The sequence below is a fragment of the Medicago sativa genome, chromosome 3 (assembly GCF_051527215.1).
Source record: "Medicago sativa cultivar Bolivia chromosome 3, Bolivia_mono, whole genome shotgun sequence".
Lineage (NCBI taxonomy): Eukaryota > Viridiplantae > Streptophyta > Magnoliopsida > Fabales > Fabaceae > Medicago > Medicago sativa.
In genome coordinates, this window is record NC_140751.1 from 44440888 (window position 1) to 44512976 (window position 72089).

Here is a 72089-nt window from a genome sequence, read left to right on the forward strand (position 1 = left end):
CATCATACAAACGAAGGGTATTGCAACTTGAACATTAGATTTTATCAACATTCCAAAATAAAAGACAAATAAAATCATAAAGTATCCTAGAATTGGGTGAAGCACACATCAAAGAGAGCTATGTCAACCAAGAGAAAAATATAGCTACTATGTCCAAGAGCTCTATTCTAAAAACAAATTAAACGGAAATCAAATTTGTCTAGTTACCTCATGGCCTGCACGCTGTGTTATTTGAACAACCATTTTATTGACAACCTTTGGAATAAACATAATTTTATAAAGAAAAAGAGGTATTGTTACAAAAACCAAAACAATAATTTTACGATCATAATTTTACGAAGAAAAAGATGTATTACTACAAAAGCCAAAACAAAAGAAAGTGAAAGTAAAATCATAATGTGAGTATGAGAGAAGAAACTGTCACCAAATTTGTTAAAAAGTGATTATACAAATATCATTTATCTTAAAAAAAAGAGATAATAATCATTTTGGTCATTAAATATGTAACGAATAGTCATAATAGTCTTTCAATGTATCGAAATTTCAAAATAGTCTTTGATTGTGCACGATATTAGTCAAGATAATCATTCACGTTAAAATATTTCATTAATATTGTCATATTAGTACTTCAATATACTTACTTAATATCATATTAGTCCTTATACTTAAAAACCGTCATACTAATTCTTGTATGAATATAGTTAATGTTAGTATTAAGAGACTATTTCAATGTCAAACATAAAATGCACAATCAAAAACTATTTTAAAATTTTGATAAACTAATGACTACTGTGACAACTCGTTACCTTAAAAAATTGAAGGAGTCATTATATCACTACAATAAATAAAGTCGTACAAAGATTTCGTATAATCCAAGCAAGAAAATTCCACCCCTTTAAAAAAAAAGCAAGAAATTTCTTCCCCTCAAATAGTTCTCCACTTCAACATTATAAAACATTAAACTTTGTCCATTACCTAATTTCCATTTATATAACAAAACTTCATTTCAACCCCACAATTTGTGTCCATTATTCATTCTCCCAAAAACCACACACACACACCATGGCCATAACCAGAGTCACTTCTATTTCCATCACCGTTTTACTCTTCCTTTTTACTACCACTCTCTCACGCGCCCGCGATCTTCAAAACCCGTTACCCGAATCCAATTCCGAAACCACCACGCGCTCTCATAGTTCTCCCAAAACACAACAACACGACACCGTTTCGTTCAATCTCAACTCCATCGACCACGTTCCGTTAACTTTCCTCGATTTCCGTCCAATCAACCGTCACATCCACCCACACCAACGCATATTGCCGTTAGACTTTCCGTTATCTCACCGCCGTTGCCGTCACGGTCACCGCCGTCAGATCCCTTACGGCAACGACATGATCTTGTCGAAAGATGCCAGTAACTCCGATCGTCGGATCCAGAAACGATTGGCGAGGATTCACCGTGGTGGGGTCAGGTACCGGCCGATGGTGATGACTTATAACGATTTCATTCGCCGTGATGAGGAGGATCGTCGTCATCATGATGAGAAGGGTTGGTTTGAGAAGAAGATTCATGAGTTGTTGAACTTGTTCTAATTATGATTCTATTATAGATATAGATATGAAGTGTTTGTGTGTTGAAAAATAACAATAATAATGTAAAATATGTAGTTTTAATTTTGTATTAATATGATATGATTCACTATATTACTAAGTTTATTATAGATATATGAAGTGTTTGTGTGTTGAAAAATAATAATAATGTAAAATATGTAGTTTTAATTTTGTATTAATATGATATGATGTACTATATTACTAAGTTTTGTATTAATATGATATGATGTAAAATATGTTTTTTTTGACAACTAATTCGGCTCATGCGTAGAGGCATGCGCACTCCAAAATCGTACCACGATGACATAAATCGTACCACGATTGCTTCATTAAACCCTAATTACCTTCCAAGCCCTTCTTGCAATCGTATCACGATTGGTTGGCAAGCTTTGTTCCTTCTGGGAATCAAACTTGGTATTTTTCGTGTACGTCTTTGGTAGAAGATCCTTGCCACAGGAGCCCAAGCAACTTGGTTAGTTTTTATGTTTATTGGAAAATGTTATTTATCTAGAAAAACAGTATCAAGAATTCTTTATTCTTGAAGAATTCTTGATGTTATTTTTCTAGATATATAGCATTACTCAGGTTTATTAGTTATGAGTTAGTTGTTAGGGTAATTTAATAGAATTATGATGCTATATTTATGGATGTTATTGTTGCTATTTACCAACTATTATAGTAGTTGATGATAAATAAGTAAATGTTGGACCTTCACTCTGAGAGGGTTGTGTAGATGCAATTGTTTGTTAATTCTATATCTAACTTATTTAGTATAATGTTTTCTTTTGTTTTTTGATAGTGAAGATATTTGGAAATGAATTGCAGAAATAGGACTTACTTCATCTCATAATTCTTCACACTCCCCCACCAAAAGTCCAAAACGTATCATGTTTTATTTCTTCAAATTCAAATATTTACATTTCTTCATTTCATATTATTTATATTATGTGTCTTTGTTGCAAAACCAATTGGATTAACATTAGATAATTCCTCATTCAACAACTTTAGATAAATAGTGCCAAAAGAGTCCTGAAATTTTTGATTGGATGGTCGGTATCATAAGAGAGATCAGAATATCCAGAATTGGGTTATCAAAGAATTTGAAACAAATGATATGGATGCTCTTGCTATGTAGGTTCATTATTACATGGTTTTATTTCTTAACCACAGATATTAGTAACGTTAGTGGAGAATTGGAATCCAAGTAACCTCTATGTTGTTGCTCCTTTATATCAAGACACCTTATGATTGTATATATATCAGACCTAATTTCATGATATTCATATTAGGTATATTTGTTTACTATCTGTGTTTTTGGTAAACAAAAGTGCTGGTTTTAAAATGTTATTTATATGATCAAACTAGAAATCTTAGGACACGTGCAATGTTTTTTTAGAAATTGTTTGAGTGTTCATGGCATTCATTAAGTTTAACGTAAAAAGTTGAAGATAACTGTCTGATTCGACAGAGATCAACAAGAAAGTTTATGAATTTAAAAGAGATCAACAAGAAAGTTTATGAATTTAAAAGAAACGTAAAAATCTTCAAAGATAATAAACAAATGGACTTAAAAGAAAGTCATTTGCATTGTATTGGTAAAAGTATGGTTCATCAAATTAGTTACATACATTCTTTTGACTTTTTGCTCTCTTCTTGGATAATTCGAGTGTGAAGAACTTTTGCATGTGATTTGCGACCTCGTTTTTCTATGAAAAATCACTATATATACATAAGAAAATAATTGAAAAACTAATGGTCCTAAACTATAAGTCTTCAATAGACTTGACCTGCTTTCTACGTGTCTTGGACCTTTGATCTTGCCCCTTCAAGAGAGGATTTAAATTCTTTCAAGTCGAACTCAACACTTGAAAATGTTAATTTAAATTGACTCTTGTCGAATGCCTTTGTATCCAGCCTACAACTGAAGAAAATTCCTTTTCAACAATAACTTTCTCATGTCGAAGACAAACACTTAGAAATACAAGCTAACAAATTGGCCCCCAAAAATGTCATTTTCGATTGAATTTATAAATAAAAGAGGAGATCGAAATTTTATGTTTCCAAGAAAAATATAATGACACCATCTCTGCTTTCAAACTTGTCCTTTCAACTCACATCCTACAAAAAAACCCTTATGGCGCGCCACTTTCTCATAAAGTTAGTGGGACATATCATCATTTTGAAAAACACAACTGTCATCAAATAACTTCAGCACGCTCCCGATATCTCTGGATTTTTGACTACGTGGCATCTCCTTACTGGAGTAGAATGTTGGAAAAAAAATTGGTTTGTACAATTCCTCTAAGATTTTGATGATAACAAAGTATTGATCAACAATTGGATGTGCTAATATTTGTTCAAGTGTGCAGGATCATAGAATAAATCCATCAATGAATTGAACATGTATTAGAGCATCAGAAATACTGGAGAAGCTTAAAAGACACCACTCAGAAGCTAGAAGAAAAGGTCAATAAGATTCCAGAAAACTGTTAACGAATAATTCCTAAAAAAACGATGAATAGTCTTCTATAAATTTTTTATACGGGGGAAGTAAAGAACCAACTTTAATTTTGTACTTGTGAACTATCAACTTTTTAAAAAATTCAATCAGAAGGAAGGTAAATTATCCAAATAAAATTACCATCTATAATGAACCAAGAAACATGTGTAATGTAAATTATCCTTAAACATCATATAACATAATATCCATTAAATCTAAAAGATAAACAGCATGTACAGAGTGCAAGATGAAAACAAGCTAGCATCAACAATTGATGAGGGCCTCTTTCTATGAGCATGATCAGTGGCTTACTTTCTGCTTATGGTGGTCCTGCATGGTCCAAAGAAACAGTTATTTTTTATTTTTACAGAAGTAACAAAGTTAATTAAAAGGCTAAAAAACCCATATAATATAACTACTATGAGCATGTGTACAGGAACGGAACTATTAATTATGAGCATCCATATGTGCAGTAAAAAGGATGATATTGAACAATTAATTGTGATATAAGCTATTGGAGAGTAATGTTACTTGAATGTGGAACCTCTACGGCCTTAAATATGATCTACGGCTGAAATCTTAGCAATATAATAAAGCAAAAAGCAAAATTTCATTTTATTAATACCTATTACTGAAGATTGTCATTATCGTTGGGGGGACGACGGTCCAGAAGGTCTTTTAGGATTGGAAGAATACGTTCAAGAGCCGTATCAAACGCCTGTTGAATCTGTTCCCGCTGCGCCCCTTGGGCTGGCTGCGAGGAAGACGCCCCTTGGGCTGGGGCTAGGCTTAGGATTGGAAGAATACTTTCAAAAGCCGCATCAACCGCGGTATTGCACATCTGTTGAATCTGTTCCTGCAGTGCCCCTTGGGCTCGGGCTGGCTGCGAGGAAGACGCCTCTCTAATCAGCCTGGGCCGTGTAGCACTAGGTCCCTCCAAATAACTCCCTGGCCTTTTCTTCCAAGAAGGATCTTTGCAAATGTAGTCGTAATAGTCTTCAAATTTTTGGATTTTACGCTTTAGTATTTCCTCCGAGACACCATAAAAAGCATCTTTATAACGTTCATCGCTAAGTATTGCACCCGGATTATTGCCAAGTTCATCCAACGCTTTGGCCAGTGTCTCTCTGTGAACAAGGGTGAAATTTTTCCTAAAAAAAAAAAAAAAAAATCCAGAAAGAACCAATTTGATTAGAGTAAAATACAAAACCAGAGTAATTCACAAGTCTAGCTAGTACTTCTAAAGAAATGAGAAAGCACTCTAAGATAACTACCAAATTGACTCTCAAGCAGACTCATCATATCACCAAAAATTATTATTATTCGGCAGAGTATAGTTATCACTTTGAAAAATCCTTCATGCTTGTGGACTATGGCAAAATCATAACAACCAGGACAATATGTGTTTACAAAGAAAAACTTCACATGGCAAGATCATTCACATAGCAACCTTGAACAAACAGTGTCGCACAACAATCCAGAACACACCAGTAGAGAATTGAATATACAACAACAACAACCAAGCCTTATCCCACTAAGTGGGGTCGGCTACATGAATCAAATGACGCCATAGTGTTCTATCAAAAACCATATTTGGATCCAACTCATTGACCTCTAAATCTTTTCTAATGGTTTCTCTAATGGTTTTCTTAGGTCTTCCTCTACCTCTTTTAACCTGACTCTCCTCCATTTGATCTACTCTTCTTACAACGGCATCTACGGGTCTTCTCTCTACATGTCCAAACTATCTAAGCCTATTTTCTACCAACTTTTCTACTATAGGTGCTACCCCCACTCTCTCTCTAATGGTGTCATTCATAATCCTATCCTGTCTAGTCTTACCACTCATCCAACGCAACATCTTCATCTCCGCTACGCTTACTTTACTCTCGTGTTGGCTCTTAACCGCCCAACACACCGTACCATACATCATTGCCGGTCTGACTATTGTCCGATAGAGAATTTAATATAACGAAATAATTTAATATAACGAAATAATGAACAACAACAGAAACAAACTTCACATGGCAAGATCATTCACATAGCAACCTTGAACAAACAGTGTCACACAACAATCCAGAACACACCAGTAGAAAATTGAATATCACGATATAATGAACAACAACACAAACAAACACCAATAACACAAATAATCACATACCCAAAATTACCACTTCATTCAGAGCACGGAAATTGACATTAAAATTCACAGAAGTCATAATTCTCAAATAATTGACCCATAATTGAAAATATAAGTTTTAGCTTATTTATGAGAAAGTCTAACTACTAATTTATAAACAAAATTTAAAAAGACATAGTTCCAAATTATCAGAAGAAAACAAAATTGAGATTAACCGTTGTGAAATAAGGAAAGACACATGAAAAACCAACTAATTTACTTATAAGGGGCATTATTCTCCAAGACCCGATTAATCGCATCGGCTTCAGCAAGCAAAGTATAGGGGATATGTGCAGGAAATCCTTCAGCAGTACTGAAAAGACACAAGAAATCTCAGTTAACAGTTATCATTTGAAATAAAAATTTAATTTATCATTTGAAACTTACAAATGACGTGGTGGGGGAGGTTGGTGTGGATAACCCTGAAGTTGGTGTGGATAACTCTGATGTTGGGGAGGTAGGAGAGGATAAGCAAAAGTACTCTGATGATGTTGGGGAGGTGGGAGTGGATTGAGATTAGGATTTCCATAATGAATAGAGTAGGGATCATGTCCATAAAGAGTCGTATCAACACTGCAAATCAAAAAATAAACGAAAAAAATTTCATCCAAAAAATTCAAAATAAGAACAGTTCGTCACATACCTAGCAACATTGGCATTGAGATCGGAAGCAGTTGATGTGTTGATCGGCAAAACCGAATCGACACTCGGAATGTTCTCCAAATCATCAACAACAGCGCCTCGACTAAAACGTTCAACACTATCATCAGACCTCACCCACGTTTCTTCGCGGCCTCTGCCACTCATTATTGTTGCAAAGTACTCCCTCTGTTTCAAAATTATGTTCATTCTTTTAATAATATATGTGATCCATAATCTTTTTTTTGAAGGAATGTGGTCCATAATCTTAAAATGTGAATCTTCTTATATATAAAAATTAACGGGTGAATATTTTAGCCCTAATTTTAACCTAAACCTATTGCATAGATTTACTGTTCTAACTCTAATGCTTATTTTCTGGTTTAACCTTATATTCCTCCCCCTCCTCCTCCCCCCCTCCTCCTCCTTCTAATTTGCACCAAAAATTGCACCATTTAATTTTATTTTTTTTTAAAAAAACTAACCACTTGCGACTGTTGTGAATGGTCGCAAGCCCATTTTAATTAAATTAAAATGCCTCCTTTGCGACAGTTGTGAAGGGTCGCAAGTCCCTTCAAAACCATGTGAATGCTCTTCCTTTGCGACTATTGGGAACTGTCGCAATAGCTTTTGCGACAGTTGGTGCGACTGTTCTATGAACTGTCGCAAAAGACCGTTGCGACCCCAACATTAGCGCCTGTTGGGGAACAGTCGCAAATGTACATTTGCGACCCTTCTAACAGTCGCAATCAGTCATTTTAAAAGTCGCAAAATGCATTTTTTCTTGTAGTGAATCTAGTTTTGGAAAGATTCCTAAGTTCAATGGAGATCCTGAAGAATTTTCTTGGTGGAAAACCAACTTCTACAGCTATGTCATGGGTTTAGATGAAGAACTATGGGACATACTTGAAGATGGTGTTGGTGACTTGGTCCTTGATGAAGAAGGAGCTGCTGTTGATAGAAAGAAACATACTCCTGCTTTGAAGAAACTTTACAAGAAGCATCATATTATCAGAGGAGCACTTGTCACTGCTATACCTAAAGCAGAGTATATGAAGATGAGTGACAAATCCACTGCTAAAGCAACGTTTGCTTCTCTCTGTTCTAACTATGAAGGCAGCAAAAAGGTCAAAGAAGCAAAAGCTCTAATGCTTGTTCATCATTATGAGCTATTCAAGAGATGAAACTATTGAGGAAATGTACTCAAGGTTTCAAACCTTAGAGTGACCCGGTACATAAAGTTCATAAATTAAATGTTAAATAATTTTTTAAAGAAATTTTGTTTTCTATCATTTATATCGATAATAACTTAATCTTATTTACTCAAAATGTCAACGAAATAAAATTTAATTTTTTTGAATTTTTAATACTTATAATGAAAAATATTGATTATTTACTGCGATATTGACTACTTATCTCGTATATCAAAGTTAGTTTAGCCAGTGACAACTTATCTCATGCATTTGAGTTCATTCTGAAATTTTATTAGTGATAACTTGTCAAAATCTGGGTAGTTTAATTTAATCAAAGTCAACTTCTCTTGTGCAATTTCTTAGTGACAAATTGTCATGTGCAAGATAGTTCTATTTAATCAATGTCAATTTATCCCATGCAATTTAGTTATTTTTTTTTTTGATCTTTTAGTCGATTCCCAATTATCTTGGCCATTTTAGTTGATGACCGTTCAATGTCATTGTAGAATTGAAGTAAGGTGCTATTCTAAACGGTAGAAACTCTTTTATAAATGACAACTTGTCCCGTGAATCAGGGTTAGTGTAGTCAATGAAAACTTATCCGATCTGTTTGATTTAACTTTGAAATTTAGTCAATGGCCATGCATTTCAGTTATTAACTAAATTTAGTGAAAGTCCACTTATTCCGTCCAGTTTTGTTGATGAGGATGCAATATAATTGTAGAATTGAAGTTAGGTGATATTCCAAATAGTATAAACACTTTAGCAAGACAAATTTTTTATAAACGACAGTTTGTCACGTATATCAAAGTTAGTTTAGTCAATGAGAACTTATCCCATGCATTTGAGTTAATTTTTAAATTATATTAGTGAAAACTTTTGAAGTGCATGATAGTTTAATTTAAGGCAAATACTATATCACACCCAAAAATTTAAGCGTCTCGGTACACAAAGTTCATAAATTAATAGTTAAATCATTTTTTTAAGAACTTTTTTTCTCTATCATTTATATTGATAATAACTAAATCTTATTTACTCAAAATGTCGACCTCAATAAAATTTAATTTTTATAATTTTTTTTACTCATAATTAAAAATATTGATTATATTTTGCTATATTGATTACTTGTCTCGTGTATCAAAGTTAGTTTAGCCAGCGACAACTTATCTCGTGCAATTGACATCATTTTGAAATTTTATCAGTGAAAACTTGTCAAGTTCATGGTAGTTTAATTTAATAAATGTCAACTTCTCATGTGCAATCTCCTAATGACAAATTGTCTTGTGCAAGATAGCTAAGTTTAATCGATGTCAATTTATCTCGTGCATTTTTAGTTATTTTTGAACTTTTGGTCGATTTCCAATTATCTTGTCCATTTTAGTTGATGACCGTTCAATGTAATTGAAAAATTGAAGTAAGGTGCTATTCAAAACAGTAGAAAAATCTTATATGAATGACAACTTGTCCTGTGAATAAGGGTTAGTGTAGTCAATGACAACTTATCCCGTCCGTATGACTTAACTTTGAAATTTTAGTCAATGCCCACATTTCCCATGCATTTCAGTTATTGACTAAATTTATTTTATTCCTTCCATTTTTGTTGATGATGATGCAATATAATTGTAGAATTGATGTTAGGTGATATTCCAAATAGTATAAACACTTTTAGCATGACCAATTTTTTTTTTTATAAACGACAGTTTATCTCGTATATCAAAGTTAGTTTAGTCAATGAGAATTTGTCCCGTGCATTTGAGTTCATTCTTAAATTATACTCCTTCCAGTCACTATTATAAGCAAATTTTGACTTATTAGGTCCATTCAATAAATAATGTATGTGGTCTACAATGTAGACCACATACATCATTTATTGAATGAATCTAAAAAGTAGAAATTTGCTTATAATAGTGACCGGAGGAAGTAGTAGTAAATTTTCTTGAAGTGCATAATAGTTTAATTTAAGTCAAATAGTTAAGAGTGTATCAAAGTTAGTTTTGTCAGTGATAACTTATCTTGTGCATTTGAGTTCGGTACAAAATATTTTTGCTGAAAACTTGTCAAGTTCATGATAGTTTAATTTAATCAATGTTAACGAAGTAAAATTAATTTATTAAAAATAATTTATTAAAAATATCAACGAGTAAAATTTAATTTTTCTGAATTTTTATTACTAACAATGAAAAATATTTTATTATTTTTTACAATATTGACTACTTGTCTCGTGTATAAAAGTTAGTTTAGCCAGTGACAACTTATCTCGTTTATTTTAGTTCATTTTGAAATTTTATTGCTGAAAACTTGTCAAGTTCATAATAATTTAATTTAATCAATGTCAACTTCTCTTGTGCATTTTCTTAATGACAACTTGTCTTGTGTTTCTCCCATGCATTTAAGTTATTTTTGAACTTTTAGTCGATGCCAAATTATCTTGTCCATTTTAGTTGATGACCGTAAGATGTCATTTTAGAATTGATGTAGGGTGATATTCTAAACAATAGAATCTCTTTTATAATTGACAACTTCTCCCGTGAATCAAGGTTAGTGCGGTCAATGACAACTTATCCCGTCCTTTTGATTTAACTTTGAAATTTTAGTCAATGCCCATTATTCCCATGGATTTCATCTTTTAACTAAATTTAGTCAAAGTTCACTTATTTCATCCATTGTTGATGAGGATACAATATAATTGTAGAATAGAAGTGAGGTGATATTCCAAATAGTATAATTTTTCATAAAAGTATATTTCTACTTAACAAATGTAGGTTTGGAATCATGTTTAATTGGATGTTGTCACATGCCTTCGATTGAATAGTATTTAAAAGTTTTATTGCAAAAAGACAAAATGTTGCAGTATGCATGCGTATTGAAAGTAGGGATGGGAATAGGCCAGGCCGGCCTACAGGGGCCTATGACCTAGCCTACGACTGGCCAGGCCAGGCTTTTTTCTTAAATAGAGAAGGTCTGGGCTTTTTTGTAACACCCCGTTTTCCCAACATATAAATATTATAAAATAAATCAGAGTTCATCACAAACAGGATGCGATATTTCGTTCTTCAAAATATCATTAAATATAAATAGAGTTAAAATCCGCTCTTTATTTAAAACAACTGCTGTCAATAATTTCAAATATGTCGCAGCAGGAAAATTATTAAATGTTTAAAAAATACTTGGCACTAAAGGCCTCAACGTCATCAACATAATTAATTCCATCTAAAAATGGTCCAACAATAATTTATAAAAAGAATACGTAACAATGGAAAATCAAATACAATTAATCCCCATCCCGTTACGTATCAGAGCGACTCCTAAGACGACACGAGGAATCAACTCACATCAGCGGTTACTCCTGGTTATCTACACGTTACCCACGTAGAGGTAACATTCAAACAGAAGGGGTGAGATTTCACATTCAATAATAATAAGCATATAATTCATTAAAAGAATTTAACAACATAAATCAACAATAGTACATCAGCAACATTACTTCACATAACTTCAAAAACAATTCATCAACAAAACTTCGCTCAACAATGCGACAACAATGACTTGACAATGCAACAACAACGTCTCAACAATGCAACAACAACGACTCAACAAATGCAATATGCATGTGGTACCATAAGAGCATCAAGCTCTCTTCGCTCATGTGGTAATTCGACTTGACAGGCTACAACCCCCTTCGCTTAAAATTAACAGAGCTACAACTCCCTTCGCTAATGTCATAATTCGACATGTCAGGCTACAACCCGCTTCACTTAAAATGATTATGTATTGACACAACCAATGCAGCAACAACAACAACAACAACAGCGACTTCGCTTTATGACTTCATAATTCATCAATCATGAACAACATCATATTACATCATATTCAACACCTAAAAATCATTCACAAATCTTCATTTAATCATATCAAACTATCCACAAAAGATTTGTCAAATATTTGGTTTTAAGGATCGTTTTCGACAAAGTTCGTCTCTCATTTTACAACTTTAAAATAATTGAAACAAATAAACTAAGACCAAGCAACTAGGATCCAATGCCTCAACTATGGATACACCTAGGCCACATATGAGTGTAGTAGAGTATACATGTCCGTTTCACCGGCTAAATACAATAGAATTATAAAATTCACCAAGTACGACTCATAGTATCATTTTACAAAACCAATTTACTTTCAAAACAAAACCAAGTTAGATTCATCACGTCATAGGTTAAATACTCTTAAACACCTTAATTGAACTCCTAACACACAAGTTTTGGAGTTTGGAAACAAACCACAGGGTTTCGGGTTGACTTGGAAATAGTTATGCTAAGTGTCCTTAAAATTTCTCCAAGACCTACTTGGAGTGTATCCATCATAACTCAAAATCTAGAAATCATTTTCAAGTCAAACCAAAGCCACTGGAAAGATAAAAAAATATTCTAAAACTTTCATGTTTACACCAGAAGCCAATTCGAAACAAAAATATGTGAAAAAGACGCAAGAATACGAAACAGGGTATGCTGTCAGACAGGTAGCTCTCGGAAAAACTCCATCTTTCAAAAAAAAATCCCAATTTTGAATCCCCAAAGCCCAAATTTGGTCCCAAAGTTTGTTTAAACATTTCTAAACATGAAAAGACACTTAAATCCATATAAAACTTGAACCAAAACATCCTTTCAACAAAAATCATCATTTGAGCCATTTTTCATGAAAACCTTCAAGAACAACATAAATTCATAGCAAGCTCTATGATTATGATTACCCATGGCATCAATCATCAACAACAACATCTCATAACAACAATAGCAGCATTTAATCATGAATTCATTGAATTATCTACTTTTTCAACAATCAATTCCAAATCAAAACCTAATATCTTTAATCATCAAAATCAGACAACACCAATCATGTTAAACCCTATTTCAGAATTATAAACCAATTATTAGAGAAGCTAGTCCCACCCTTACCTTAGATTGGTTGAATTCGGACTCTACAAGCTTGCTCCTCTTCTCTACTTTGACTTCTCACTTTCTCCCTTTTTCTCCAAAAAGCAGTTTCTACGTATTCTGTATTCTGACTTTCTAATTTTCTATTCTTAACTTAGTTTTTCTCCCTTATTCCCATTCTGCCCCTCAACCTCAATATTCTATTTTAATTAATAATTTCTCCACTAAATAAAGCTCATAATAACTACTAATAAATACCAACATATAACATATCACAAATATGTTGGAACAAAATGTGTTTAACAATGAACCTTGAGAGTTTTGATGATAACAAGGTATTAAAAATTGTCAATTGGACTAGCTAATATTTGTTCAAGTATACAGGACCATAGTCAAAAATTTACATCTTAAATAGGTTCTGGATGAACAAAAGAGAGCTAAGAAATCAACAAAAAGGAAGCTTAAAGGCGTCTGAAGAGAAGTGCTCCTGAAGACAAAAGTGCTCCTGAAGTGATGAAGTCATCAGAAACTAGTTTATCAAAAGCAACCTCATCAGAAGCTGAAATTCACCAGAAGCTGAAGTTCATTAGAACGAAGAATTAATACTTCAAAAGCTGTTTAGTGGATTCGAAAGCAATGCAGAGGACTGGGAATACAAAGCAACGGTCATTTTGAGAAGAATTGAAGGCATTGGATGCTTATCTTCAAAAGGCGTTGACAAAGTACAATTGTACGAAGTGTACACCCACTACCTCCACTACTCTATTGTGTCTCTGCTATAAGACAAGAAAAACAGCTCTGCCTGCAATGATGTTCCTTCACAATGGGAATGGATTTGAAATTGATCCTTCATAGGAGAACAACCAACTCAGGCAAAAGATCATTGGTGATTGATCAAAGCTTCAAACGACTCTTTTTGATGTGCTGGCAATTTCACAACGTCTCTTTCACACCTCTATATAAAGGAGTGAAGACTTAGAGATTAGTAGAGACTCAACAACAATTTACTAGCGCCAAAACTCTGCTGGAATTGTTCTGCAATCAAAGTTCACTTAGAATTTCTGTTTTCAAGTTCATATCTTAGAAATTCTAGAGTCTTTAGAGTCTGTATCTGATTTGTATTGTGAGCACCTCTGATTGTATATCAAGTGTTCAACCTCAAACATTTTTCTTTGTAATCTTGTTTGATTAGAAGTCTCTTGCAGTTGTGCTTGAGCAATAGAAGTCTCTTGATTGTGTTCAGGAGCATAGGAAGTCTCTTGCTTGTGTGCTTGAGCAATTTGAAGTCTCTTGCTAGTTTTAGCAGTGAGCAGTTGTAATCAGATATTACATTATAGTGAACTCTCCATGGAAGTGTAAGGGGGACAAGACTACTTCCGGTTTGTGGAAGGAACCTGTATAATTGTTTTGTGTCTTTCTTCTCCTCTCTCTCTGTTTTATCCGCTGCATTTAGATCCTGAATGCCACTTCAAAAGCAGTCTCTACTTGCTTCCGGCCAGTGTGTTTCAGCTTAGGAGAAATGAAGAAAAATCTAACACAATTCAACCCCCCCTTCTTGTGTTTTTCTCACCTTCAATTGGTATCTAGAGCCTTGTTCTGTTGTCTTAACACTTAACAGTGTAACAGAAAAAGATCTGAGAAAAACATGTCTGGTGAATCCTCCAACTCTGGTTCCGGTTAAACGAACAACAATGCTGTTCCATATGACTATGATGATAGGAAGAAATCTAATTTTGGAAAGATTCCTAAGTTCAATGGAGATCCTGAAGAATTTTTTTGGTGGAAAACCAACTTCTACAGCTATGTCGTGGGTTTAGATGAAGAACTATGGGACATACATGAAGATGGTGTTGGTGACTTGATCCTTGATGAAGAAGGAGTTGCTGTTGATAGAAAGAAACATACTCCTGCTTTGAAGAAACTTTACAAGAAGCATCATATTATCAGAGGAGCACTTGTCACTGCTATACCTAAAGCAGAGTATATGAAGATGAGTGACAAATCCACTGCTAAAGCAATGTTTGCTCCTCTCTGTTCTAACTATGAAGGCAGCAAGAAGGTCAAAGAAGCAAAAGCTCTAATGCTTGTTCATCAGTATGAGCTGTTCAAGATGAAGGATGATGAAACTATTGAGGAAATGTACTCAAGGTTTCAAACCTTAGTCGCTGGACTACAAATACTGAAGAAGAGGTATGTTTCTTCTGATCATGTTAGCAAGATACTAAGAAGCTTGCCTGCTAGGTGGAGACCTAAGGTTACTGCTATTGAGGAAGCTAAAGATTTAAACATTTTAAGTGTTGAAGATCTTGTCAGCTCTCTCAAAGTTCATGAGATCAGTCTTAATGAACATGGTCTGCTAAAAAGAGTAAATCTATAGCTCTACCATCTAAAGGGAAATCATCAAAAGCTCTTAAAGTTATTGAATCTGAAGATGAGTCACCTGATAGAGACTCTGAAGAAGATCCTACTGGAAGATGACTATGCTTTCCAACAAGCTTGATATCTGGCAAGGAAGAACAGGAAGTTTCTAAGCAAGAGAGGTGGTTACAAAAGCTCCAAGAAAGAAGATCAAAAGGGATGCTTCAACTGTAAGAAGCCTGGACATTTCATTGCGGATTGCCCTGATCTTCAGAAGGAGAAGTCAAAGGATAAGTCAAAGAAATCAAGTTTCAACACAAGGAAATTCAGAAAGCAGATTAAGCAGATTTTAATGGCAACCTGGGAAGATTTGGATAGTGAATTTGGGTCTGAAAAGGAAGAAGCTAAAGAAGATGTTAATGTAGCTATGGGGTTAGTGGCTACTGAGACTTCAGAAGCAGATCCTGACTCAGACTCTGAAGATGAAAATGAGGTATATTCTAAAATTCCCAGAGAAGAACTTGTTGAGTCACTTAAAGAACTCCTTACACATTTTGAACTGAGAACTAATGAGTTGAAAGATTTAAAAGAAAAATATGTTGATTTAATGAAACAACAAGAATCAACTCTATTGGATCTAAAAGCTTCTGAAGAAGGACTTAGAGGCTTTGACTTCATTTGTAAAACTTATAAAGAGAAGATCAAGTATCTTTGTCAGAAGCTACAAGAAAAGTGTAATGGAAAGTCTTTAAGCAAGTATGAAATTGCTCTTGAAGATTTTATTATATCTGGTATGGACAGAAGCAAAGTTGCTTCAATGATTTACAACATTTACAGAAACAATGACAAAGGGATTGGATTTTCAGGAGGGAAACCTAATGAAATCAGTCTCAAAGAATGTTGTGAATGCATCAAGGAAGGATTGAAAACCTTCGTTGTACTTGAAGGTGCTAAGTTGGAAACTACTATTCAATCAGAACCTGAAGCTTCTAGCTCTAAGGCTAAGATTACCTCAAAGCCAAATAACTTTAAGCCAAAGGCAGTGATCAACTCTGATTCTAAGACTTCAAAGATCAGGATTCTAAAGAGATCAGAACCTGTTCCTCAGAGTCTGTTGAAACCTAAATCTGAGGTCCTGAAGTCTAAGTTTTAGAAGAAAACAGTTACTGCTCCTGGGAAATCAAAACCAAAGGGTGATAAACCTAAGGTAATGTTTAACCAAAAGCTACCAAACTTACAACACAAGGTACAAGAAGTGAAGAGTTAAACTTCTAGTACTAACTTGAAAAGACCCATAAAACAATGGGTACCTAATTCTGAAAATGTCAGTACTGCAGATATGTCTAAAAGCAAAGGAAAAACAAAAATCATGGTACCTAGTTAGCGGTTGCTCAAGGTATATGACAGGAGAGAAGTCTATGTTCCTCACCCTCACTATGAAAGAAGGAGGAAGTGTGAAGTTTGGAGGCAACCAGTCTGGCAAGATCATTGGTACGAGAACTATTGGTAACTCCTCTATCTCAATCAATAATGTGTGGTTGGTAGATGGTCTTGAACATAACCTTTTGAGCATTAGTCAATTTTGTGACAATGGTTATGATGTGATGTTTTAAAAGGCCAACTGCACTGTAATTAACAAAGAAAACAAATCCATAATATTCAAGGGAAATAGAATGGAGAATGTCTATAAAATTAACTTCTCTGAACTGGTTGACTAGAAGGTAATTTGCCTTTTGTCAGTGAATGATAAGAAATGGATGTGGCACAGAAGGTTGGGACATGCTAACTGGAGATTAATCTCTAAGCTTAGTAAGTTACAACTTGTCAAAGACCTACCAGACATTGACTATCATTCAGATGCACTTTGTGGTGCATGCCAGAAAGGGAAGATTGTGAAATCATCTTTTAAAACAAAAGATATTGTCTCCACCTCCAGACCCTTAGAATTAATCCATATTGATTTATTTGGACCAGTTAGCACTGCATCCTTATATGGAAGTAAATATGGATTGGTTATTGTTGATAATTACAGCAGATGGACTTGAGTAAAATTCCTGAAAAGTAAGGATAATGCTTATGATGTATTCATCAAATTTTACACTCAAATACAGTCTGAAAAGGAAATGAAGATTTTAAAAGTAAGAAGTGATCATGGTGGAGAATTTGAAAATGAGCCATTTGAAATCTTTTGTGAAAAACTTGGAATTGTCCATGAATTCTCTTCTCCTAGAACTCCATAACAAAATGGGGTTGTAGAAAGAAAGAATAGAACTTTACAAGAAATGGCTAGAACCATAATTCATGAAAACAATTTGGCTAAACATTTATGGGCAGAAGCAGTGAATACAACATGTTATGTCCAAAATAGAATCTATATCAGACCTATCTTGGAGAAAACAACATATGAACTCTTTAAGGGAAGAAGACCCAATATCTCTTACTTTCATCAATTTGGATGTATATGTTACATTCTAAATAACAAGCTATACCTAAAGAAATTTGATGCCAAGGCCCAAGGAGGAATCTTTTTAGGTTACTCTGAAAGGTCAAAGACATACAGAGTGTATAATTCAGAAATAATTTGTGTTGAAGAATCAATGCACGTTAAATTTGATGACAAAGAGCCTGGAAGTAAAACTCCAGAGCAAGATGAAAGTTTTGCAGAGATACAGGTTCTTGAAGATACTCCAGAACCTGATCAGATAGCTGAATCTGAAGTCAGTCCAGAAGCTGAACCCACCTCAGGAGCACAAGATGATGTTGCTTCTGATGAAGCTCAAGATGGCTCTCAGCAAGCTGATCAATCCAAGAATACTTTCAAGTGCAAGTCTTCACATCCTGAGGATCAAATCATTGGAAACAAAGAGAGTCTCAGAAGAACAAGATCATATTTTAGACAAGAAGAGTCTATGATAGGACTGTTATCAGTGATTGAACCTGCTACAGTTGATGAAGCACTTTCAGATGATGGATGGATACTAGCTATGCAGGAAGAGCTTAATCAGTTTCAAAGGAATGATGTGTGGGATCTGGTACCCAAACCTCAGCATAAGAACATTATTGGAACAAAATGGGTATTTATAAACAAGCTGAATGAACTAGGAGAAGTCATCAGAAATAAAGCAAGACTTGTTGCACAAGGTTACAGTCAACAAGAAGACATTGATTATACTGAAACATTTGCTCCAGTTGCAAGATTGGAAGCAATCAGGTTACTTCTTTCCTATGCAGTTAATCATGGCATAATATTATATCAAATGGATGTTAAGAGTGCATTTCTTAATGGAGTCATTGAAGAAGACATGTTTGTCAAGCAACCACCTGGTTTTGAGGATCTTAAGCATCCTGACCATATTTTTAAACTTAAGGAATCACTATATGGCTTGAAACAAGCTCCCAGAGCTTGGTATGATAGACTAAGTAATTTCCTGATCAAAAATGATTTTAAAAGAGGCCAAGTTGACACAACACTCTTCAGAAGGACTCTTGAGAAAGACATTCTTGTTGTGCAGATATATGTTGATGATATAATATTTGGTTCTACTAATGCATCTCTTTGCAAGGAATTCTCAAGGTTAATGCAGGAAGAATTTGAAATGAGTATGATGGGAGCGCTGAAGTTCTTCCTCGAAATTCAAATCAATCAAAGCAAGGATGGAGTCTATGTTCATCAAACAAAATATACTAAGGAGCTTCTGAAGAAGTTCAACCTGGAAGATTGTAAAGTGATGAACACTCCAATGCATCCAACCTGCACCTTAAGCAAAGAAGATACCAGATCAACAGTAGACCAGAAGCTGTACAAAGGTATGATTGGTTCCTTGTTATACCTCACTGCATCTAGGCCAGATATTTTATTCAGTGTATGCTTGTGTGCAAGATTCCAATCAGATCCTAAAGAATCTCATTTAACTGCTGTTAAGAGAATCTTCAGGTATCTGAAAGGAACAACTAATCTTGGACTCCTCTATAGGAAATCCTTAGATTATAAGTTGGTTGGATTTTGTGATGCTAATTATACTGGTGATAGGATTGAAAGAAAGTCAATCAGTGGCAATTGTCAATTTCTGGGTGATAATCTTATATCCTGGGCTAGCAAAAAACAATCAACTATTGCTATGTCTACATCATAAGCAGAATACATTTCAGCTGCAAGTTGTTGTACACAACTACTTTGGATGACATCAGTTGGAAGACTATCAGATTAATGCTAACAGTATTCCCATTTATTGTGATAACACTGCTGCTATTTGTTTGTCTAAAAATCCAATTCTACATTCAAGAGCCAAGCATATTGAAATAAAACACCATTTTATCAGAGACTATGTTCAAAAAGGAATTTTAGATATACAATTCATTGATATTGAGAATCAATGGGCTGATATATTTACTAAGCCTTTAACTGTGGAAAGATTTGATTTTATAAAGAAGAATTTGAACATGAACTTTGTGTTTAATTAAAGTTTGCTTGCTCCTGAATAAGAATTTAGGTTCTGAAGTCTGTTCAGAAGCTATGGTCCATCAGAAGCTCATCATTGAGGTTCTGAGGAAAACGTGCTTCTGATGATGACTCCGACATCTGAAGTCTAGAAGCTGGGTTTTGTGCTCCTAAATAGCAGAGTTAGTGGAAACGCTGGAAGTTACTTTTTGTGACACATGACCCACTAACTTGGCAGTTACTCTGAGAACTTCTGACGTGGCTTATGTGTACTGGTGTATAACTTAAGAGGGCAATGCTGATTATAGCTTTGAAAATACTTTCACGCGCCACCCCTTTGTCATTAATGCTGTGTTTGTTTGTCTCCTTCCTGAATTGCAAATGTTTTACCCAAAACACTTAGACAATTCACACACTACTCACTTCATAACAAACATTTTTCTCATCAATGGCATCATCAAGTTCGCAACAAGATATCCCTGAATCAATATCCAACATGCAAGAAGATATTCCAGAATCAAATATGCAAGATGCTCCTGCATACGAGATTAAGGGAAGGACAATGTCCTTAGAAGAATGGCAGTTGAGGATTCAAACGGAGAATCCTGTGGACTTTGAGTCGTTAGCATATCACGGATGTGATATCAGAAGCTATTATAAAGAACAAGGGCTGATGAACTACTTCAATATGTTGAATGGTCCAACGTATAAAACACTGGAAAGGCACTTCGGGGTAAGAGCCTCTGTGTACGATAAAGCAGCTTCTGAGGTTGAAGAACAAGAAAATGTTCTACTTAATCCTATGTTGGCTGGGAAATCAAGAGAAGAAATGGGGCTAGAACCATTCAGATGCACATAAATCAGGTCAAGCATTATGGGGATTCCTGTGTACATATCTCAAGAAGCTATAACATCTGTTCTCAGGAGAGATGCTACTGGAAAATACTCAGGATTGGAGATACTCAATCCAAAGAACAACCCCTGGAACGAAATTGTTAATCAGTCTATGTACAGCTCCAATAAGCCAAGAAAGTATGTTGATTTGAGCATTGAGAAGAAGATGCTCCTGAAGATCCAAAACGAAAATCTGTTTCCAAAAGGTGGTGGCAGTGATCAACCCTCTTTGGGACATCGAGTTTTCCTTCACCATTTCATTCAGAAGGAAAAGGTCAATATGCCCAAGTACATTTTCAAACACATGATGAAGGAACTTAGGGAGAGTCAACTAAAAGACAGATGCTGGGTTCCCTATGGTAGACTGATATCAGAAATCCTTCACCAAGGAGGGATTCTGAGAGCTCTCAGTGGAGTTAACTTCTTCACTGACAAGCAGCTGGAAACAGAAACTGGAAAGGTCATCAATGGGAAAACTCTCAGGAACATGTCTCTTATTCCCAAGGATGCCTACAAGAAGCTAAACACTGACATCAGTGAGTCAAGAGCTATGTCAAATCTGATGGAGAATTTCCCTCCAATCTGCAAGAAGGACCCCATTGAGGTTCAGATGCACTTCATCACTGATCACTTCCAAACATATGGTGAAGTTATCAGACTTGAAGATGTGCCAGAGGAGAGGTATGGAGGAGCACTCTCTGTTGCCAAGAGCAGGAAATCCAAGAGGAAGGTGACCTCTAAGGAAGAGTATCTTGAAGAGGAACAACCTTCTAAGAAATCCAAGAAGGAGAGAGTCTCTGGCAAGCTCAAAATTGGTGGTTCTGGTGTGCCATCAATTCAGGAGGAGGTTCAGGACCTAAACCCTGAAGTGGTTCTGAACAAGAAGACAAGGAGTGGCAAAACTACTGCTTCTTCAACTCAAATTGCTCCTGATCAGCCTCCTGTGCCTAAGAGGAAGAGAAAGCCAATTGTTAGAAAGCTTACATAATCAGTGTATGTCACTGAAGAAGTAGAAGGTGTTGAAGCTGCTACTGGTTTGGTCACCAGAGAGCAAGAGAAAGAAAGCTGAGGATGTTGCTGCACTCCAGAAGGCTCTGGAGATTGCAAAGGAAATAGAAGTTCCTGCATCAAGCATAGCAAGGGAAGATGCTGGTGATATTGCTCAAGAGGTTGTGAAGGCTAGTGAAGTTGTGCAAGAGCTAGCAACTTCAGAAGGTGGGAATATGTTGATGACAGTGAAAGCTGGAGAAGATGTCCAGGAGGACAATACTGCTGAGCCAGAAGCTGTTGATGAACAAGGTAATCTTGATCTCTCATATACTAATGATGTAATAGATGTAGAATCTGATTCCACTCAATTATCACCTTCCCAATCCACATCCTCATCATCATCCACATACACAGATGATATACCTTTAGGTCAAATCTACAAAATCAAAAACATAAAGTCTAAAACCAACATTTCTCATGAACCTGTTAGAACAGACATAGATGAGAGAATTATTGGTCTATCTCAAAGAAAAGCAGATCTCTACAATAGATTTCCTGTTAGCAATAATCCTTTAAGACCACCAATGATTCAACCACTAAACACGGTTCCCTCTGATGAGAATATTGAACCTTCATCATCATCTCAATTTCCTTCATTCAACCAAACCCAAGACACATCTGTCTTAGATAATTTGGTCAGTCACTACTCTGGTGAACTGCCAAATGATGAGCCTACTTCACACAAAGCCTCTGAAGTTGCTTCTGAAGCAGTTGCTTGCTTATGAAGAAGTCACTTTAGAAAACCCCCAACAACAAACACCAAACCCACAGATGGCCTCAATAAGTAGCTCTGATCATGTCACTTGCCCTGAACATGTTTCTCCATCTGAGCATGTTTCTATACCTGAGTATATTGTTCCTGAACACTATGTTTCTGGACAAATCTTAACACCCACCATTCCTGAAACAATCAGTGAACCTGACAACATAATCACATCAGATGCTACTGATATGGAGATTGAGCAATTTGTCTCCAATGTGGTTATAGAGTTTGTTTCTGATCAACCATCAACCAGCAACACTCAACCTCAGACCACAACAAACAGCCAAACATCAACTTCTCATCTTCAATTAGTACCTGTTAAACCTATAAAGATACCCTCACTACCTACCATTTTCCTTGATTCTACTTTATTGCAAAATGTATGTGAGAGTATAGGTTAGGAGCTGGTCGAACTTATTGAAGAGAGGAATAATTTTGTCCATCAAGAGAGCTATGAGAAGCAATGGAAAAGATTAAAGGAGAGAGTTGACTTTGTCTTGTCAGAACTTCAAAGGACTTGCATAGATGAACAAGACTTAGCTCAGCAACAGCTCCAAGACTGGCTAAGAGGCATAGACAACAATCTGCAAAAAGTAAGGATTCTCAAAACATGGGTGCAGAGTCCTCCAAGCCTAAAAGGAAGGGAAGTTACAGACTTTATTCCTTCTGGTGTGCATCCAAAGGATCTGGATCTAAGCTTTTTATGCAACATTAACTTCAAGTCAGCATCTGGAAGTCTGGACTTGTTGAACAGAAATGCTTCTTTGGAATCTGAGAACAGAAAGCTGAAGAAAGAGCTCATGGAACAGAAGCTACTCATGCTTGAGTATAAGTCTTCTACTGAAGCAAAGCTAGAAGAAGCTAAAGAAGCCTTGAGAGAAGCTAAAATCAGAGAAGTGAATCTGATACAGAGCAATGAAGCCTTCAAGCTTGAGATGAAGAATCAGCAGGAAGCTATGCAGAAGAAGCAAGATGAAACTCAACTAATGATCAGACAGATGATGGAAATGATGAACAAACAAGCCAACCGTTAGTTGCACACATTTAGCTTGTTTAGTTTTAGTTTCTTTTTCTTTCTTTTTTGCCCTGATATTATTTTTTTGCTTCTGTCTTCAAATACTTTTTGCTTCTGAACTTATTGCGCTCCTGATCAATTCTATATACTTCTTAATTATATTGTCATGCTCTGATTATATGTTTTTGCTCTGATATATTTCTCGTATTTATGCTCTGACATATATTTGCATGTGTGCTCTGATATTATTATGTGTTTTGTGCTCTAATTATAGAATATTTTCTCACTATCTTTTTCTTACTTCATTCTTTCTTTTTGTCTTTAGTTTTTAAAATTTTTGTTGATGACAAAAGGGGGTGTAGTATGTATAGTATTTAAAGGCTCTGAGCCCCATTAATTTAAAATCAAAATTTAAATTAATAGGACCATCTTCTTATCTCTTAGTCCATTTTAATGGGAGAATATTCTGAGAGTTATTATGTTTTTAATGATAAATTTAATTAACTTGAATAGGACTCAGGGGGAGCTTACAAACCTCACCTTAAGAACTATTAGACTCAGGGGGAGCTTGCAAACCTCATACCCTTAAAGTCAACTTGTTAATTGAATTAACAACAATTGCACATTTTAAATACTATTGTTTGTCATCATCAAAAAGGGGAAGATTGTTGGAACAAAATGTGTTTAACTATGAACCTTGAGAGTTTTGATGATAACAAGGTATTAAAAATTGTCAATTGGACTAGAAAATATTTGTTCAAGTATACAGGACCATAGTCAAAAATTTACATCTTAAATAGGTTCTGGATGAACAAAAGAGAGCTAAGAAATCAACAAAAAGGAAGCTTAAAGGCGTCTGAAGAGAAGTGCTCCTGAAGACAAAAGTGCTTCTGAAGTGATGACATCATCAGAAGCAAGTTCATCAGAAGCAACCTCATCAGAAGCTGAAATTCACCAGAAGCTGAAGTTCATCAGAAGGAAGAATTAATGCTTCAAAAGCTGTTTAATGGATTCGAAAGCAATGCAGAAGACTGGGAATACAAAGCAACGACCATTTTGAGAAGATTTGAAGGCATTGGATGCTTATCTTCAAAAAGCGTTGACAAAGTACAATTGTATGAAGTGTACAACCACTACCTCCACTACTCTGTTGTGTCTCTGCTACAAGACAAGAAAAACAGCTCTGCCTGCAACGATGTTCCTTCACAATGGGAATTGATTTGAAATTGATCCTTCATAGGACAACAACCAAATCAGGCAAAAGATCATTGGTGATTGATCAAAGCTTCAAACGACTCTTTTTGATGTGCTGGCAATTTCACAACGACTCTTTCACACCTCTATATAAAAGAGTGAAGACTTAGAGATTAGTAGATACTCAACAACAATTTACTAGCGCCAAAACTCTGCTGAAATTGTTCTGCAATCAAAGTTCACTTATAATTTCTGTTTTCAAGTTCATATCTTAGAAATTCTAGAGTCTTAAGAGTCTGTATCTGATTTGTATTGTGAGCACCTCTGATTGTATATCAATAGTTCAACCTCAAACATTTTTCTTTGTAATCTTGTTTGATTAGAAGTCTCTTGCAGTTGTGCTTGAGCAATAGAAGTATCTTGATTGTGTTCAGGAGCATAGGAAGTCTCTTGCTTGTGTGCTTGAGCAATTTGAAGTCTCTTGCTAGTTTTAGCAGTGAGAAGTTGTAATCAGATATTACATTATAGTGAACTCTCCTTGGAAGTGCAAGGGGGACATGACTACTTCCGGTTTGTGGAAGGAACCTATATAATTGCTTTGTGTCTTTCTTCTCCTCTCTCTTTTTTATCCGCTGCATTTAGATCCTGAATGCCACTTCAGAAGCAGTCTCTACTTGCTTCTGGCCAGTGTGTTTCAGCTTAGGAGAAACGAAGAAAAATCTAACACAATTCAACCCCCCTTCTTGTGTTTTTCTCACCTTCAAAATATTAAATAAATTATAGGCTTAAATGCTTTTTTGGTCCCTTAACTATTTATTTGGTATCGCTTTGGACCCTTAACTAAAAAAAAGATTGTTTTGGTATTTTATCTTTATCTTCGTTACCTGTTTTGGTCCCTTCCGTTAAATAAATTCAAAAAAACGTTAGGGTTTGTACCAACCCAGATTTTGGGACCAAAACGATACCAAATAAATACTTAAGGGACCAAAATAACATTTAAGTTTTTTTTATCATCTTCTTGTTCTTCATCTTCTTCCTTTCTCCTCTTCATCATTTTCTTCATCATCTTCAACACCTAACATCATCATACCCATAGAATATACCATCAACAACCAATTGTTTTTAGTTATCTTCATCTTCTTCTCTCCTCTTCTTCTTCATCTTCATCATATACATACACCTATCTTCAAACCCATAAAAAATAAAAAACTCAATTTTATTTTTGTAAATTTCAATCTTCATCTCTTCAAATTTATTACCAGAGCTACAAATTAAATATAACAATCGCAAAATCACCCATTGTGATTAAAAAACCTTACCTAAATCAAAACTTGTTGGATCAATTCTATATATTTCAATCACCAGGTTGATTTTCTGGAAATGAAAACAACAAGTTGAAGAAACACAAACAACATTAGGTCGTTTAATTGGTTCCAAATCAAACATATTTTTCTTCTTTTTTTTTTAGGTTCCAAATCAAACATTTTTTTCTTCTTCTTTTTTTTTTATTTTAAAAAAAGTAGATCTTTATGATCCAAATGAAAAAAATTGTGACTTTGGGTGAAGAAAGTGGTAAATGATGAAGCTTTGAGGTTCTGATGATATGTGGGTATGGTTTTGGTGATGCTGATGAAACAATTGGATTTATGAAGATTTCTGCAGAATTTGAACTCAATGTTATGTGTTGTTGTTAGAATATTTATGGGTATGATGATATTAGGTGGTGTTGTTAATAGTAGTGATGAGAGGATGAAGATGATGGTTATGGGGTAGTGATTTAAGAAGAAAACAATAGGCTGTTTTTATTTACCAGTTTTTTGATGAAGATTTAATGAAGATGATGAAGATGATGAAGGAAGAAGATGAAGAAAAAGAAGATGATAAAAAAAAAACCTAAATGTTATTTTGGTCCCTTAAGTATTTATTCGGTATCGTTTTGGTCCCAAAATCTGGGTTGGTACAAACCCTAACGTTTTTTTGAATTTATTTAACGGAAGGGACCAAAACAGATAACGGAGATAAAGATAAAATACCAAAACAATCTTTTTTTTAGTTAAGGGACCAAAGCAATACCAAATAAATAGTTAAGGGACCAAAAGAGCATTTAAGCCTAAATTATATTAAAAGACACTAAAACTCAATAAAATAAATAAATACTAAATTAGGGTGTTACAACTCTCCCCCACTTAGAATATTTTCGTCCTAAAAATGTACCTCATTCAAATAACTCTGGATACGACTCCAGCATCTTACTCTCCAACTCCCACGTCAAACTCTCACCAGCCGCTCCTTCCCAAACGACTTTCACAAGAGGTATCTCCTTGCCTCTCAGCTTCTTCACCGCACAAGCTTCAATCCTCACGGGTAAGGTCTCAATCGTAAGATTGTCTCTCACTTGCACATCATCTCTTGGAATCAAATGAGATGGATCCGCAACATACTTTCGAAGTTGTGACACATGAAACACATCATGTAAGTTCGAAAGATGCGGTGGTAAACCCACCCTATACGTAACTGTCCCAACTCTTTCTGAAATCTGATACGGACCAATAACCTCAGAGTCAGTTTCTTTGATTTTAACGCACGTCCAACACCGGTCACATGAGTGACTCTTAAAAACACATGGTCTTCTTCTTGAAACTCAAGATCCTTCCTACGCTTATCATGATAACTCTTTTGCCTATTCTGCGACACCTTCATCTTTTCTCTAATCAACTTAACCTTCTCAGTAGTCTGTTGAACAATGTTCAGTCCCAGTACCACACTCTCACCGGACTCATACCAACACAACGGAGTTCTGCATCTCCGACCATACAACGCTTCGAACGGTGCCATCCCAATACTAGAATGGTAACTGTTATTATAAGTGAACTCGATCAATGGAAGATGACTATCCCAAGTTCCTCCTTGCTCAAGTACACAAACCCTCAACAAGTCCTCCAACGACTGAATTGTCCTCTCCGTCTATCCATCTGTCTGCGGATGATACGCCGAACTCAAACTCAACTTAGAACCCAACGCCTCCTGCAAACTCTTCCAAAATCTAGAAGTAAATCTTGGATCTCTATTTGATACAATACTCGACTGAACACCATGTAGCTTCACAATCTCACGAATATAAATCTCCGCCAACTGAGATACAGGAAAACTGATGTTAATCGGAATAAAATGGGCCGACTTCGTCGGTCTATCCATAATTACCCAAATCGCATCATGTACTCTTGGAGTATTCGACAAACTCGTCACAAAATCCATGGATATTCTATCCCACTTCCACTTTGGAATATCTAAAGGGGTCAACAACCCAGCAGGTTTCTGGTGTTCAACTTTTGACTTTTGACAAATTAAACACGCATATACGAATTGTGCCACATCTCGCTTCAACCCGGACCACCAAAATAACTTCTTCAAATCATAATACATTTTTGTAGCTCCCGGATGAATACTCAAATTGCTTCTGTGACTTTCTTCCAGAATCATCTTTTTCATTTCTGTATCATCAGGAATACAAATTCTACCCGAAACCGCAACACTCCTTGATCATCAACTTTAAAGTCACTATCTTCAGCCTGATTGTTCCCAACCATTAAATCTACCAACTTCACATCTACCTTTTGAGCTTCTTTGATACTATTCAAAAATTCACTGTTGATCTTCAACATTCCTAATTTCACACCATGCGTTGACACTTCACAAACCAAACTCAAGTCTCTGAACTGTTCAAGCAACTCCAACTCTTTAACCATCATAGCAGACATATGTAATATTTTCCTACTTAAAGCATCTGCAATGACATTAGCCTTACCCGGATGGTAATTCAACCCGAATTCATAATCCTTTAGCAATTCAAGCCACCTTCGCTGCCTCATATTTAATTCTTTCTGGTCAAATAAATACTTCAGACTTTTATGATCGCTGAACACTTTAAATCTAGAGCCATACAGATAATGCCTCTAAATTTTAAGTACAAAAACTACTACAGCTAACTCTAGATCATGGGTAGGATAATTACGTTCATGAATCCTTAGCTGCCTCGATGCATAAGCTACTACTTTATTATCCTGCATAAGCAGACCACCTAAACCCAACTTAGGCGCATCACAGTACACAACAAATAGCTCGTCAGACTTTGTTAAAATCAAAATCGGAGCCATCGTCAAACGCTGCTTTAGTTCATTAAAACTATTCTCGCACTGAACATCCCACACAAAGGCTCTGTCAACTGAGTTAACGGAAGTGCTAACTTGGAAAATCCTTCAATAAATCTTCGGTAATAACCAGCCAAACCCAAAAGCTTCTAACTTTTGTAACCTACTTCGGAGTCTCCCATTGCGATACTGCATCAACCTAGATGGGTCTACAACAATACCACTACCAGAAATAATATGACCAAGAAAACTCACCTCGTTCAACTAGAATTCACACTTTGATAACTTGGCATATAACTTCTTCTCTTTCAACACTTGCAAAACAATTCTCAAATGCTCGACATGTTCCTCCTCAGACTTGGAGTATATCAGAATATCATCTAAAAACACAACAACAAATCGATCCAAATAAGCTTGAAAAATACGATTCATATATTCCATAAACACTTCCAGCGCGTTAGTAACACCGAAAGGCATCACTGAATATTCGTAATGTCCGTAACGTGTCCTAAAGGCCGTCTCCTGAACATCCTCATCTTTCACTTTGATATAGTGATAGCCTGATCTTAAGTCAATCTTACTGAACACACGTGCACCCACTAACTGATCCATCAAATCGTCGATCCTCGGAAGTGGATACCTTTTCTTTATTGTCACTTTGTTCAACTGCCGGTAATCTATACACAACCTCATGCTACCATCATTCTTCTTAACCAATAACACCGGCGCTCCCCAAGGCAACACACTCGGCCTTACAAACTTCTCATCAAGCAAATCTTCTTACTGCTTTTTCAACTCAGCTAATTCGGAAGCTGACATACGGTAAGGTGCCATGGAAATAGGTTTCGTAGCGGGAATAAGATCAATAGAAAATTCCACTTCCCTCTCTGGCGGCACATCAGGAATTTCATCAGAAAATACTTCTGGAAATTCACACACCACTTGCAACTTATCAATCACTGCTTGATTCTCAATAGACAGGGACGCCATCAAAGAAAACATTTGGATTCCATCACGCATTAACTGTTTCAACTGCTTAGTAGTCAAGAACTCAGTTTCTCCTTCTTCTTCGGCAGAAGAAAAACGCATTGTCTTTCTAAAACAATTAATATGTGATAGGGCCAAACCGCAAGTGCACGGCCTATCGAAGTAATAGTAGTAAGTAAGAGTATCGTTCCGCTAGGGAGTTGGTCAATCTAATTAACTTTTAGATATTGATTAGAGGAGAAAGAATTAAGAAGTTGGAGAGTGCAGTTTTTGAAAGTAAATAACAATGATAATAAAAAGCCTCGGGATCATTGGTTCATCATAATAACGAATCTTTTCACAAGCAAGCCTTAAACTTATAATTAAACGTTAATCCTAATTACTAAGGACAAGTTTCTCTTTAGCATATCACAGCTCCTCTCGAAGTCAGTGAGTGTATCCCTCCAACAACCACACCTATTCTCATGGGTGATTGCCTTTGGGACCCTTGAAGATCGAAACTTTATGTGTCCCAAGGTTTGCTAGACTATTCTCATGTTTCGCAAACCTTGTCTAAATTCACTTGATCGGATATCAAAGCTCCGCGTTCGCTTTATGAATTGATATCTGTGATGATGAATTAACCATTATCAAACCCTCCGCGTTCGCTTCCACAGTTTGATAATAATTAATTCATGTTAAAACGGTGAATTTAGATTAGGAATTAGGGTAACAATTAATTAAGGTTTAAGACTTGGCTTGATCCGGATTACGTCATTAGACTTATCCAACGATCCCAAGACAAAGAAGTCTACTCACTCATGTTCATCGTAGACATGGGGGAAGAAGAGAGAATGCGATAAAAGTAAATTGCAAAGGAAGTAAAAGGAAATAAAGACTTTATTGAAATAGCAATTGAAATAAACAAAGTAAAACGTCCTTGTTTATGGTGGAGAGCTACTCTATTTATAGCTTTACAATCGACTTAGAAACTAAGCAACTAAAAGGGTAAAACAGTAAAGCTGCAACAGGGTAACTTGGGCCCGAAGAAAAAGCAGCAAAAGAGGCTCTGGGAGGTGGCACGGCCGTGCCACATGTTGGCACTGGCCGTGCCAAGCTTCTGACTTGGTGGGAACATATTTTTGTCCCGTATCTTCGTATTCTTGCGCTGTATTTGTTCCAGTCCTCTTTCTTTTGCTCCAAGACACCTTCCACCATATATTTATTCCTAAAATAAAATAAAACACAATTTGAAGTAAAATATTCTAAACTAAAATAAAATGCAATAAAATAAAATCAAATCTAAAATAAAACTAAACTAAATAAGGCAATAATTAATACTATCTATGACTCATCAAACTCCCCCACACTTGAATCTTTGCTTGTCCTCAAGCAAAAGGCAGCAAACATAGTAGCAACAAAAGATTTGATTATGGCAATATTAAGAACAAATGTCTCAAAAGAAAGGCCTTGCCTCAAGTACACTAATTACAATTTCAAATACTTCTCATGAACCTATTCTACCCAACATCAAGTCTCAAGTGAGTGTGTGTGTGCAGTCCAACCCTTTTCTTGCTCCTGTATAAGACAGATATTATGAGGAATAGGTTCTATCCTCAGTGCTAAAGTAACCGAGAAAAGTCTTTTCTTCATTTCATATAAGAGTGATGGGAATTTGAGTTAAACATTAAATTAGATATAACAATTAAGCACAAGGGGCTGCAGATGCTTAGGGGTTATCTATCCTCGTAGGGAGTCTTCTCGGATGTAATTGTCCTTTCCCCCTAGATTCAAAATCACCCTAAGTAGTGCTGCAAAATTATTGTTTGTTTCATCTCCGCGTAGGAAGTCTTTTTGGATGTAATTGTCCTTTCCCCCTAGCATTGATGAATTTGTTTCACTTTAGGTTCAAATTAAGGAGTCACCACCACAATTAGGAAGTTAGGGATTGTCCTTTCCCCCACATGTTGGTGCCATTCTCCCGCCCCATTTAACATTAACAAATTAATAAGAATATAACAATTAAGAACAATTTGATTAATTTTCCCACACAAACTTATACTACTTTTACTCTTAAGACTTTAAAGGGTCTAAGTTAACACTAAAGATAGAACGTGTTCCTTAAAATACCTATTCATACATTTACTCAAGGATTGCAACCGGGTGCTTTTCTCATTGGAGAATTTTCACAATAAAACATGATATGGGTATAGCAAGAACATAAGAAACACAAGAAACTATTTTCATGTACAAGAAGCAACCTAAAGAAGAGACAAAACAAAAATTTTCATGCCATATTTACATTAAAAACAAGCTACAAGTCATGCCTCTTGCTATAAAAACAAAACAAAAGAATAAAGTTCAAGGGAGTTTGGGAACACTACGACTCTAGACACTTTATTAGGCCCCCCCACACTTAGGGGAAGCATTGTCCTCAATGATTCAAAAGAAAAAGAAATTAAAAGAAGAAGAAGAAGAAGAAGAAAGAAGGGGTGCAGAAAGCTCACAGGGTGTTATAGATAGCAAAAAAAATGAATTTTTGGACTCTGTAAGCTGGCACGGCCGTGCCAACCTCAGCACGGGCCGTGCCAACATTCTGTGGCTGGCTCCTGATTTTTCTTTGAAAAACATGGCACGGCCGTGCCAACCTTAGCACGGGCCGTGCCAACCTTCTGGTTCCAGGGACTTCAATTTTTTTCATTTTCTTGAATCGTATTCGGACAATTACCTACAAAACAACTTAAAACAAAACGAAAGCAGTTAAATGCGTGGGTTGCCTCCCACGAAGCGCTCTTTTACCGTCACTAGCTTGACGAAAGATGCAAGAGTGGTTCCTCATGGAGGATCTAAGAGGGCTAGTATTGTTTCTTCTTCAACAGCTTCACCTGCATTGTAAATCTTTAGTCTTTGGCCATTAACTTTGAAAGGTCCAGTCTTTTCAGAAAAAATTTCAATTGCCCCATAGGGGTAAACAGTACGAACAGTGAATGGACCAGACCATCTTGATCTTAACTTACCTGGAAAAAGCCTTAGCCTAGAGTTAAAGAGCAGTACAAGGTCACCGCTCTTGAAGTTCCTTTTGAGGATATGCTTGTCGTGCCATTTTTTTGTTCGTTCTTTGTAAATACGGGCATTTTCATAGGCATCAATTCTAAGTTCTTCTAACTCACTTAACTGAAGTTTTCTCTTTTGACCAGCTAGATTGGGATCTAAGTTGAGGTTTCTTATGGCCCAATAGGCTTTATGCTCAAGTTCAACCGGAAGGTGACAAGACTTTCCATAGATTAGCTTAAAAGGTGTCATTCCAATTGGAGTTTTGTAAGCCGTTCTATAGGCCCAAAGAGCATCGTCGAGCTTACTTGACCAATCCTTCCTAGAGTTTGAAACTGTTTTTTCAAGAATGGCTTTTATTTGTCTATTGGAGACCTCAACTTGTCCACTAGTTTGTGGGTGATAGGGTGTAGCAATTTTGTGTTTCACTCCATACTTTTGTAAAAGTTTTTCGAAAAGTTTAGATATAAAGTGAGACCCTCCATCGCTTATTACAACCCTTGGCACTCCAAACCTTGGAAAGATGATCTTTTTGAAAAATTTTATAACAACATGTGCATCATTAGTGGGTGAGGCAACAGCCTCAACCCATTTGGACACATAGTCAACTGCCACCAATATGTATTGATTTCCAAAAGAAGAGGGGAAAGGTCCCATGAAATCAACACCCCATACATCGAAAATTTCGACTTCAAGAATGTTGTTTAAGGGCATTTCATTCCTCTTAGTAATGTTACCGGTGCGTTGACATTTGTCACATTTAGAAACGAATTTATGCACATCTTTGAAAAGCGATGGCCACCAGAAACCAGATTGAAGAATTTTGAAAGAGGTCTTTTGAGTACTGGCGTGGCCACCATAAGAAGAGGAGTGACAGTGGGTTAGAATACTACTTACCTCGTTTTCGGGAATGCATCTTCTGAAGATCCCGTCTGAGCCTCTTTTGAAAAGGTAGGGTTCATCCCAATAATAATGTTTGAGGTCATGGAAGAACTTCTTCTTTTGTTGGTAGCTCAATCCAGGTGGTAGTACTCCAGCTGCAAGAAAGTTAACAAAGTCTGCATACCAAGGTGCGTTAGTTTGTGCCAATAAGAAAAGTTGATCATCCGGAAAGGAATCATCCAGGGGTAGCTCATTCTCATTGGTCTCCCTAAGGCGGGACAAGTGATCAGCTACAACATTTTCGGTACCCTTTTTATCTCTTATTTCAAGGTCAAATTCTTGAAGGAGCAAAATCCATCGGATCAACCTCGGCTTGGCATCTTTTTTGTTTAACAAATATTTTATTGCCGAGTGATCTGTGTAAATGATGATTTTTGATCCTACCAAGTATGGCCGAAATTTGTCAATGGCATAAACTACCGCTAACAATTCTTTTTCTGTTGTGGCATAGTTTACCTGTGCCCCATCAAGGGTCTTACTTGCATAATAAATGGCATGCATCTTCTTGTCTTTTCTTTGTCCCAACACAGCCCCTACTGCATAGTCACTCGCATCACACATTATTTCAAAAGGCAAGTTCCAATCCGGTGGTTGTATGATAGGGGCAGTGACCAAAGCTTCTTTTAACCTGTAAAAAGCCTTTAGGCATGCATTATCAAACACAAAATCTGCATCCTTAAGGAGCAAGCTTGTTAGTGGCTTAGTGATTGAAGAAAAATCTTTAATGAAACGGCGGTAGAATCCCGCATGTCCTAGGAAGCTTCTAACTTCTTTGACCGAGGTAGGAGGAGACATTTTTTCAATAATTTCAATTTTTGCTTTATCTACCTCTATACCTCGCTCAGAGATTAAGTGTCCTAGGACAATTCCTTCTCTTACCATGAAGTGACATTTCTCCCAATTCAACACTAAGTTTACCTGTTCACATCTTTCCAAAACTTTTTCCAGGTTAGTCAAACAATTATCAAAACTAGATCCATGCACAGAAAAATCATCCATAAAGACTTCCATTATATCTTCAACAAAATCAGAAAAAATAGACATCATGCATCTTTGAAAGGTAGCGGGGGCATTGCAAAGACCAAAGGGCATTCTCCTATAGGCAAAGGTACCAAAGGGACATGTGAAAGTGGTTTTCTCTTGGTCATTAGGGTGAATGGGTATTTGGAAGAATCCAGAATAGCCATCTAAGTAACAAAAGTGTGAATGCTTAGCTAACCTTTCTAACATTTGGTCTATAAAGGGGAGTGGGAAGTGATCTTTACGGGTTGCTTTGTTAAGCTTCCTATAGTCAATGCACATCCTCCAACCGGTGACGGTTCTAGTTGCAATGGATTCATTTTTATCATTCTTAATAACTGTAAGACCACCCTTTTTAGGTACTACTTGAACCGGGCTAACCCATTTGGAATCAGAAATTGGATAGATAACACCTGCATCTAGGAGCTTTAAGACTTCTTTTTTCACAACTTCTTTCATGTTAGGATTTAGTCTTCTTTGGTGTTCAACGGAGGGCTTATAGTCCTCTTCAAGTAGTATCCTATGTGTACATAATGAGGGATTTATTCCTTTAATGTCATCAATGGTATAACCTATGGCCTTAGGGTATTTCTTGAGAACATAAAGCAATTTTTCAGTTTCTACCTCATTCAAGCTTGCATTCACAATAACAGGGTAGGTTGAGTTAGGGCCTAAGAATTCATACCTCAAGCTTGGTGGGAGTGGTTTAAGCTCCACCTTTGGCGCTTCCTTTGGTGAAGGGGTTGGTTCTTTTCCTATTAGCTCCTTTATGCCCACATTTTCCATAGGAGGAGTTCCATCTAACATCTTCTCATACTCTTTGGCGTCTTCATCTAGTTTTGTACCTGCATCACTAACCAAGCATACTTCCAAACCATCATGTGTAGTTGATGCCAAAGGGCACTCTTTCACACAATGGTCAATTATATCAAACATGTAACAAGAGTCTTTAATGGAAGGATTTTTCATTAGTTTAGCAAGTTCAAATTCAACAGTATCCTTACCAACATTAAATTCCAATTTCCCATGTTTAACATCTATTATAGCCCCAGCGGTAGCAAGGAAGGGCCTTCCCAAAAGTATAGGTACTTGGTTATCCTCCTCTATTTCCATCACAACAAAGTCCGTAGGGACGTAGATTTCTCCTACCTTGACAGGGACGTCCTCTATGATTCCAGCTGGATACTTAAGGGAACGATCTGCTAATTGTAGGGTCATCCTAGTTGACTTAAGCTCTCCCAATCCTAATCTCTCATAAAGAGATAGAGGCATCAAGCTGACACTGGCTCCTAAATCACACATTGCCCTCTTTACTATTTCAGACCCTATGACACAAGGTATTGAGAAACTTCCTGGATCCTTAAGCTTGGGTGGCAACTTATTTTGGATGATGGCGCTACATTCCTCCGTAAGGTTCACCGTTTCACTTTCCTCAATTTTTCTCTTTTTTGAAAGAATTTCTTTTAAAAATTTAGCATAGGTGGGCATTTGAGTTAGAACATCGGTGAAGGGAACGTCAACGTAGATTTTATTCATCATCTCAATGAACTTTTTAAATTGCTCATCAAGCTTAGACTTGGCAAATCTTTGAGGGAAAGGAATCTTTGGTTTGAAGGGAGGTGGTGTAACTTCCTCACTTTGTGGTTTCTCACTCTCTTCTTCAGCCATCTCACCTTGCGGTTCACTAGTCTCTTCCTCACTAGGTTTGACTCTTAAGGGGTCTTCTAATTGCCTACCACTCCTAAGTGTAACGGCGTTCATTCTAGGTTGGCAAAATTGAACAACTAGAGAGAGCTGAGCCTCTAAGACCTTATTGTGAGAGGAGATAGAGTCTACTTTTGATGTAAGTGAAACAAAAGAGTCATTCAAAAGTCTAGTTTGATTTGCAAGCTCTTTGAGCTGCTCGGATTGGTTAAGAAGATAATTTTCCATTAAAAGTTCAAGATTAGACTTTTGAATGACCTTTTGGTTATTAGCATAACTTGGTGGTGTCGTTCTTTGAACCAAGGGATTTTCATTAGGGCTTTGGTCAAGACTTACCCCTTGGTTGTTTTGAATAAAGTTTATTTGTTCAACACTACCTAGTTTGCATTCACTACATGTTTTACAAGGTGATGTAGGAGTAGTATCACTAACATTAAGTTTTTCAAATTTGTGTGTTAGTGCATCAATCCTAGAAGCAAGGTGGTCATAATTAGAGACTTCGTACATACCTGCTCTCTTTTTGGAGGGTGAAGATTTTGTAGTGATTTCTTCATCAGTCCATAGAAAGAGATTTCGAGCCATGTCTTCAATCAACGCATAGGCTGTTTCGAAGTCTTTGTTCATTAGAGCACCACCTGCGGCTGTATCAACAAAGATTTTAGTAGCATGAGATAAACCATTGTAAAAAGTGTGAATGATCAACCATTCCTCTAGTCCATGGAGGGGGCAAAGTTTAAGCATATCCTTAAAACGTCCCCATGAATCGTGAAGAGATTCCCCCTCTTTTTGAGTAAATTGAAAAAGCTTTGCCCTTAGTTGGCCAATTTTTGATGGGGGAAGGAAACGGATGAGAAATTCACGCTTCAATTGGTCCCATGAGGTGATGGAACCAACTCTTAGGGAATGGAACCAATTGAGAGCTTTATCTTTTAGAGAAAAAGGGAAGAGATGTAGTCTCAAGGTCTCTTGGTTTTTCTTATATGTTACGGTGAGCCGCCAAAAAGTTGAGATGTGGAGATTGGGATCCTCATCGGGGGATCCCGAAAAATAATTTTGCTGCACCATTTTAAGTTGGGCAGGCTTAATTTCAAAATCTTCATCTTCAACCGTTGGATACACAATAATAGCATATGGCTCTCCTATTGAAGGAGTCACGTATTCTTTAAGAGCACGTCTTTCAGCCATGTTTGGTATTATTTTTATGCTTTCCAAGAAGTTAATGATGAAGGAAAAAAAATAAAAAGAAAAAGAGGAAGAAGAAGAGAGAATTCTAATCACTAAGAAAAAGCTAATTAAATTAGTTAACTCCCCGGCAACGGCGCCAAAAACTTGATAGGGCCAAACCGCAAGTGCACGGCCTATCGAAGTAATAGTAGTAAGTAAGAGTATCGTTCCGCTAGGGAGTTGGTCAATCTAATTAACTTTTAGATATTGATTAGAGGAGAAAGAATTAAGAAGTTGGAGAGTGCAGTTTTTGAAAGTAAATAACAATGATAATAAAAAGCCTCGGGATCATTGGTTCATCATAATAACGAATCTTTTCACAAGCAAGCCTTAAACTTATAATTAAACGTTAATCCTAATTACTAAGGACAAGTTTCTCTTTAGCATATCACAGCTCCTCTCGAAGTCAGTGAGTGTATCCCTCCAACAACCACACCTATTCTCATGGGTGATTGCCTTTGGGACCCTTGAAGATCGAAACTTTATGTGTCCCAAGGTTTGCTAGACTATTCTCATGTTTCGCAAACCTTGTCTAAATTCACTTGATCGGATATCAAAGCTCCGCGTTCGCTTTATGAATTGATATCTGTGATGATGAATTAACCATTATCAAACCCTCCGCGTTCGCTTCCACAGTTTGATAATAATTAATTCATGTTAAAACGGTGAATTTAGATTAGGAATTAGGGTAACAATTAATTAAGGTTTAAGACTTGGCTTGATCCGGATTACGTCATTAGACTTATCCAACGATCCCAAGACAAAGAAGTCTACTCACTCATGTTCATCGTAGACATGGGGGAAGAAGAGAGAATGCGATAAAAGTAAATTGCAAAGGAAGTAAAAGGAAATAAAGACTTTATTGAAATAGCAATTGAAATAAACAAAGTAAAACGTCCTTGTTTATGGTGGAGAGCTACTCTATTTATAGCTTTACAATCGACTTAGAAACTAAGCAACTAAAAGGGTAAAACAGTAAAGCTGCAACAGGGTAACTTGGGCCCGAAGAAAAAGCAGCAAAAGAGGCTCTGGGAGGTGGCACGGCCGTGCCACATGTTGGCACTGGCCGTGCCAAGCTTCTGACTTGGTGGGAACATATTTTTGTCCCGTATCTTCGTATTCTTGCGCTGTATTTGTTCCAGTCCTCTTTCTTTTGCTCCAAGACACCTTCCACCATATATTTATTCCTAAAATAAAATAAAACACAATTTGAAGTAAAATATTCTAAACTAAAATAAAATGCAATAAAATAAAATCAAATCTAAAATAAAACTAAACTAAATAAGGCAATAATTAATACTATCTATGACTCATCAATATGAACATGGTTAAATTCCAACCAATTCATACCTAGTATCACATCCATCCCACTCAACGGCAAACATACTAAGTCCATTGCAAAATCTCTACCAAACATCGATAAAGGACACTTCAAGCATACTAGAGAAGTAGTCACCGAACCCTTAGCCGGTGTTTCGATAACCATTGATTAGGAAAAATATTACAACGACAATATTCAACCGTCAGACGACACAAACGACTCAACTACTTGGCCGGACGGACCAACCTGCCCTGATACCAATTGCAACACCCCATTTTCCTAACATATAAATATTATAAAATAAATCAGAGTTCATCACAATTAGGATGCCACATTTCGTTCTTCAAAATATCATTAAATATAAATAGAGTTAAAATCCACTCTTTATTTAAAACAACTGCTGTCAATAATTTCAAATATGTCACAGCGGGAAAATTATTAAATGTTTAAACAATATTTGGCACTAAAGGACTCAACGTCATCAACATAATTAATTCCATCTAAAAATGGTCCAACAATAATTTATGAAAAGAATACGTAACAATGGAAAATCAAATATAATTAATCCCCGTCCCGTTACGTATCTGAGCGACTCCTAAGACGACATGAAGAATCAACTCACATCAGCGGTTACTCCTGGTTATCTGCACGTTACCCACGTAGAGGCAACATTCAAACAGAAGGGGTGAGATTTCACATTCAATAATAATAAGCATATATTTCATTAAAAGAATTTAACAACATAAATCAACAATAGTACATCAGCAACATTACTTCACATAACTTCAACAACAATTCATCAACAAAACTTCGCTAAACAACGCGACAACAATGACTTGACAATTCAACAACAACGACTCAACAATGCAACAACAATGACTCAACAAATGCAATATGCATGTGGTACCATCAGAGCATCAAACTCTCTTCGCTAATGTCGTAATTCGACTTGACAGGCTACAACCCCCTTCGCTTAAAATTAACGGAGCTACAGATCCCTTTGCTAATGTCATAATTCGACATGTCAGGCTACAACCCCCTTCGCTTAAAATGATTATGTATTTACACAACCAATGCAACAACAACGACTTCACTTTATGACTTCATAATTCATCAATCATGAACAACATTATATAACATCATATTCAACACCTAATAATCATTCACATATCTTCATTTAATCATATCAAACTATCCACAAAAGATTTGCCAAGTATTTGGTTTTAAGGATCATTTTCGACAAAGTTCGTCTTTTATTTTACAACTTTAAAATAATTGAAACAAATAAACTAAGACCAAGCAACTAGGATCCAATGCCTCAACTATGGATACACCTAGACCACATATGAGTGCAGTAGAGTATACATGTGTGTTTCATCGGCTAAATACAATAGAATTGTAAAATTCACCAAGTTCGACTCATAGTATCATTTTACAAAACCAATTTACTTTCAAAACAAAACCAAGTTAGATTCATCACATCATAGGTTAAATACTCTTAAACACCTTAATTGAACTCCTAACACACACATTTTGGAGTTTGGAAACAAACCATAGGGTTTCAGGTTGACTTGGAAATAGTTATGCTAAGTGTCCTTAAAATTTCTCCAAGACCTACTTGGAGTGTTTCCATCATAACTCAAAATCTAAAATCCACTTTCAAGTCAAACCAAAGCCACTGGAAAGCTAACAACATTATCTAAAACTTTCATGTTTTCACCAAAAGCCAATTCAAATCAGAAATGTGTGAAAAAGACGCAAGAATGCGAAACAGGGCATGCTGTCAGACATGTAGCTCTCGGGAAAACTCAATCTTTCACCCCAAAATCCCAATTTTGAATCCCCTAAGCCCAAATTTGGTCCCAAAGTTTTTTTAAACGTTTCTGAACATGAAAAGACACTCAAATCCATATAAAACTTAAACCAAAACATCCTTTCAACAAAAATCACCATTTGACCCATTTTTCATGAAAACCTTCAAGAACAATACAAATTCATAGCAAGCTCTATGATTATGATTACCCATGGCATCAATCATCATCAACAACATCTCATAACAACAACAGCAGCATTTAATCATGAATTCATTGAATTATCTACTTTTTCAACAATCAATTCCAAATCAAAACCTAATTTCTCTAATCATCAAAATCAGACAACAACAATCATGTTAAACCCCACTTCAGAATTATAAACCCATTATTAGAGAAGCTAGTCCCACCCTTACCTTAGATTGGTTGAATTCGAACTCTACAAGCTTGCTCCTCTTCTCTTCTCTAACTTCTCACTTTCTCCCTTTTTCTCCCAAAAGCAGTTTCTACTGTATTCTGACTTTCTAATTTTCTATTCTTAACTTAGATTTTCTCCCTTATTACCATTCTGCCCCTCAACCTCAATATTCTATTTTAATTAATAATTCTTCCACTAAATAAAGCTCATAATAACTACTAATAAATACCAACATATAACATATCACAAATATTTAAATAAATTATATTAAAAGACACTAAAACTCAATAAAATAAATAAATAATAAATTAGGGCGTTACATTTTTTAGAAGCCTATTTAGCTTAAAAGGTCAGGCCGCAGGCTATTCAAAAAGCCTCTTAAGCTTATTAGGCCGGCCTATTTAAGTAAATATGAATAATATTATTTATTATTATATTATATTTTGTACTTTGAATTAAAATATAAATTTGTTAACTTTTTCAATAATTTTAGCTTATTAATATACATTAATTTTTCGCATATATAAATGTATTATTATAAACTAGAATTAAAATGTCCTCGTGAGCTTAGCTCAGTTGGCATGGACAATGCATAAAAATATGCAAGTACCGGGGTTCAAACCCCGGCCACCACAAAAAAAAAAAACTAGAATTGAAATATGATACAATATATAGTCAAATTATGATATAGTCAAATTATGTAAAACTCACGTTTAATCTGATTGATCTATTAGTTCGCAAGTCTATTTAAACTTAGATCACATTGCTTATTTAAAGATGTTCATATGACATAGACTTTTAAACAGGCTAGCAGGCCGTAACAGGCTTTTAGAAGGCTAGGCTCAGGCCTAAAAAGTAAGCCTATGACAGGCTGCATGCCAAGCTTAGACCTTAAAAAAATTTGACAGGCCAGGCTTAGGCCTTGCAAAGCCTAGCTCGGCCTAGCCTATTCCCATCCCTAATTGAAAACCTAGCTCGGCCTAGCCTATTCCCATCCCTAATTGAAAGTTGCATTTCCTATACATGATTGCATCGATAGGAAGGAAAATGTGACGGTAATATTTAGCGACTATTATAATAAGAAGGCTTAAATATATATTTCGTCTTTGCAAATATAGGTCATTTGAATTATCGTTACTAAAGTTATTAATCCTTCCAATCTGCCACTACAAATATTAATCATTTGAAAAATGGTACTAATTACATCTGATTATTAACTTCATGGACGAAAATTAAAATGACCTATATTTGCAGGGACGAAAGACCTGTTTAAGCCTAATAAGAATGTGAAGTTGCATTTAGTTATCAATATTATTAGTACTTCGGTTGATAATAGTAATATAATTGTAAATAATATAAATAATTAAATTTCACAATTGATTACTTTTTATTTTGAAAGAAAGAGTTTTTATTACTTAAATTGGAATAGATTTTTTTTCCCTAATATAAAGTAATATAAATAATTAAATTTCACAATCAATTACTTTTTATTTTGAAAGAAATAATTTTTATTACTTAAATTGGCATAGTTATATTTTTTTTCTAATATAAATGTCATTGATTTTTTTAATGGAAACCGTAGTTGACATTGATTTATATTTTTAACACAAACACTAATACATTTAAAATTAAATTTCCTTAAAAAAAAAAAAAGAAAATGTATGTAAAAAATACTATATCCTACCTGCACATGACTCCTCAATCCTCACCCACACATTTTATATTTATTTTATTTTTTCTTTATTCCTTTAACTCACCACACAAACAAATTAAACACATTGAATTTTACTTTTCTCGCTCTTCCTCCTCACTTATCAGAACGTTCTCCCTTCTCCAAACAAACCCTAGCCACCTCTCTTCTTCTTTCATGGGCTGTGGCCGCGCCCCACCACCATTTGGCCTCCAATGTCCATTACACACTACCATTCTCACTATATCATCTTTTATTTTCCTCTCATATGTTCCTTTTTTCAAAACCATAATACTGACACTATAGCACTCCCGCCAAAACACCATTTTTGACCATTTTCGATCTCATGCATGGAGTTTAGCATAGCATGAAGGTGAGAAAAACACAAGAAGGGGGGGTTGAATTGTGTTTTTGGAAAATTCTTCGTTTCTCCTAAAAACTGAACACGCTGATCAGCAGCTAAGTGATACCGCTTCTGAAGTGATAATCAGAATCTGAACGCAGCGGAATAAAACATAGAGAGAGAAGAAGAAAGACACAAAGCAATTATACTGGTTCCTTCCACAATCCGGAAGTAGTCCATTCCCCCTTGCACTTCCAAGGAGATTTCATTAAATGTAATATCAGATTACAATTGCTCAAGAACACAGCAAGAGACTTCCTTTGCTCAAGCACACTTTGCAATAGTCTTCCTATGCTCAAGAATACAATCAAGAGACTTCTATGCTCAAGCACAACTGCAAGAGACTTCTAAACAAAATTACACAGAAAATTGTTTAAGGTTGAACACTTGATATACAATCAGAGGTGCTCACAATACAAAACAGAGACAGACTCTAATACTTAAGAATTTCTAAGATAAAACTTGAGACACAGAAATTCTAAGTGAATGCAAAACAATTTCAGCAGAGGTTTGGCACTTGTAAAAATGTTGAGAGTCTTTCGTTCAGCATTACCAAATCTCTAAGTTTTCACTCCTTTATATAGAGGTGTGAAAGAGACGTTGTGAAATTGCCAGCACATCTAAGAGTCGTTGTTGAAGCTTGATCTTTCACCAATGATCTTTTGCCTGATTTGGTTGTTGTCCTATGAAGAACAAATTTGAAATCCATTCCTTATCCAAAGGAACATCTTTGCAGGCGAAGCCGTATTCTAGAGCTGTTTTCTTGTCTTGTAGTGTGGACACAAAACAGAGTAGTGGAGAAGGTGGTTGTACAGTTCGTACAATAGTACAATGTCAACGCTTTCATCCAAATTGCAAGCACATGCCTTCAAACACCGTTGAAATGACCGTTGCAATGTTCCACTAATCTTCTGCTGTCCTTTGATGAATTTCGATCCATGAAACAGCTCTTGAATCCTTGAATTTCGTAAATTCAGTTGATCTTCAGCTTCTGGTGAAAATGGCTTCTGATGAGGCAGCTTCTGATGTTGTAGCTTCTGATGATGACGTGGTGCTTCAGGACTTCCAATCTTCCGGAGCACTAGTCTTCAGGAGCACTATTCTTCAGGAGCGCTTTACTCTCTTCAGGAGCAGCTTGACTTCAGGAGCGCTTTTTATCTTCAGGAGCATATTGCCTTCAGGAGCGTCTAAGCTTCAATTTGTTGATTCCTTTTTCTCTTTATTTGTTCTTCAGTACCAATAAATGATGTAAACAAAATTTAACTATGGTCCTGTACACTTGAAAAAATATTAGCTAGTCCAATTTACAATTTTTAATACCTTGTTATCATCAAAACTCTTTAAGGTTCATTGTTAAACACATTTTGTTCCAACAATCTCCCCCTTTTTGATGATGACAAACAATAGTATTTAAAATTGATAAATTGTTGTTAATATAATTAACGAGTTGACTTTTGGGGTTCTGAGGTTTGTAAGCTCAGAGTCTGAGGTTTGTAAGCTCTAACTCCCCCTGAGTCTGATAGTCTTTAAGGTAAGGTTTGTAAGCTCCCCCTAAGTTCTATCCAGGTTAATTAAATTCATTTTACGCACAATAATAATATCAGAGCTTAAAATTGAAAGAATTATCTTAAGGATACGAAGAATGGTTCAATTAATTTTATTTGAAATTTGATACTCCCGCTTTTTGATACACCCCTTTTTAGGTAAAACAAACAGATAGAAGTTTTTCAAAATTTTCAAATATTATTAATGGGGCTCAGAGCCTTTAAATACTATCACATATACTCCCCCTTTTGTCATTAACAAAAAGAAATAAACGAAAAGAAGAGATGAGAAAAACATAGAATAAAGGATCAGAGTATTATATAAGCATATTAACCATCTTCTCAAAAGAAAATAAACTAAACAGAGCATATCAATCAATATAATCAGAGCAAAAATTAATACACACAAGATATAAATAGTTAAAGATATTCAGAAGCGAAAAGAGTTCAGAAGCATATATAGTCAGAAGTGAAAACTAAGTCAGAAACAGAAATGAACAAAGTACATCAGAAGCATAAAGAAACGAAAACAAGCTTAAGGTGTGCAACTACAAGTTTGGCTTATTTTAGCTCTCTAAAATCTTCTTCAGAATCTCTTGAGTTTCAGCATATTTCTGATTCATTTCTGACTTGTTCTTCTCTTCCCTAATTCTAGCTTGTTCCATTTCAGCTTCAATTCTCAATAGCTTCAGATCCTGCTCTTGTAGCTTCTGCTCCAATTCCTTATTCCTTTCCTTCAGCACCTTGTTCTCCTGAACTAGAACCAGGTCAGGTGCAGCATTCTTTAGATTTATCTTTGAAAGGAATGACAAGTCCAGATCCTTTGGGTGAATGTAGTTGGGAAGAAAATCTTCAGGTTCTCTTCCTCTGATGCTTAGTGGATTCTTCACCCAAGTACCAAGAACTTCTATGTCATCAGAGCTTTCTTCATCAATCCCATTAATCCAGTTTTCTAACTTCTGCTTGGCCTCCTCCTGAGCTTGTAGACATGAATCATGCAGAGTTGAAATCAGATTGATGACTCTCTCCTTAGTCCTCCTCCATTGCTTCTGATAGCTGATTTTGTGACCCAAGTCACTTCTTCCTTTAATCAGCCTGTGAACCTCAGAAGTAATGTCTTCCCACACACCTTGTAATATTTGAGAGTCCAGGAATATGGTGGGTGGTGAAGGTTGTTTGGAAGGTTTAGGAGGGGCTATGGGTACAATGGCTTGGCTTGTTGTTGGTTGGTCATTTGTGGTTAAAGGTTGGCTGGTTGATGGTTGGTCAGCAATAGGGTCTATAACCATGTCAGAGGCATGATCATCTTGATCATCCTCAGAATCTAAATCCATATGAGAGACACCGTAGTAACGGGTTACCTCAACTATTTGTACAGGTAAAGGAGTGATGGTTGATTGGGTTGGCTCAAGAACAGGTTGTTCAGGAGCAACTGGTTTAGTTGGGATATGTTCAGGAACAATGAGTTCAGGAACATTAGGTTTGGAAGCTGTTTGTTCAAGAACAGTAGGTTCAGGAACATCTGGTTTATGAATGGCTTGTTCATGAACAGAAGGTTCAGGAACGGTTGGTTTAGGAACAAAAGATTTTTGGTGTGGTGATGATGAAGTTTGAGGTTCAGGTTGTTGTTGTTGGGGGCTTTCTGAAATGTCCTTTTTAGAAGCAGATGCTTCAGGAGCCATTCTAGAGGCTGTTTGTGAGTTTGAGGTGAAGCTAGATTTGGGTAATTCACCTAAGTAGTGGCTCTCTAGGTGATCTAGCAGTGAAGTGTCCTCTGGAGGGATAAATGATGTGGTAGAGCAAGATGTGTGGAAGACATTTGATACCTGAGAAAACTTTGCTGAGTTATCAGCAGCTTCTGAAGTAGACTTTGGAGCATCAGCTTCTGAAGTGCCAGCTCTTTTCTTGGTCAACTGTGCATTGACATCAGCTATTTCCTTGACTTCTGCCATCTTTTCCACAAAGAATACATCACTCTTATCTAGCCCAGCTTCTTTGAGCTTTTCATCCCTATCTTGAATGATTTTGGCTCGCTCTTCCTTCTGTTTTGCTAGCATCTGGTTAGCATAGTCAGATGCTGCTTTAGTTTCATCAGAAGTAACTTCAACCATAGGAGTGAAGATAGGTGCAACAACCTTCTTCTTCTTCCTCTTTGGATCTTCCTTTTCTTCTTCTTCTCTGCCAGGAGCTTGTTCCAGCTCTTTCCTGCTGATAGATTCTTCTCTACTCCTCTTTTTCGTAGGAATAGAGGCAGCAACAACTTTCTTCTTTTTAGGTTTAGCATCAGCAGCTTCGGATACAGTAACTACCTTGGCATTCTTTCCTTTGACCTTAGCAGGAGCAGCTTCTTCCTGAGGGTTTGCATCTGTCTCTATGACATAAGCAGCCACTGTTTCAGCTAAGATTTCAGGATTACTTGCCTTAATGATGGAAGGAAAGTACCTGATAATCTCAGAGTCTGCTGTAGTCAATTCCATCCACTTCTCATCTTGAGGGGCTTTCTTGAAAAGATGCATGGAATGCAAGGACTTGCTACTGATAGTTTTCTCAGTAGTAGAGGCCTTGAACCATTCATCAGAAGCATTCCTTGATTTCTTCAGAGTTTCCAGCACTCTACCTTGGTCGAAGATTTCAGACAATAATCTTCCATAGGGTACTTGCTTTCTCCCTTTGTTGATGCCCTCATTAACTGCCCAGCAAAGATGATGACGTATCTTGGGAAATTGATCTTCTCAAATGTAGCCATGAAGTAGATTGCCAGCTTCTGTTGATTATTGGGTTGATCAGACCCTCATCCTCTCTGAAAGAAGCAATCAGTGCAGAACTTCACCAACATTCTGTTGTGAATTTCCATCTCTGAGGTCTTGGCTTTTGAGTTCCCACCCAGAAGCATGTTATAGTAGCTCTTTAGAAGGATATCCTCCTTTTTCACTATCTCTTGGAATCTTCCTTCATCATCTACTCTGCATGCTTTGGCTATAACCTCCTCAGTGATGGTTACCGGAATGCCCATCACTTCAGACCTTATCTCAAGGCTACTGAATGAAGTAGGATTCTTTTCCATCTCCATCTTTTCATTCTTTGACATAGCTTGTTTACCTTTGGCCTTTGCAGGCTTTCCATTGAATACTTCAGCCCTTTACCCAGAAGTCTTTAACCAGGTTCTCATATGTCGGCCTATTCAACATCTTGAAGTACTCTAACATCTTCTGCGCTTCTACCAGCGCTTTCATGTCCACCTTATACTTTTTAAGAGAAGAAAACTCTACTGGCGATTCTATCTGAACGATCAGCGATTTTGAAGGAATGGACATAGTTCTGGGTTTGTTTACTGGACCAGATCCAGGTGCTCTTTGTTGCATACTTGAAGTTGATTCTGGAGGGTTCTGATGTGGGCTTGACGATGCCATTTATGAAGATTGAAGAAGATTGAAGGTTCTAGGGTTTTTGCGCTTACTTCGCAAGAGGTTTGAAAGCAAAGTGTTTGTTGTGAGTGAGTAGTGTGTGAATTGACAAAGTGTTAAAAGTAAAACGATTGAAATTCAAAAGAGACAAACAAACATAGCATTAATGACAAATTGGGGGCGCGTGAAAGTACTTTTCAAAGCTATTAAATCATCATTGCCCTTTTAAGTTATACACCAATACAGATAAACCACGTCAGAAGTTCTCAGACTAACTACCAAATTAGTGGGCCAGGAGTTACCAAATAAAGTAACTCCCAACGTTTCCACTAACTCAACTATTCAGAAGCATAAAATCCAGCTTCTGAACTTCAGATGCTGACGTCATCATCAGAAGCGAGTTTTCCTCAGAACCTCAATAAAGAGCTTCTGATGGACCACTGCTTCTGAACTGACTTCAGAACCTAAAATTCTATTCAGGAGCAAGCAAGCTTTAATCAGACACATAGTGCATGTTCAAATTTTTCTTTATAAAATCAAATCTTTCAACAGTTAAAGGCTTAGTAAATATATCAGCCCATTAATTCTCAGTATCAATGAATAAAATTCCTTTTTGAACATAATCTCTGATAAAATGGTGTTTGATTTCAATATGCTTAGCTCTTGAATGCAAAATTGTATTTTTAGACAAAAAAATAGCAGCAGTATTATCACAAAAGATGGGAATACTGTTAGCAATTATCTGATAGTCTTCCAACTGATGTTTCATCAAAAGTAGTTGTGTACAACAACTTGCGGCTGAAATCTATTCTGCTTCTGCTATAGACATATCAATAGTTGTTTGTCTTTTGCTAGCCCAGGATATAAGATTATCACCCAGAAATTGACAATTGCCACTGGTTGACTTTCTTTCAATCCTATCACCAGCATAATCAGCATCACAGAATCCAATTAGCTTATAATCTAAGGATTTCCTATAAAGGAGTCTAAGATTAGTTGTTCCTTTCAAATACCTGAAGATTCTCTTGACAGCAGTCATATGAGATTCTCTAGGATCTGATTGGAATCTTGCACACAAGCATACACTGAATAAAATATCTGGTCTAGATGCAGTGAGGTATAACAAAGAACCAATCATACCTCTGTACAGCTTCTGATCTACTTTAGCTCCTTCATCTTCTTTGCTTAATGTGCACATAGGATGCATTGAAGTGTTCGTCACTTTACAATCTTCAAGCTTGAACTTCTTCAGAAGCTCCTTTGTATACTTTGATTGATGAACATAAACACCATCTTTGCATTAATTGATTTGAATGCCAAGGAAGAACTTCAGCTCTCCCATCATGCTCATTTCAAATTCATCCTGCATCAACTTAGAGAATTCCTTGCAAAGAGATGCATTAGTAGAACCAAATATTATATCATCAACATATATTTGCACAACAAGAATATCTTTCTCAAGAGTCCTTCTGAAGAGTGTTGTATCAACCTTCCCTCTTTTAAAATCATTTTTGATTAAGAAATTACTTAGTCTATCATACCAAGCTCTGGGAGCTTGTTTCAAGCCATATAGTGATTTCTTCAGTTTAAAAACATGGTCAGGATATTTAATATCCTCAAATCCAGGAGGTTGCTTGACATACACTCCTTCTTCCATGCACCATTAAGAAATGCACTCTTGACATCCATTTGATATAATATTATGCCATGATTAACTGCATAGGAAAGAAGTAACCTGATTGCTTCCAATCTTGCAACTGGAGCAAATGTTTTAGTATAATCAATGCCTTCTTGTTGACTATAACCTTGTGCAACAAGCCTTGCTTTGTTTCTTGTTACTTCTCCTTGCTCATTTAACTTGTTTCTGAATACCCATTTTGTTTCAATAATGTTCTTGTGCTGAGGTTTGGGTACCAGATCCCACACATCATTTCTTTGAAATTGATTCAACTCTTCTTGCATTGCTAAGATCCATCCATCATCTGAAAGTGCTTCATCAACTGTTGTAGGTTCAATCATTGAGACCAGTCCAATCATTGACTCTTCTTGTCTGAAGTATGATCTTGTTCTTCTTGGACTATCTTTGTTTCCAATGATTAGCTCCTCAGGATGTGAAAACTTGTGTTTGAATGTGTTTCTGGGAGGATCTGCTTGATGTGAGCCATCTTGTGCTTCATCAGAAGCAACTTCATCTTGCGCTTCTGATGTGGGTTCAGCTTCTGGACTTTCTTCAGATTCAGCTATCTGATCAGGTTTTGGAGTAACTTCAGGAACCTGTATCCCTGCAAAACTTTCACCTTGCTTTGAAGTTTTATCTTCAAGCTCTTTGTCATCAAATTTAACGTGCATAGATTCTTCAACACAAAGTGTTTCAGAATTATACACTCTGTATGCCTTTGACCTTTCAGAGTAACCTAAAATGATTCCTCTTTGGGCCTTGGTATCAAATTTCTTTAGGTAGAGCTTGTTATTCAGAATGTAACATGTACATCCAAATTGATGAAAGTAAGAGATATTGGGTTTCCTTCCTTTAAAGAGTTCATATGTTGTTTTCTCCAAAATAGGTCCGATGTAGATCCTGTTCTGAACATAGCATGCTGTATTCACTGCTTCTGCCCAAAAATGTTTTGGTAAATTGTTTTCATGGATCATGGTTCTGGACCTTTGTTGTAAAGTTCTATTCTTTCTCTCTACAACCCCATTTTGTTGTGGAGTTCTAGGAGAAGAGAATTCATGGACAATTCCATGTTTTACACAAAAAGCTTCAAATGGCTCATTTTCAAACTCTCCACCATGATCACTTCTGACTTTCAAAATCTTTGATTCTTTTTCAGATTGAATTTGAGTGCAGAAACTACTGAATACATCACAAGCAACATCTTTACTCTTTAGGAATTTTACCCAAGTCCATCTGATATAATCATCAACAATGACTAATCCATATTTACTTCCATATAAGGAGGCAGTACTGACTGGTCCAAATAAATCAATATGAAGTAGTTCTAAGGGTTTGGAGGTTGAAACAATGTCTTTGGTCTTAAAAGATGATTTCACAATTTTCCCTCTCTAACATGCACCACAAAGTGCATCTGAATGATAGTCAATGTCTGGTAGCCCTTTAACAAGTTGTAACTTACTAAGCTTAGAGATTAATCTCCAGTTTGCATGTCCCAACCTTCTGTGCCACATCCATTTCTTATCATTCATTGATAGAAGGCAAATCACCTTCTGATTAGCCAGTTCAGAAAAATTGATTTTGTAGACATTATCAACTCTCTTTCCCTTGAACACAATGAATTTGTCTTCCTTGTTGATTACAGTACAGTTGGTTTTCTCAAAAAGCACATCATAACCATTATCACAAAATTGACTAATGCTCAAAAGGTTATGTTCAATACCATCTACCAACCATACATTATTAATTGAGGTAGAGGAATTACCAATAGTTCCTGTACCTATGATCTTGCCAGACTGGTTGCCTCCAAATTTCACACTTCCTCCTTCCTTCATTGTTAGGTTGAGGAAACTAGACTTCTCTCCTATCACGTGTCTTGAGCAACCGCTGTCTAGGTACCATGATCTTTGCTTTGGCACTGCTCTTAGACATACCTGCATCATTGACATTTTCAGATTTAGGTACCAATTGTCCTATGGGTCCTGAAAGGTTAGTACTTGAGGCTTTACTCTTCGCTTCCTGTACCTTGTGCTGTGAGTTGGGTTGCTTCTGATTAACCATCACCTAAGGTTTTGGTACTTCAGAAGCAATAACTGTCTTCTTCTGAAACTTAGACTTCAGAACCTCAGATTTTGGTTTCACTAGACTCTGAGGAACAAGTTATGATCTCTTCAGGATCCTGATCTTTGAAGTCTTGGAATCAGATTTGATCATAGCCTTTGGCTTAGAGTTCTTTGGCTTTGAGGTGATCTTAGCCTTAGAGCTAGAAGCTTCAGGTTCTGATTGAACAACAGTTTCCAACTCAGCACCTTCAGGTACAAAGAAGGTTTTCAATCCTTCCTTGATGCATTCACAACATGCTTTGAGACTGATTTCATTAGGTTTCCCTCCTGAAAAACCAATCCCTTTTCCATTGTTTCTATAAATGCTATAAATCATAGAAGCCACTCTGCTTCTGTCAATGCCAGATATGATAAAATCTTCAACAGCAATTTCATGATTGCTTATAGGTTTTTCATTACACTTTTCTTGTAGCTTCTGACATAAGAACCTGAGCTGATCTTCATAAGTTTTACACATGAAGTCAAAGCCCCTAAGTCCTTGTTTAGAAGCTTTCAGATCCAATAGAGTTGATTTTTGCTGTTTTACCAAATCATCATATTTTTCTTTTAAATCCTTTAACTCATTGGTTCTTACTTCAAAATGTGTAAGAAGTTCTTTAAGTGACTCAACAAGTTCATCTCTGGGAATTTTAGAATATACCTCATTTTCATCTTCTGAATCTGAATCTGATCCTGCTTCTGAAGTTGCTGTAGCTACTAACCCAACAACTACCTTTGCGTCTTCATCAGCTTCTTCTTTATCAGATCCAGATTCACTTCCTAAATCATCCCAGGTTGCCATTAAACTCTGCTTAATCTGCTTCTTGAATTTGCTTGGTTTGAATGTTGACTTCTTTGACTTGTCCTTTGACTTTTCCTTCAGAAGATCAGGGCAATCAGCAATGAAGTGTCCATGCTTCTTACAATTGAAGCATCCCTTCTGATCTTCTTTCCTTGAGCTTCTGGAGTTGCTCCTTCTGGTTAGAAACTTTCTGTTCTTCTTGGCCAGATACTGAAGTCTGTTGGAGAGCATGGCCATTTCAGCAGCATCTGGTTCAGAATTTGAACTTGATGGTTCTTCTTCTTCAGATTCAGCTACTTTGAGAGCTTTTGATGACTTGTCTTTGGATGGAAGTGCTATTGATTTACTCTTCTTAGTAGACTCATGTTCATTAAGACTTAACTCATGAACTTTGAGAGAACTACCAAGATCTTTGACACTTAAAGTGTTTAAATCTTTAGCTTCCTCAATGGCAGTCACCTTTGGTCTCCATCTAGCAGGCAAGCTTCTGAGTATCTTGCTCACATGGTCAGAAGCAACGTAACTCTTCTTTAGAATTTGTAGCCCAGAGACTAAGGTTTGAAACCTTGAGTACATCTCCTCAATAGTTTCATCATCCTTCATCTTGAATAACTCATACTGATGTACAAGGATGAGAGCCTTTGCTTCTTTGACCTTCTTGCTGCCTTCATAGTTTGAACAGAGAGAAGCAAACATAGCTTTAGCAGTGGACTTGTCACTCATCTTCATATATTCTGCTTTAGGAATAACAGCGACAAGTGATCCTCTGATAATATGATGCTTCTTGTAGAGTTTCTTCAACTCAGGAGTATGTTTCTTTCTATCAATAGCAGCTCCTTCTTCATCAAGAACTAAGTCACCAACACCTTCTTCTAGAATATCCCATAGTTCTTCATCTAAGCTCATGATATAACTATAGAAGTTTGTTTTCCACCAAGAAAATTCTTCAGCATCTCCGTTGAACTTTGGAATCTTCCCAACACTGGATTTCTTACTGTCACTATAATCATGTGAAACATTATTATAGCTAGTTTGACCAGGAGTAGGAGTAGGAGTAGGAGATCCACCAGACATGTTTTTCTCAGATCTTGGACTGTTACACTGTTAGGTGTTATCAACAGAACCAAGGCTCTAGATACCAATTGAAGGTGAGAAAAACACAAGAAGGGGGTTGAATTGTGTTTTTGGAAAATTCTTCGTTTCTCCTAAAAGCTGAACACACTGATCAGAAGCTAAGTGATACCGCTTCTGAAGTGATAATCAAAATCTGAACGCAGCGAAATAAAACAGAGAGAGAGAAGAAGAAAGACACAAAGCAATTATACTGGTTCCTTCCACAATCCGGAAGTAGTCCAGTCCCCCTTGCACTTCCAAGGAGATTTCATTAAATGTAATATCAGATTACAATTGCTCAAGCACACAACAAGAGACTCCCTTTGCTCAAGCACACTTTGCAATAGTCTTCCTATGCTCAAGAACACAATCAAGAGACTTCTATGCTCAAGCACAACTGCAAGAGACTTCTAAACAAAATTACACAGAAAATTGTTTAAGGTTGAACACTTGATATACAATCAGAGGTGCTCACAATACAAAACAGAGACAGACTCTAAGACTTAAGAATTTCTAAGATAAAACTTGAGACACAGAAATTCTAAGTGAATGTAGAACAATTTTAGCAGAGGTTTGGCACTTGTAAAAATATTGAGAGTCTTTCGTTCAGCATTACCAAATCTCTAAGTCTTCACTCCTTTATATAGAGGTGTGAAAGAGACATTGTGAAATTGCCAGCACATCAAAGAGTCGTTGTTGAAGCTTGATCTTTCACCAATGATCTTTTTCCTGATTTGGTTGTTGTCCTATGAAGAACAAATTTGAAATCCATTCCTTATCCAAAGGAACATCTTTGCAGGCGAAGCCGTATTCTAGAGCTGTTTTCTTGTCTTGTAGTGTGGACACAAAACAGAGTAGTGGAGAAGGTGGTTGTATAGTTCGTACAATAGTACAATGTCAACACTTTCGTCCAAATTGCAAGCACATGCCTTCAAACACCGTTGAAATGACCGTTGCAATGTTCCACTAATCTTCTGCTATCTTTTGATGAATTTCGATCCATGAAACAACTCTTGAATCCTTGAATTTCGCAAATTTAGTTGATCTTCAGCTTCTGGTGAAAATGGCTTCTGATGAGGCAGTTTTTGATGTTGTAGCTTCTGATGATGACATGGCGCTTCAGGACTTCCAGTCTTCAGAAGCACTATTCTTCAGGAGCGCTTTACTCTCTTCAGGAGCAGCTTGACTTCAGGAGCGCTTTTTATCTTCAGGAGCATATTGCCTTCAGGAGCGTCTAAGCTTCAATTTGTTGATTCCTTTTGCTCTTTATTTGTTCTTCAGTACCAATAAATGATGTAAAAAATTTTTAACTATGGTCCTGTACACTTGAACAAATATTAGCTAGTCCAATTTACAATTTTTAATACCTTGTTATCATCAAAACTCTTTAAGGTTCATTGTTAAACACATTTTGTTCCAACATAGCAGATCTGGAACCTTCATCATGTAAGCTCTCTTTTAGACCTACTTCATCATGATTTAGGCACTAATCCGCATGACTTCTTCTATCGCACATGCAACAACAACAAAACAACAAATAAAACTCTAGATTTTGGATCTAAACTTTCTTGGATATGAATTTTCTCTTTACAGTATCTTGATCAAAACTTCGTCTTATTTATTTTTTATGTGTTTTTTTATTTTATTTTTCTGTATTTTTAAGTGTGGATTATTTTTTGATTGTTTTTTTTAAACAGAAGACTCAGGCTCTAGTCTATGGTGTTGGACTGTTCAATTTTATTTAAGCACTAAAATTTCTTATTAAATCTACAGACTAAAATCTAAACCTAAACTAATAAAAGATGTTGTTTTTTCGAAAAATAAAATGAGGAAAAATATTTGTATGTTATACTCTGGTGTTTGAGACTTTAACCCTTGTCTAGTCCAAATATGAGATTATTGATATCACTGAGATAATTTGTGTTTTTTGTGTTGCATAGATTGTTTTAATCCTTTATTTCCCTTCATTGCAGATACTATGCTTGACCCTGAGATTCTTTTCAACTAAATCCATGTTCAGACTGACCCTCACATTTTGTCTCTGATTTTGCTTCTTTGTTTGAAATCACCATTGTTTATTAGTAGTAATGGCATGAATTTATATTCCGGTTAATGCTATTGCAAGTTCTCCTCCTTCTTTTTCTCTCTTTTGTACTACCATATGCTTTTTGGTCTGAAGTTTAATTGAAATCGAATACAAAGTTCATCCCACACATCTCTTTTTATGCTTTCTTCTTCTCCACCATAAACCACCAACACAGGCCAGTGGCCACCTTCCGGACACACCACAACCTCCTTGATGCAACCTTTATTAAAATAACAACCACATATTATTCATCACTACATAACTAAAATCAATTTTTCAAAGAGTTAATCATCACAACATTTAATATATAATGCTAACGAAATATAGTGTTCCTTATCTACCAAAAAAAAAGTTTTTTTTTAATGAAGTGTTCTAAAAATCTAATACTATTTTTTGTACGCTAAATACAATTAGTAGATAATTACACTTACACACATGCCACTTCCTTAAAATATAAAAATTTGTATACACGTCACAACTACAATTTTTTCTTATGTATTTATCTTCATTTCTTTAAAACAATATAAAATCACACAAGAATATACTAATCAAACTCTTATCGGTTTTCCTTTATCTTGTATTTAAGCATCTCTTTCTTTGTAGTTTGTCAAAGTGATAAGAACATCAATCAACTTTCCTGCAAAATTTAATATTTTTCATTCTTATTAGCAACATACATGATACTGATACATTATTTCCAGCAAGAAGTTTATACTTAAGCTGGTTATTTATTTTTTTGAGGATTTCTGTACTAAACTAATTTATTTGTTTTTCTCTTCATTTACTTACTGGTGTCTCCTTTATTTGTGTGTAGTTTGCTGAAGAGTCAAGAACTCTATTCAACTTTCCTGCAAAAACATTTCTAGATCAAAATATTGTAGTTGAAGATAAATACAAATAACGAAGATCAGAAGAACAAAGAATAGGTACATGTATTGTTTGAAAAAGAGGTACATGTTCGATTATGAAAGAGTAAATTACTTACTGGTGTCTTCTTTCTTTGTTTGAAGTTTGCTGAAGAGAATCACTTTTTTACCTCTGGTTTCTTCTTTACATATAATCACATCTTAGAAGATCTTGTATTCATCTTCATTTTTTCATTGTTCTTGCTTTTTGATAGTAATATCCATCGACTTTATTTCTTCTCTCTTGTTTCTGTCAAACGAAGAAAAAAGAAAAGTAATTTTTTTTCAAGAACATAAGTATTTTGAAAAAGATTTAAAATAATATGAATCTCTATTATTAGTTTGAATATGAATATTGTTAGGTATATTTTGAAAATAATTTTGTTATGTTCATGCAGATGAAAAATAGAAGCTCAACTCTTGTTTTAAAATGATGATAAAAAGGACATAAAGAATAAAGAAGACAAGCTTGCAAAGAGAAAGACTTAAAGAAGGATGAATACAATTTTGCATAGAAAAGAAAGAGTTTGTTACCTTACCGGTGTTCTTCCTTTATCGGTGTGGTGTTCTTCATCTATAAAAAAAAGTAAACATTCCTGCAAAAAAATAAGAAAAGAAAATGAAGATTAGAAAAGTGGAGAAGATGATGCAATATAGATAAGAAAAAGGGAGAGAAAGAAGAAGAAAATTGTGAGAGAGTATAGCATCTTATATAATAAATTATTGAAATTTGAAATTTAAATTTGAAAATTTGGCTCGCAAAATTTGAAATTGGTTTTAGTGATGTATTGAGAAGAGTGTAGTAGTTGATTGATGATGTAAAGTCTGACTTTGTACTTTGTCACAAGCAAAGGTGAATTTTTTAGTTGTAATAGGATGAGCACGTCATTTTTTTAGTTGGATTACAAGTGATTTTTTTTCTATGAAGAGCAATGTAACTAAACTGAATTGAAAGTCATCATTTAGTTGCAAAAAGTAATATTAAGACAAAATTTACCCTTAAAAGGGCGACATGGCAATCATTCATTAAAGGGCAGAAATTTAATTTCACCAGCATATGATGTTCTTATATTAAGAGAGGATGATGCAATATATTACTAAGTTTTTTTTATAGATATAGTCTTATAGATATGAAGTGTTTGTGTGTTGAAAAATAACAACAATAATATAAAATATATTTTGTATTATAGTATCATATGATATGATGCACTATATTACTAAGTTTTGTATTAATATGATATGATGTAAAATATGTTTTTCGGACGACTAATCCGGCTCGTAGAGGCATGCGCACTGACTAAGCGTTGTTCCTCTTTGGAATCGAACCCGGTATTCCCTGGGCACGTCCTTGGTAGGAGCTCCTAGCCACCGGAGTTCAAGCAACTTGGTTAGTTTTTATATTCATTTAGTTATGAGTTAGTTGTATAGAATTATGATGCCATGTTTATGGATAAGAGATATCAGAATCCAGAATTGGGTTATCAAAGAATTTGAAACAAATGATATGGATGCTCTTCCTATGTAGGTTCATTATTACATGGTTTTATTTCTTAACCACAGATATTAGTAATGTTAGTAGAGAATTGGAATCCAAGTAACCTCTATGTTGTTGCTCTTTTATATATATCAGACTTAATTTCATGATATTCGTATTAGGTATATTTGTTTACTACTTGTGTTTTTGGTAAACAAAAGTGCTGGTTTTAAAATGTTATTTATATGATCAAACTAGAAATCTTAGGACACGTGCAATGTTTTTTTAGAAATTGTTTGAGTGTTCATGACATTCATAAAGTTTAACGTAAAAAGATGAAGATAACTGTCTGATTCGACAGAGATCAACAAGAAAGTTTATGAATTTAAAAGAAACATAAAAATCTTCAAAGATAAGAAACAAATGGACTTAAAAGAAAGTTATTTGCATTGTATTGGTAAAAGTATGGTTCATCAAATCAGTTACATACATTCTTTTGACTTTTTTCTCTCTATTCTTGGATAATTCGAGTGTGAAGAACTTTTGCATGTGATTTATGACCTCTTTTTTCTATGAAAAACCACTATATATACATAAGAAAATAATTGAAAAACTAACGGTACTAAACTATATGTCTTCAATAGACTTGACCTGCTTTCTACGTGTCTTGGACCTTTGATCTTGCCCCTTCAGAGAGGATTTAAATTCCTTCAAGTCGAACTCAACACTTGGAAATGTTAATTTAAATTGACTCTTGTTGAATGCCTCTGTATCCAGCCTACAACTGAAGAAAATTCCTTTTCAGCAATAACTTTCTCCTGTCGAAGACAACCACTTAGAAATACAAGCTAACAAATTGGCCCCCAAAAATGTCATTTTCGACTGAATTTATAAATAAAAGAGAAGATCGAAATTTTATGTTTCCAAGAAAAATATAATGACACCATCTCTGCTTTCAAACTTGTCCTTTCAACTCACATCCTACAAAAAAAACCCTTTATGGCGCGCCATTCTCATAAAGTTAGTGGGACATATCATCATTTCGAAAAACACAACTGTCATCAAATAACTTCAGCATGCTCCCGATATATCTGGATTTTCGACTACGTGGCATCTCCTTACTGGAGTAGAATGTTGGAAAAAAATTGGTTTGTACAATTCCTCTAAGGTTTTGATGATAACAAAGTATTGATCAACAATTGGATGTGCTAATATTTGTTCAAGTGTGCAGGATCATAGAATAAATCCATCAATGAATTGAACATGTATTAGAACATCAGAAATACAGGAGAAGCTTAAAAGACACCACTCAGAAGCTAGAAGTAAAGGTCAACTAGAAGTTAAAATCTGGGATCAGAAGAAAAGGACATCATTCAAAAGCTGAAGATTTACCTCATCAGACTCTATGTTAATCATCAGACTCAGAAGTCACCATCAGACTTAGAAGACCCCCAAACTTGGAAATCCCAAGGGAGCCAGATTCCACTTCAGATTTGTCATCTTATGTAGTTGTCTCTATCAAGGATCTAAGTACAGTTTTGTCTTCTTCTGACCACGTGTAGAAACGGACAAAGAACTTCAAGAACAAAGAGCGTGAACATATACTTCCAGTTTCAGAAAAGGAATTTCGAATGACTATTCAACAAAATTATCCATATCAGGCAATCACCTGAAGTCCTTGATTTGAAGCTTCTCAATGACTCTTAATGTGTCGGCACTCTTCTCCAACGTCTCTCAAATCCCTGCCTATAAAGGGAGCTGAAGACTTGAAAAAGATTAACAAGACACTACTATTTTACTGTAGCATTACTCTGTCAAAATCAATAGCGCAAAATCACATAGGAATTTATTATCAAAGTTTGTATCTTAGAAATCCTAAAGTATTAATAGTATATTCAACATTGTTCAGTTTACATCTCTGATTGTTGTGAAGTGTAAGAACAAATTTGTTTACTTGTAAACAAATAGAACTCTTATTGATTGTGAAGCTTGAGCATTAGGAATCTCTTTCAGTTGTGATTGATCCTTGCAAGTCTCTTTCTTGCATTCTTGGGTAATATATGTGTCTTGGAGTTGTCCTTGAGCATTGGAAGTTAAAGTTGTGTGTAGATATAGAGTCTTGTTTTGATGATGTTCATCAGAAAGTTTTATTTGATGATGTTTTAATATTGGTATAGCCCAGACTCATGTTAAAGAACCTAGCAATTCTTGCCTCTTTGTGTCCTATGACCCCTTTGGTGTCTTATCTATCGTTTATTTGTAGAAAACTTCATTTTTCATGGTCTAAGTGATTTTATAGCCAATTGATTCGATTCAAATTGAATTGTATCATGAAATGTTTCTGCCATTTATCATGTTAGCCAGTGTGTTTAGAATCAACTCATGAATTGATGAATCATACATCATTAATCGATTCAGTCTTGTTTGATTTGTATCATTGTTTTCTTATGGTCCTGTTTTTTGCGTTGTTGAATCGAATCACATTTATTTGAATCCTATCAACCTTCATCTGGTGGCATATGAATAGATTCAAATTTAGCTTGATTCATATCAATCTTCATGGCTTAGCTTTCTTGTCTTTTGCTGTCTGAATCAAATCACTATGTTGATTTTGTTGTTAACTTTCCACTATTTCCTATATATATACTCATATCTTCATAACACCTAAATTACTGAATCATTTACATATATTCTCTCTAGATCTTTAAACCTCAGTGTCCATTTGTTTTTCAGATTAAACACTTTTTCCTAGAATCATTGTTCTCTTTGAGTCACAGATTGCTAGAGTGCTATAGGGATTGTAAGTTGATTGCTTTCAAGAATATTGATTGGGAATCAAAGATCTAAAGTGAATTGAGTAATTTCATTCCACCTCAAAGGGTATTGGAGGTTCTTTATAATCTTCTTGAGTTGAAGGGGACCCAACCATCAGAGAGAGCAAAGAAGAGTTCAAAGGAAGAGCTTCAAGGATTGCACATGTGATTGAGAATTCAAAGACTCTAATAAACATCAATTTCAAAGGTTATTTGAAGATTGGGGGAGACATTGCATATGATATGAAAATTAGGGTAATTCAAGGAGTTTTTGTAATCACAACATTATAATCAAACATTCAATTCTATTGGAAGTCCTTGGTGGAGACGTGATGACATGTCATCTTACTGTATTCTTCACATGTTTTTCAGTAGGTTTTAGCAGCAAAAAGGAGGATTATTAGAACAATTGCGTATGATTTTAGAACTTTTGTAATGTTTTCTATATTTGAGTCTGTAATTCTAGTTTTCTCGGAACATAGCAATTTTAGGGGGGTTTTGAATTAATTCACGAAGAAATCATGCAAATCGGCAAATCAAGAACACCTGAAGAATTGTGAAGATTCAGGAAGTCAAAGAATGAAGATTCAAGTGGCCTCAGGAGACTTACAACAGGGATAAATTATGTTCCCAATTTCTGAGGCAAATTATTTGAAGATGAAGACCTAAAACGACGAAAAATCAGAGAATTTGGGCCCAAGATCAGACAACATGCGCCTAACACTTGAAAAAATACCTAGGTCATGGATTTTACAAGCCATGCGCCTAGGGCATGAATTTCCCTACACTCACATGCACTAGGCATGCTAGCCATGCGCCCCGTGCATCGAAAAATGAGGGGAGCAATCGTCTTTTCCTGCTTTTATTTTGGGTAAAGCCCAATCCCAGGTAGAAACTCTCATTATAAATACTAGCCTTCCACATTCAGAATTTCTCGTTCAGAACCGTGGGAGTTCAAGAGGAAGGCACCTTTGGAGTTTCAGAAGAGTTTCTATCTTCTCCTTGATTTTCTAGGGTATGTTTTTATCTTTAGTAAGTTGTTTTTAGTTACCATGTGTAACTAAATCTTTTTTGGTTAGAGTTCTAAGATGAACCTCTATTTATTTTTGTTGAATATTTATTTAATTTAATGTTGTTTTACTTTATTTATCTTTTGTTCACTATTTAGTTTTATTAGGAAATTCCTTAGTTTATTTCTGTAGTAGGTTAAACCCGAGATTAGGTACTTAGGTTGTGATAGGGTCTAACATTGATATTACTATCCTGATGCTTATATATTGATATTTATATCTCGCTACTAATATCTATCTATCTAGGAAGTAATTAATGTAAGATACCGTAAGAGAGTTGACCCTGGTAGTAAGTACTTAGGAGGTGACATTACTAAGAATGAGTAGTAACTCTGCTGAACCTAGGATGTAAGTAGTTAGTAATTAAGGAAACAAGTACCTACTTGAAGGAAATAAGCCGTAGACTAATATAACCATTATCTTATACCCTTGGTAAGGTAGACGTAGATTAGGGTTGCCTATTTGTAGAACTACTAAGAAGTGAGAGATAATGTGCAATGAGTGTCCTAAGATTCATAGATTGGTAAACCTACAGGAACCTTGGCCTTCATTGCCTTGGGAAATCTTGGAAAGCCAATATAAAGTCCATGCTTTCAATTACCTTAGAGACGGTAATACCCCACATGTAAGGATCACCGTGTGATCAACAGGTGAAACTTCCAACCTATTAGGTTAGTCACGTCCCAAGACCTCATTACTTGTATAGTCTACTAAGATAAATAAACGCGACATGACTGTTATTTAATATCCAACATTATAAATAGAGGGATTCGAAGAATCATAACCGCTGCTTACTTTTCTGCAACCAAAAACATGTAAACTTGCTATGTTGCAATCAAATAAAAATTGCAACTCTTCTAACCTTTAACTTTTATTTAATCGTCAAACTATAAATAAGTAACACGAATTGTTTGGACAAAACGACAGTCCATGTGGATACGATACTCTACTTATCACTTTATTACTTGGTAAATAATTTGGTACACTTGCCTAATCCAAGGTTTTGAAGTGCTCGTTGCCGGGGATTGTTGATATTTTTGAAGTAACCTTCTATCTTTATTTTTCTGTCATTTAAATTTCAGTCATTTATTTTTTCGCATTTTATTTTTTTTGTCCTAGTTGAGTCATTTTATTTTTTAGAGTCTAGTTTATCATATAGTTTATTTGTTTTAGTCGTTACTTATAACATAATTTATTTTCTGTTTGCATTTAGATTATTGTTTCCATTTAGTACTAACCGTTTTTTCTTTTCTTTTTTTTTTTGTTTTTCCATTTAGGACTTAACCCCATTTGCTTATTTTTAGAGTCTTGGTTTAGGTCATTTTTAACATTTAACATTGCATTTAGGGAGTCGCAGTAAAAATAACGGTTGTTATAATATCTACCTTAGATCGAGTCTTGTTTTAATTAGGTTAATTATTAGTAATAGAGTCAGTCAATTTAATTCTGCATTTAGGAATAGTATTAGCATTTAGTAATAATATTCATAGTCTTAGTTTTGATTAGTAATATCATTAGGTACTTACTATAGTAGTTGACTAAGATAGAGTCTGCTAAGTCTAAGTGAACAAACGTTAATAACCAGAATCAATTATAATTAGGAATAAACTTTAAAATCGTCAAGAATAGGTCAACCTCTCTAATTGTAAACTAGTTGTCATAAAGTAGTGATGTATTAACTTCTTGAAGATACCCAAACTAAAGAGGAAGATCAACATGGTGAGAACTAAACAAACATCAAGGAAAACAATGAGGGGAAAACCAATGGGAGAAGTGAAGAAAGCGCCACAAGAGGAGATTCGACAATTCAGCTTTATGGATGAGGTTCCAATCTAAATCAAAGACAAGAACGCTTTCAGAAGAAGGGATAAAGTTATGATCAAATCCCATAAACTTTTCTATCCACCTACTCTCATGCATAAGGCTTGGTATGGGCCTTTTGAAATAACCCGCATCTGCAAGAACAATCGAGTTGAGATCAAGGACCACACTAGGTGGCTCACAAAGGTCTTAATTGAGGAAGTCATGGATTTGTGAGACTAAGAGCAAGACCCAAGTAGTAGGAGGGAAGAACCAGATGCTCAAGGGTCTGAATATAAAACTTAGACATATCCGTCAAGCTCAGGACACTAAACACACGATGAATAGGAGGCAACTTATTTTTTCAAGTTAATGTCTCAACAGAAGCGATGGATAGGAGGAAGCCTATTGAGCGTTGGGACTCAGATGATATACAAGCGCGGAATGGGAGGCAACCCATTATCTTTATTTTTCTGCATTTCTATTTTGCTAAGCTGAGATTATCTGACTAATCAATTTATTTTCTTTTTCTGTTGCTAATCCTTTAAGTATTATCTAATAAAATTTTATTTCTTTTGCATTACATTTACAACCTTTCCTTTTATGCTTAAATTTTTTTTTAGTCTTAGGTATTCATTTCAAAGCATTAAAGGCAGAGACTAGTTTACCCTTACATTCAAGAGCACGATGCTTTCTGGGGTTGCTAGTGAAAGGTACTTATAAGATCACCATCTCTTTTCCGAATAGCATAACCGGTGAGATTCAGAGCCAAATATTTCCGTATCCATTTTAGGTTGTGAGATACTTAAATACTTCCAATATATATTATAAGTGTTTCATATGAATGCTATTTTTGCTTGTATTTACGGCCGTTCTTTACGAACGTTCGGTTAGGTTATGTTACACACCGGTAAATTTTTCTTTGGTACCTAGAGCCTTTCAAGCCACCCTGTTATATTCTTATTATCCTTTGTGAAACCACTTTGAGCCTCCAGATGAAAATTTCTTTATTAGTGACGAATTATGAAGGTGAGAAAAACACAAGAAGGGGGGTTGAATTGTGTTAACTTTTTCTAGTTTTCTCCTAAGCTGAAAACACAGACCAGAAGCAAATAGAGTTATTTTTTTGAAGTGATATTCAGCACTAACTTGCAGCGGATAAAAACAGAGAGAGAGAAAGAAGAAAGACACAAAGCAATTATACAGGTTCCTTCCATAAACCGGAAGTAGTCCTGTCCCCCTTGCACTTCCAAGGAGAGTTCACTATGTTGGAACAAAATGTGTTTAACAATGATGAAGGGATTTTAAGAGAGGTTTTTCAAAAATTTATAATCCTCTTAGCGGAACAAATCCCATTGAAACGGATCTTGATTAAATCATTAATCACAAATCAAACAGAACACATGCTTAAACACTTTAAGGATTCATGTGTTTACCTCTTGAAGCGCAGAACCTTTGTAGAAGAATTGTTTCTGATCACGAGCAAAGCAAAGCAGCGATGCCTCTACTCAGTCCACACGAACAGAACTTCTCCGATGACCGGTGCTAGCCAATTCCAACGGAGATTCAGAGAGAACAAGGTTTAGAGAGCGGCGGCTAGGGTTTCACAACTTTTGTGAATTAGGTTAAGCACTCACAAAAGGTCAATAATGCTTCGGCACAAGGGTTCTATTTATAGAATCACTTGTGTGGTCAGCAAGACAACACTTAAGTACACCGTACCTTACGGTGCACCATATTTCATTTAAACACACCGTACCTTACGGTGGACCGCATTTCTCTATTTTCATAAATTAAATAATAAAATCATATTTAATTATTTAATTACTAATAAGTCTTACTTATTATTTTATAAATAAGTCTTACTTATTTATTTCTTTCTCTCATCTATCTGTCCTTTGTGTGTGACCCTATAGGTTTCCGTAACGTTGGCAATAATATTAAATCACATATTTAATATTATAAACAGTGAGCGGTATCTAGCAACACATCACTGCTACCCAAGTGACGAGAATGTCATGTGATCTGGCGAAACCTTTTTGTGATAATGATCATGTGTATAATTACCCTTTTGCCCTCATGTCTATATTGAACACAAAGCATAGACCGTGTCATCCTTGTCTAGTTCAATATTGGGCCCGTAGACATTTCTCCTGTTATGTAGGAGGGGAAAATTCCATCTAGGTCACTCATGTCCCTCAGCATGATTCATGGAGTACCCATCAACCAACTTTATAGTTATCCTGTTACGGACAACGTTTGAATGGTGACAAAGCACTCGACTCCAACATCTAGGGTACATAGTGGTTTCAGGTCGAAGGGTGGAATACACCACTATCACTATGAGAATATCTTATGACACTTTTCATAACTTTTACTATGTAGTATTCTCATGGCGGGTCAATCCAATATAAATATTACTCCTAATATTTATATCTATGTGAAGACTTGATAACTTTTTTATCCATGATCTGTGAGATGTGATCATCAGTCTACCCACATAATAGTCTCTATGCTTTAATGATATCCCTCTTCTCAATAAAGCTTGACTACGGATACTTTAAGAATAGTGTCCTTATGTTTAATGGGGTCTCACAATTAAGTTATACTTAATGTTCCATAAAACAGACTAACTATTCTAGGGACTTTATTATTTTGAAACAAAACAAAATCAATAAAGAAATGCCTAGTTATTATATATTCACAATATATACTTATATCAATATCATGATATAAAGCCAAACTCAATCAACATAGATTGGCTATTAGGGCTTACTCCAACAATCTCCCACTAGCACTAAAAGCCAATCAAATATTAACTCAATATCTATTGGTCAAGTGTTAGCATCCAGCTCACTATGGGCAAGATACTCTACTAGCAGATAAGGAACTCTTTCCTATGTTGGTAGGGTATATTTCTTTCAGTTTCCACTTTCGATCTTCTATCAAAAATAAATTGAAGTGTCAAAGTATATATTTGGATTATTGGTGAGATCAAGTTTTCATTGCTCGCAAGATTTAAACCAATTTCATCTCAGACGAGATCAATGGAAGCTGCAACGCAAGAAACACCTATTTTCCCTCAGTTATGAACTAAGCAATCCAAATCATATATATTTGACATCTGTAATAGAAATAACAACTATCTGAAGCTTGTACTTTTACAGATTTCATAGTTGATCTCCTAGCATAACATTTATTCCAAATTACAATCTGGATATACTGTACACCAATATGAAAGTCAATATCATTGTAACTTATTTACAATGTTTCTTTCATCTGTGTTCAAGAAACAATCCATAGTCCTTTAAGACATCCAAGGATCTTCTTGAAGGTATTCTAGTGTCGAACACTATAATCAATTTTGGTACATATTTAAAATAATTTTCTAACCATGTCTTACATGTGTAGATAAATTGTTTTGGTAACTAGTATGTCATCCACATACTCCACGGAACTAATATCAATGCTCCCACTAATCTCCTTGTGTGCACAAGATTTCATTACTAATCAAAGTTTTCATAAAACTTCGTTAATAAAATAAACAATTCAACTTTGATAAGTTTTCTCTAATTCATAAATGAATTTTGTAATACATGTACCTTTCTAGCATCATTTGGATTAACGAAACCCTATATATATATCAAATACATATATAAGGTTATTCCAATTGAGGAATACAACCTCGTTATCCATATTCTAGAACATGTATTATACAACAATGGGAATTGGGATCGTTAGATTTAAGCATTATGATAATGGAATGGTTTCGTCATGATATGCATCATGAATTGCATGAAACCTTCTACAATCAATCAAATCTTAAAGGTATTCATAATACCATCCATGTCAGTTTTCTATAAGAAAACTCACATTCATCTTATGAGTCATACTCATTTGGATGATATAACCAATATCCATATATGGTTTATGTACATGGATTCTTTATAAGATCCCATGGCATCTAGCCACTTCTCAAAAATCAGGCCATTTGCGACCTTCTAGTAAGTCAGGTGCTCATCTTCCATGAGCATCATATCACCTTGTTGAGTCATGACAAATTCATGTTTCTCATCCTAGTGTTATGACATATCAGACTCATCTAGATCATGTGCTACTCGAACTACCGATTTACCAACAACCCTTTGTTGAATCAGTTCATGTTCCATTCTTAGAGAAACATGTATTTTGTGGTACTTGACTTAATTCAAGTTCTACATCACTCCCACTAGCTCTTGCAAAGCTATACTCCTTGAAAAAGGAATACTCCAATTCTAGCGACAAACAACTTTTGTCAAGGAAGAAGATGTAGAAATAGTATCCTCTAGTTTCCTAAGAGAACCTCCACAAGTATACATTCATTTAATTTGAAGTTTAGTTTATCTAGTAAACCATATGACCTCAAATTATCATAAAGTTAAAAATAGGTACTCTTACCTCCATATCTAATATGGTGCCTTTCTGGTTACTCAATTATAACTTGTTGTGGGTGAAGAATAACTTTAATTTCATTAATTTTAAGAGTCTTTGAGTTATAATCAAACTATTTTAGATCGAGTCATGTCAAACATGAAGCGATATAAATAATCATTATACTCATTAATCAAGCATTTACCATCACGACTTACTCGTATAGTCTTTATACTTTTCAAACTTATTCCTTTTACTTCATTGTTAAAATCTTTGAACAATTTCAAAGTTTTCTTGAATCATGTCAAATACACTTTGCTTATCTACTAAATGATTTAGTAATGTTAGATGAAGTAATAGAAACAATAACTAGCAAATATGTTTAGTTCTCCATATACATCTCATATGTATATAAACTCAAATAAAATATGTGCCCTTTCACCTTTGTTGGTGACCGGTATACTAATCCATTTTGAAAGGTGGGACTCACATCCTTCAAATGATATAAAATCAAATGAGTCCAATAGTCCATATCCACGGATTTTGGAAATGTGAATCACACTTGTTTGTACTAAACAATAATGCCAATGATATACAAAAGTTCAAATCTCATTTGATCCTTTTTCATATGTTATAGGTCAGCTTTTCAAGATCATGGAACTCAATTCCATTACTTGATTAGCTCACTTGTATAGAAAACATTATTTGGATAATAGGACAACATTTGTCTTTTTATTCAACTACACAATCACTCTCTTGTCAATGCAAGATTTATGATTTGATGCTTCTATTTTATATGGAATTTAATAACAATTATGTGGTTCCATATCAAGTTAAATTTAAGTCCAAGCATTAGTTCCTATGTCAATAAAACAATTTGTTTCATTCTAGACGTAAGTGGACTTCACTTATAGTTAATGTCCTGCTTCTTTAAAACTCTCTATATTTCAACAAATATAAGATTAATCATCAAGTATCATATACTTATGATGCAGAAGTAGAAATTTAACTTTCTATAACTATATAGGCAGATAAGAAGTCTTACTTCTATTTTGACTCTTTCAAAACATTAACAGTTTTTCTCATTCAATTCTTAATTTTGTACCAATTCAGAAACTCCTTTCTGAAGATTTTGTTCTTCATAAGAACATTTAACAGTATAATAAAAAGTATATGCCGAAGAAATTCTAAATACAGAAAATAAATAAAATAAATGTATCATGATTTAAAAACATAATTAATTAGGTCTTTAATTAAATATGCTCCCACTATTTTACTCAAATCAAATGAACTTCAACATTTGAATCGGAAAATCTCATTGGAAGATTTTCTAGTGGGTTGAAATCCATATTTCAACTTGCTTTAAGTCAACGGGGGCTGTACTCAAAACTCAGTTATTTAGGTAGGAACTCCTTCCAATTGTATCTCATACAACTTTCAAATCATTTGAGTGAATAACTCCTTACTCTAATCTATCATATAAGATGTTCCCAAACATTGCTTCTAAATTTATTTTAATCTCATTAAAATTAATTTAGTTAAGTTAAACACAAAAGAATAACACTTGGGTAAATTGGATTACCGCACCGCAACTTACTAGTATAAAATATGCGCTTCACGGAGGCAAAACCCACATATTCGATATTAGTCTTGAAGGGTGTTAAACTTTTGGAAAGCATTAAACTTAATATTTCATTTGAAGTAAATATATATATTTTAATCTTATTAAAATAATCTAGTTTAGTTAGATCCAAAAATAACAGTCAGTAAATAGAATTACAACACCACAACTTACTAGTATAGAAAGTGCACCTCGTGGAGGCGAAACCTACACATTTCGATATTAGTCTTGAAGTGTGTTATACTTTGGAAAAGAATTTACTTCATATTCTATTTGAAGGATTTTTATTTAGTTTAATCTTATTGACATGTGTATCTCATACATGCGTCCTTAAAGATGCATGACATTCATGCTCATAGAAAGCAAGTATATAAAACATTTAAAACATACATGCTAACATACATCTAAAACATGTTAAGCATACATCACATACATGCGCTAAATAAACATATATTTCATGCATCACATACATAAAATAATAAATTAGATTAAGTATATAGTTATGACCACCTAACGCGCGTAAGACCAAACTAAGTAAAATAATTACAAGTCTTTGATCTTTGAGTTGACTTCTCAAGCCTCTCCATTGCCGTCCTTGTTTGTTGTTGCTTCTCGTCATCACGAGCAATTTACAATTATTCAAAATAAATACATAAATTGGCACGACACGCAGGCTGTATTTTAAAATAAACCACGACACGCAGGTTTTATTTAAACAATATAAAATAAGTCGCCAAACGCGCTAAGGTCATAACTATATACCCGAAATAATTAAATAATAAATAATAATAAGTCGTTATTATTATTCTTATCATTAAATAATTTATAAATGACATAATTAGAATTATTATCAATATAAAAGCAACAATTAAATTCAAATGCCAAAGTGTGACGTGATGGATATCGTAAGATATGCATTACGACTTAGATGCTAATAACAGCACACGTTAGTTGGAGAAATAAAATTGATCTCTATCAGTTTCGAGAAAATTGATCACATTCAGTTTTATAATTGATTACCATATTTGATCTCTATCAAATATACAGGAAGCTTTTGAATCAAATTCACAAGCAAAATGTAAAACAATTAATTTTCTAAACCAACTCACCGGAAAATGCATATCTTATAAAATTTGGAAATTAATAGTGATAAATTCAAACCATTTTGAATTGTCAACAAGAATAAAATAATGTTTTGAAACCATTTCAAAACTTGTATGCACACTGATCACACAAGATGCAGAACAAATCAAACTATCACACAGTACACAAAAGATTTGTTTTTAAAACAATTTAAAAGGTAATCAATATCACCTCTAATTGATAGTCAACAAATTTGTTGCGCATCTTTCTCTTTCAAGATATTGAAATTAAATCAAATATCAAATATCAGCATATTTGTTATTTTAATTAGATAATTCCAAAATATCACGATAGGCATTTACGGGAGTTTGGAAACAGATTTCCATGCAAATCTCAATCGACAAAAACAATATCCAGTAAAGTTTGCCGTAGTACTGAATTCATAATCCAAATACTAATTTCTTTCTCAATTGGATACAAACAAAAACTTGAATTACCGATGGTCAAAATACATGATTCAAACAAAACCTTTTTTTTGAATTGGCAATAAAATATTCAGGTTCTTTATTTGAAAAAGCAAATCAGACCTGTATCATGACCTTTAACAAGTTTTAGTTCAAAACCAATTCAATACAGATTGAAAGAAAATTGAAAGAGGACGATACTAAAAACTCTCGAAGCGTATCCAAACGAAAAACACAGATAGTTGAACAATCGAAATAAC

General features: G+C 35.3%; 3 protein-coding genes, 3 long non-coding RNA genes, 1 other non-coding gene and 1 pseudogene across 7 annotated transcripts; 4 read left to right on the plus strand and 4 right to left on the minus strand.

The window, feature by feature from the left end:
- The first annotated feature begins 1021 nt into the window (after positions 1-1021).
- Positions 1022-1816, plus strand: LOC146937634 (uncharacterized). The gene has a single exon (XM_085751848.1). It carries the CDS (start codon positions 1063-1065, stop codon positions 1591-1593), a length of 531 nt encoding a protein of 176 aa, XP_085607974.1. The 5' UTR covers positions 1022-1062; the 3' UTR covers positions 1594-1816.
- A 2418-nt stretch (positions 1817-4234) lies between these two features.
- LOC146937635 (uncharacterized) lies at positions 4235-7120 on the minus strand. The gene is made up of 5 exons (XM_085751847.1): positions 6934-7120; positions 6678-6863; positions 6511-6603; positions 4737-5262; positions 4235-4441 (listed from the first exon to the last, which is right to left on the minus strand). The coding sequence occupies exons 1-4, from the start codon at positions 7095-7097 to the stop codon at positions 4740-4742; spliced, it is 966 nt and encodes a 321-aa protein (XP_085607973.1). The 5' UTR covers positions 7098-7120; the 3' UTR covers positions 4235-4441; positions 4737-4739.
- Positions 7121-11200: 4080 nt separating this feature from the next.
- LOC146937636 (uncharacterized) lies at positions 11201-13135 on the minus strand. Its single transcript, XR_015033306.1, has 2 exons — positions 13075-13135; positions 11201-11476 (listed from the first exon to the last, which is right to left on the minus strand). It is a non-coding gene; the product is annotated as an uncharacterized LOC146937636 (long non-coding RNA).
- Positions 13136-20297: 7162 nt separating this feature from the next.
- On the plus strand, positions 20298-22518 carry LOC146937637 (uncharacterized; annotated as a pseudogene).
- Positions 22519-26980: 4462 nt separating this feature from the next.
- Positions 26981-27600, minus strand: LOC146937638 (uncharacterized). The gene is made up of 2 exons (XM_085749482.1): positions 27487-27600; positions 26981-27301 (listed from the first exon to the last, which is right to left on the minus strand). Exons 1-2 carry the CDS (start codon positions 27598-27600, stop codon positions 26981-26983), a joined length of 435 nt encoding a protein of 144 aa, XP_085605608.1.
- A 9708-nt stretch (positions 27601-37308) lies between these two features.
- On the plus strand, positions 37309-37415 carry LOC146937639 (small nucleolar RNA R71). The gene has a single exon (XR_015033800.1). It is a non-coding gene; the product is annotated as a small nucleolar RNA R71 (small nucleolar RNA).
- Positions 37416-39506: 2091 nt separating this feature from the next.
- Positions 39507-41462, minus strand: LOC146937640 (uncharacterized). The gene is made up of 2 exons (XR_015030992.1): positions 41369-41462; positions 39507-39785 (listed from the first exon to the last, which is right to left on the minus strand). It is a non-coding gene; the product is annotated as an uncharacterized LOC146937640 (long non-coding RNA).
- A 15541-nt stretch (positions 41463-57003) lies between these two features.
- On the plus strand, positions 57004-57990 carry LOC146937641 (uncharacterized). The gene is made up of 2 exons (XR_015033307.1): positions 57004-57115; positions 57493-57990. It is a non-coding gene; the product is annotated as an uncharacterized LOC146937641 (long non-coding RNA).
- The last annotated feature ends 14099 nt before the right edge of the window (positions 57991-72089 follow it).

Coding starts and splice junctions, on each gene's coding strand:
- LOC146937634 (XM_085751848.1), top strand. CDS start 1,063: ATGGCCATAACCAGAGTCACTTCTATTTCCATCACCGTTTTACTCTTC.
- LOC146937635 (XM_085751847.1), bottom strand. CDS start 7,097: ATGAGTGGCAGAGGCCGCGAAGAAACGTGGGTGAGGTCTGATGATAGT. Junction 6,864..6,933: donor CTCAATGCCAATGTTGCTAG/GTATGTGACGAA, acceptor TTTGATTTGCAG/TGTTGATACGACTCTTTATG. Junction 6,604..6,677: donor CCTCCCCCACCACGTCATTT/GTAAGTTTCAAA, acceptor GTGTCTTTTCAG/TACTGCTGAAGGATTTCCTG.
- LOC146937638 (XM_085749482.1), bottom strand. CDS start 27,600: ATGGCACCGTTCGAAGCGTTGTATGGTCGGAGATGCAGAACTCCGTTG. Junction 27,302..27,486: donor TTCAACAGACTACTGAGAAG/GTTAAGTTGATT, acceptor GGTCCGTATCAG/ATTTCAGAAAGAGTTGGGAC.